This window comes from Zonotrichia leucophrys, chromosome 5, assembly GCF_028769735.1.
Source record: "Zonotrichia leucophrys gambelii isolate GWCS_2022_RI chromosome 5, RI_Zleu_2.0, whole genome shotgun sequence".
NCBI classification, from domain to species: domain Eukaryota; kingdom Metazoa; phylum Chordata; class Aves; order Passeriformes; family Passerellidae; genus Zonotrichia; species Zonotrichia leucophrys.
In genome coordinates, this window is record NC_088175.1 from 20,635,082 (window position 1) to 20,704,974 (window position 69,893).

The 69,893-nt window shown below is 42.8% G+C and overlaps 1 protein-coding gene across 1 annotated transcript; it reads left to right on the top strand.

The window, feature by feature from the left end:
- The first annotated feature begins 19,351 nt into the window (after window positions 1–19,351).
- On the top strand, window positions 19,352–47,358 carry EGLN3 (egl-9 family hypoxia inducible factor 3). The gene is made up of 5 exons (XM_064714849.1): window positions 19,352–20,028; window positions 39,807–39,926; window positions 41,784–41,920; window positions 42,610–42,683; window positions 43,783–47,358. Exons 1-5 carry the CDS (start codon window positions 19,672–19,674, stop codon window positions 43,818–43,820), a joined length of 726 nt encoding a protein of 241 aa, XP_064570919.1. The 5' UTR covers window positions 19,352–19,671; the 3' UTR covers window positions 43,821–47,358.
- Window positions 47,359–69,893: the final 22,535 nt, after the last annotated feature.

The window sequence follows — 69,893 nt, forward strand, 5'->3', positions numbered from 1 at the left end:
TGCAAATGAAAGAAAGCAGGAAACTGAGTCTCAGTCATTTTGCTTACCTGTTGCATCATTTTCAGTTTTGCCCTTTTTTCCTTCATTTTCTGCTGGGCAGTTGGTTTCTTGGGAAATGTTGAGGCTTTTAAAAGACACGATATCATGTCTTGCTATTTATAACTGCTCAGGCTTGTGTAAGCAAGGATTTATGTGAGGACATGGAGAGTGATGAAACTATTTGTAGATGATGGGTGGTTATAGGGACAGTGGAAATGCCCTTCTTTCCACTGCAATGCGTGGATTTCCAGACCTGCAGAGGACACAGAGCACTGTGAAAGGAGACTGCAGGAGCATGGAATGAAGAGAGATGTATATGCAATGCACAGTGTGGATCACATCATCTATTCAGGTTAAAGCAGCTACAAACAGATCCGGTCCTGAAGCTGAGGTACACAGCCACCAGCAGCTATTGAGTGGACATGGGGCAGACAGTAACAGCTAGGGAGAGCTCAGATCTCTTTAGCTGAGGTTTAGCTCTTTGGCTCTGCCCTGCAGCAGGGAGAGGCAGTGGGTGACCTCCTGAGGTCCTTCCCTGCCCTTATTTCTGTGATTCCAAAGGTTATGTGTAAATAGTTCATGCTGAACTCAAAAAGCCAACAGGAGAAAGATAATGCCTATGACAAGACCATTCATAGCTCATATACTTGTTTTTGTTATCATAATTGCAGCAAAGATAAAATAGAGTCAATGATGCAGAGCTTTGTTTGAAAGAAAGTTTCACAATTATTTCCTGTGTTAGTGAGGTGATGGAATAAACACAGAAATGGATGCACTTACATGAAAGAGATGAAATAGAAAGATACTCAAGTGAAAAACTGCCCTCTTGTTAGTTTAGCTACTTTCCATACTGATATCAAAATGACCTGTAAAAGCAGCACTACTAATCCCTTCCCTGCTTGGGCTCTGAAGTTCCACAGAGGAAGCTTGTCATGAGGCAGTTATTGCCTTTTTTATTGCATCATTGTGGAAAACAGCCCTCACACTGGACTAAAATGTGAGCAGAAGTGCTGCTTGCTGTAATGCCCATTCAAGTAATGGTGTGTGACAGAACAAGCAATTCTTGTCATTTGCTGACCTTTATGAGTCACTTAATAAATGTAAAGATAACTGGCACCCAGTGCTATGCCCCATAGCATATCTTACCAAAAGTGGACAACACAGAACATATATCTGCAGAATAAGGTGTCTTATATGAATATAAGGCACACCTCTAATGCTGAACTGGGCTTGACTGGACTGGTATCTGCATGGAAAATCCACTAAAACCTCAGTATATAGGAATATTTGTCTGCTATGAACAAAACTCCAAAGTGTAGTGGTTGCACAGTATTTATTCTACTGCATGGATACTCTTTACTCAAAACGAAAGCAAGTTGATGATACAATTTCTTCTCTCAGTGCCAGATTCGAGCAGGGATTTAGAGGTGGCCTGAATTATCCCAAGGTCTGTGTCCAAAGTGTAAGGAGCATTACTTGCTAGGCAGAGACATCTTTCATCTCACATGTAGGACCAAAAAGGTTTGGACTCCTTGTAATCTTAGCCTTTTGTTTTACAAGTAGCTGCCCCGGCTATATTCCAATTAGCAGTAAAGGTGGACTTAACGGAGAGGGAAAGGGGATTTGGAAGACGTGAAGGATACCCTGTTGTGAAGATTGTAGATGTCTTGAATTTAATTGTCAGCTTAGCATAGCTGCCCTTTGTCACCTTGGCATGCCAGAGTTTCTGTTTTTTTTCCCTGGATTTTAAAGAAAAGAGAGGGATTGGTGACTGTGGGTGAGGAATAAGTTTACTTTTCAGAGAGCATCTTCAAGATTGCCAGGTTTTCAGAGGGTCTGCTGTGTGAAAGATGCTGGTGCAGAGATGATAGTGGAAGTGGAAAGAAAACAAATGATTAATGACTAACAAATGCCTTGTCTAGCCACAGTGTGGTTAGACAAGTATATGGACTGTACTAAGGACAGAGAGAAAAAGTCTGCAGGACAGAGACTATAGAAGTTGACAGGTGACTGCTTGAGGTCCTAAATGATAGTCGAGTTCATATCATAGAGTTCAGGGAGCATGCTGAATCTGTCTCTTCCTCTGCCTTTCACAGCTCTGGAACTAATTTTACATATTAAATGAAGTACTTTGTCGACCCAGTGTATCTGGCACTGAATTTGTAAATCCATGCTTTCCATTTCAGTCAGGCGTTACTGGGTGAACAACCTCTATAACTAAAAGAAATGACATGAATAATTCTTCCTTGAAATAAGGTCAATGTTATCCTCATGTGACTTGAGCTGCATGGAAGGAACAAAGACCTACATCAACCGGGTGCTATTAGCAGCTCTGGGTGCAGATGTATTTTGTCATAAGTCCCAGCTAATAATTAAAGAGTCATTATGATTATCTCATTTTTTTCAAGAAAACAATATTTTTCATAGAAATGTCTTTCAGCATCAATTTCACCTTGGGGTGAGAGAAATTTTGTCATTACAAAGCAACTTTCATGTTATGCCCTAGTGCACATTCACTAAAAAGTTGCTAGTATTCATATTCTGCTTGGTCTTTGTCATCATAAGCCTAATCTTTTATTGTCATATTAAAATGCAGTTTATGGTATTTTTTTGTTGGTTTCTGTTTCTCTCTGTAATCCTGACTTACCATTTCAGTATATAACACAACTGATTTACTACTGTCAGCTACCTTTCCTATACATACAATATTTTCAATGTAAAAAAAAAGTGGTAATAGGGGATGCAGCCTGCTGCTGTTTTCAGATAGCATCAGAAGGGAATGTTTAGGGTTTTTTAAATATACAATCTCAATCTAGTCAATTTATGAGGAAAGCTTATCTTGTCCTCACCACAAAAACAAATGAACAATTCTGTAGATGATTTTTTCTACAGAACGATGGAATAGCACCAGTGGCCATAAAATAGCAAAATGCAGTAAATCTTGCTAGTAGAAAATTACAGTATCTTTAACAAAATGAACTTGTATAGATCTTTCTTTGATTGTTGAAAGTATCCTGCCTTAAACAGTAGGCAATCTCTTTGGAAATGCTTCAGTTTCCAGTTTCACTGCCATTTTATACTTCTGCTTACTGACAATAGGAGTTCACAGTCTGCACTGTCTGCCTAAATCTGCTTAGAGAAAGGAATGGTAAGTCAGGTGTGTGACATTGGAAAACCTACATTATTTTCTTCTGCTTTTCCTTACTTAACTCTAAATATTCTCAGTACAAATTAAATAGCATAGATAGGAAAACTTGTCTTTCTCATATACACTAATTTATCAGTTCTATGTATAATAAATCCATGCTACACAATCTTATAAACATGCCACCAGCTTCATAAGCACAGGGCTTTGAAATTTGCTTGTGGAAAACTTAGGATCTACTACTGAATCATATTCAAAGGTTATTATAGGTAAATAAGGCATCATGAGGTCTTGCATGAAAAATCAGAAAAGAGTACTCTATACTATAGGTTTGTGAACCTTCTCAGGTTACCCAAGAGAAGCCATCTAAAACACTAGCTGGTCTGGAAAAGGTGTGGAGTAACTGGTACTCCTGTGCTATGGGAACCACTTTCTATAAGTCCCAGATCATCTTCACATCATCATATTTGAGATTACAGAGGTTGGGTAAAAGAAAGCAGATGGAGATGTGGGTTTATATCTTTTGCTCATGTCACAATGTTTGTTGTTAAACTGTTCTCATTATTGGAATCTGGCACAGGTCATAGAATAATGTATTTGAGTAATCTTTTTAAAATTTATTATTGATTTACCTGTCTTTTGCCCTGGTTATGTAATTAAAGCTAAAATCAATTATTTTTAAATTCTGTTTCCCAGTGGTGGGCTGCTATTTCTAGTGACAGTAATAAATTTATTTTTATTTTAAGTCTAGCAGATTGCACAACTCTGGTTTTACTTCACAGTCTTTATAGGTATAGCTACAACAATTAACAGCAGATTTCTGCCCTTGTATTCTAAAGGCACAGATTCCTGGCCAAACTCAACTGTCATAGAACCAAAGAATCATACAATTAGTTTGGTTAGAAGAGACCTTTAGGATCACTTCAGTAGTGTTAGAATATGACTAAAAGTCAATTCCCTATCCTTTGAAAATAGGTCAGGAGATAAAAAGGGTTGAACAAGCGAGACATTAACACAGGTTGAAAAGAAAATTCTAGATATAAAAATTTATAAAATTGAAGTGGGATACATTTGATTTTCAGGAACTACAGTGAACCAGATCCTTTGAACATTTTAATTTATATAAGACAGTTTGTATAAGCTGACTCCTTTGAAGATGTTGGAATTCAATTCACGTATCAGCTCTAATTTTCTGAAGAATTCAGTCAATGTATTTTCTTTAAAGCCAGTGATCTTTCTTAACCCTTCTCATTCTGGTGACAGAAAATATTTTAATGATTGGAGAATTAGAAATAAAAAACTGTCTTTTTCTCTCCTAACCAAACTTCTGCTCTCCTAAATAAACTGTTCTGCATTTTCCAGGGTCCTCCCTCCACAGTCCAATGCCAGGCAGTAAAAATGGAACTTGCATACCCTGACTCTATTTAGACTGGTTTTCCAGAAAAGGAACTTAGTCTGATCTCTCAATTTAACCTCACATCTAAACAATGCAGCATACTGAAACTATTGGCTCTTTAGCCCTAAACTTAGAGATCAGAAATTCCCTAGATTGCTTTTGCATTCCAGGACTTCTACCACACAGGATTCATGGGGACATGAGGAAGATTCAAGATGCTAAAAAAAACTTATATATATATATATATATATATATATATATGTAGGTAAAAATTATATTATTCCTCAAACTATCTGGTGAGCTAGCATTTTCTTCTAACATCACTTATTAGGTCTTGAAAAAATTCTGTGGTGTCACAGATGTTATTGCAGAGGAAACCACGCTGGCAAGCAAGAAGGAAATAATAACAGTGCATTTTTTAATTTAACAGAATAGAAGGCTTAACCCTTTTAGTGTTAGAACAGGGGCAGGATAAAGTGGTTTATATTAAATATTTTCATTCATTTGAAGATGTTAGTGCTTTTACCCTGGAAAGAATTTTGGTATAGACTAACTGGACAATTCACATAGGCTTCCTTTGATTATGTTCCCAGGTATAAATGGCACTGTATAAAAAAGATGAATTTTTGATTAGCAGGAGGACAACATATCAGAGGTTTGTTGGACTAATCTGGCTTCAGTCTCTACTGATAAAACTCAGAGGAAAGTCTAGCTCCACAGACCACAGAAAAAACCCACCTATGATACAAGTGAAAACTGGTAATAGAATGTCATTTTCAAACATACATAAAAGCAATTCTGGTGGCTGCCCAGTCAGCCTTGCCTGGGCTCCCCACCTGCAGCCACAAAGGGACCCTGCACCCTGCAGCCTGTCTGGGAGCAGGGATGGGCTGGAGCCCTGTCAGTGCACCAGCTCTCCTCAGAACAGTGGGAGATGAGGTTCCAACACTGACTGCTGCTTTGTTTAACCTCTTAATTTATGTGACTGTCTCATTCCTGAGCGCATCATCACCTGCGTGCATGAGGACTGAATAGTTAAGTACTTTCCTATTGTTAGGTCAGCATAAATGCTGCTGTGGTAGGAAGGACTCCAGGAGTGTTTATGCCCAAGGGTGGAGAAAATGAGAGCCTGAGAGGAATAAAGCATAGCTGCTTGTGAGTGCTGTGTTTTCAAGGCAGATGAACAGTTTGGTGAATCTGGTTATTATATTGGCCAGCAATGAAACAAAAACCCAGGGTGCATCATGTCCTTTGAGCTGAGGATTTTCAGCAAGAAAATGTACAGGGAGACTAGAGTTCCCACAAACTTAGAATTAAGTTCCTAGTTGGTTGTGGGTGCTATTTTCAGACATCCTCACCCACCTGCCAGGGAGATAACCAGGAGCTAGTTACCCCCATGTTAGCAGGTTACTGGGAGTGCTTCAGTACCATCAGCCTGGGGTGGAAAAGAGCATTAGGCAATTCAGGAAGCATTTGGAAAAGCTATTAGTAAGGACTTCTCCCTCCCTAATCACCTAGTTGATATTTATGATACTAATCAAGATAATAGCTGTCCCTGCTTGTCTCTCTTTTCCAGTCTGATGAAATGCTCTGCTCTCTTCCTGCTGAGGAAGACAAGTGGCAGGTGATCACAGAGGGTGTGGAGCTGTTCTGCAAGAAGTCAACAGGCAAGTGGATATGGCTTAAGTTCAACAAGGAAAATACACGAGACTCCCCTGATGAGTTTTTGGTACATAAAATTTGCGAAGTTCACCTTTGGCATGTGGGTGGACTGCCATTTTGGGTGGTGATGGGGAATGTAGCACTAATTTGAGAGTAGGTGATCATGATATAAAAGTGATTGTAAGGCTGCACCCTGGTGCTTATCTCTACTCTCTCTATTGTTCATTTCCTATCTATTGTTATGGTTATCACTTACAATAAAAGGGCATTGATTTACAAAACACTTGAACTTTATTAACAAGGCATTGTTGTAAGATGATGAAGTCAATTGAGAGGTCCACAGCAGAAGGAGGAGGTGGCTTGATGGAGTGTGATGTCTCTGTTTGATGGTTGCAATGATTTGCAAGTCTGGCTCTTAAAAGTCTGGGCTTAAATTTCCTGCCATTGCCAGCATATTCCTTATTGTAGTTTGCAGTAGTTCTGTCTTGTGTTTCCTTGTCCAGATTGCATCCAGCTGCATGTCTTTTGGCATTTTTTTGCCATTCCAGATGGATGGCCTTACTAGATTGGAGAAGAAATCCAGTTACATATGACTCCTTGTGCAGCTCTAGATAGCATAGGATTTACAATTTCTGTTGGTGTTTTGTTGGCCTCTGGACATAAGATTACAAAATATATGCTCACCACTCTTTTTTCCCCCCCCTCTCTTATGGTTCCAACCCTGACCAGAAATTTTTCAGAGCGATAATAAGAGATTGCAGAAATTTGCTTCTTGAGGTCATGGGTTAACAGGAAAAACAAAGAACAGACAATAGTTCCTGGTCGTTTTATTTCCCCACTTAAAACCATATATTTAAACCTTTATTAGAGCCTTGAAGCAAATACTCCATTTAAGGCCTTGGGTTTGAGGTTTTTTCCTTTACTGTGCAAGATCAGCATATTCCCAGTAAAACTCCTGGGAATACAGATCTGAAGGGACAGGGAAGGGTAAGCAGAAGAAGTATTTAGTGACGGATATTAAACTACTCCAGACAGAATCCTAGAGGGAATATCTATCAAGAGAAATCCCTAAGTGGCAAGACACAAGCTGGGAAAATATTACACCAATATATTTTACAGCCTTCTGAAGAGCTGTTGGAATAATACGAGGAATGTTTTCCTTTCTTGCCACATTCAGTTTCCTCCTGTGTGCTGGCAAAACATTAAGCATCTTGTGAAATACTGCCTTTAAATACATGAGTGCTAACAGGTTTCCACAGTTATAAACTACAGGAGTGAGTGTGGCACCTCCAGTGAGCTGTTACAGGCTTCTGTAGCTCCCCTTTTCCCCTCTCCCTCTCCAGTGGTGGTCCATCACCCTGCATCTGCCTGGGGGATCAGAGCAGACCCCAGTGGCCAAGAAGCCCCTTAGAGCACTGTGACATTATCCTGTGGATGACGCCACTACTTCCCATGCCCTGAACAAACACTGCCTTTGCAGTACTTCTATCTATCATGTGTTAAGACAGAGCATGGCCTGAAACATGCATGGTACAATCCACTACTCAAGTTTGTGAACAAAAAAGGGAGTAGGTGATGCACACACAAGACAAGATTACTTACCTGTGACTGAGTTTGTAGCAAAAAAAAAAAAAATCTTGTTCTACTTAAAAACCATGTATGTTATCTTGGAAATAATGTAATTGAATTTCTGTAGGCAATCTTAGATGACTTATCCCTTATTTGCTTATATGTGTCCATCACATTTTACACCACATGTAACATAATCAATAAGTGTGGTTTGCATGCATCTATCATAAAATTTATTCCTCTAATTTTCTATATGATGGCATTACAGAAAATTAGTTTTGTCATAAAAATACTATATAATACACTTCATAGGATTTAAATATTTTTCATTAATGGATTGAATCACATGCTTTAAAAAGATCAACAAATTACTGTTTGCTATACCACTGAGGTGAAAATACTGCCTCCCCAAGCACTGCCTTTTGCATACAGCTTTTGGCAAAAATTAGCTGCCTTTGGGTATTATGTGAGGTAGAGGAGACCACTCATTGGAAATTACTGAACTGTTATAAATGAGGATTTTAGTGAATTTAAGGAAACTTATGATCTATTTTTGGGAAAATCTTTGGGGTTTTGGAGGTTTTGTTTGTTTGTTTGTTTTGGATAGTGGAGAATCAGAAAAAAAAATCTTGCCAGAGAGGAAATGGAAGATAATTTGAAAGCATGTGAATGAGCTGGAAGAAATATAGGATTCCCACATTTTCACTCATACATGTTTTCATCAGCTGGGAAGGTAGGATCAGAGAGGCTTACTCAAAATTTTGTGTGCATTAAATATTACTTTGAATTCAAGGTTATTTGTCAGGAATTGGACAGAGAGCATGAGTACCAAATATTTAGCTGAGTTTTTTTCTTGTGGAGTAATAAAAGTTCAAGCATCAGAGTGAGATTCTGGGCTCTGTCTCTGTGTTAGGGTTGGACATGGACCAATGCTGGGCTTTCAATTTATTGTACTTTGCCTTTCTGTCCAAGACAATCCATGACTTCCTCTCTGCACCTTGTGACCATGTAGTTCATGTTCATTGATAGGGAATAGAAGCGGAAATGTAGCATCCTATAATAGAAAAAATCTTTTAATATCACTTTGTCTTTGAATTATGGGTATCAGCACTGAGAACATTTACCAGACACTTGAATGTGGGATGTGACCTGCCCCAAGATGACTTTATCAGTGTAAGTCACCCCTTCCACTGCTCTGATGTGACCCACTGGGAGGGGTTTGCACTACTAGAAAAGAGGATGCCAAAGTGTCAGTGCCAGATGGATATGGGTGGGATGCACATACATTTCTGCAACAAAGTAAATTCTCATGGCATAATCTCCATGCTCAGATGAACAATTCTGTCGTGATTGCATTACTTTCTCAGCCATGACCCTGCAAAGCAAACAATTTTCCCTGACCTTTAAGGCCTTTTGAAAATCACTGTGGTGCCCAGAGCATAAAATAGTATACAGTTTAGCTATTATACATCTAAATATACATGCATACTGAGACCCAGATCTTATCTATGTTCTTTGCTTCTTAGTTCATTTGCACTAAAATGTGTTGCTGATACTAGACAGATTAACAGGATGATCTAATTTTCTCTATAAAATCAGCCTATCCTTATCATTGATGCTGTATCTACTCCTGGTCACACATTTAATAATACACATACACTCAGAGAGCTTGTTGATGAAACAGCAGCTTACTTTAAAGGCTATCTTTAAAATGTTGATTTATCTTTTCTGTATTTCATGGGAAAGACAGAAGTTTATAACAAAAATGTCAAGAAAAGAGATGAACATGAATCAATCTACTCTAGAATCAATACACTACAGCCTATTGATCTTGCCTCTATAAAAGCAATAAATCTGCTACAAGAAATCTCTTTTTTCCCCCAAGACTTGACTGAGGTCACATGCAAGATTTTATGGACTTTTCATCAGGCAGTTTTCTCTTACTTATAAATGCAGAGTAGCTTCTGGGATATAACATGACCTTAAGAATCCTCTCCTGGGACTGCAGGATAGATTCATGCCTCAATCAAGCCTAAGCAAAGAGTGTAATCAACCTCTAAAATTACAACAGTGTGGCAAAGATCTCTTCAGGTGACTCCTCACCCGCAAGCCAGAGGGCATCATCAGAAATTCCTAGTTAAGTAAGGGTGCAGTCATTTGCCAAAACCCTTTCTTTTCAAAACATAAACATCTCTTTCTTCCTTAGGGAATGGAGAAAAAAAATGGGATTTTTTTTTTTGGATCACACTATCTGATCATTCAGAGCACAGCAGTGCAAAGAGCCCAGATGAAGTTTCCATTCACAACCACACAATGAGAAGACAAGTTTAGTCATGGGTAGTCTCTATTTATATTTCTCCCCCACATCCAGAAAGAAATGGATATTTTTCTCAGAAAATTGCAGAAGAATGAATTAGGTAGAGGCTCATTTAGCACAGACATAAAGCTTTGAAGATGTGCTTGGCTGCTGCAGTCTCTGGATAAGGCAGCTACCTGTATCTGCTCAAATTATCTTAATGTAAATCTCCAGTGAAGATACTAGCTGCTCCTCTCTGGTTTGTGCACCCACATTCCCAAAGGTGGTGTTGCTCTGATGTCCAGGCTTGATGTCCTTGAGGCTGCTTTTGAGCCCCCAGCAGATTCTTGGCAGTAAATAGCTACTTACCCTCTGACTTGGAAATCCCCAGAAAGGCAATGAAGGAACTGCAAACTGAGATTGAGCTGCTTATTAAGTAAGAATGACATTTTGTACTGAGTCTAATTACTGCAGTGTCTGTTCAGAAAAGGCAGCTCAAAAGATCCCTCATGAAAAAAAATGTTAGTGACAAAAATGTTCCTCTTCAAAAGAGAGATTATGGTTGCAATATCCAAGGGTTCTATTTGAACATAGTAGCATCCTGACATGCTAACATTTCAGTCAGACAGTGAAAAAAATATTAACATCAACTTCTTCTCTGTGGAAGAATGATGAGAAATGTGAATTCAGGTCAGTCAATCCATTCTGGCATTAAAATAGGAGTAACTGGATCCTTGCTTTGAGTGGTAGGAACATTGTCTTGTCCACAAAATCAATGCTTTAAATATATATGAATTAAATAATTGATCAACTCTTTTGGTTATGGTATTTTTCACTCCTTTTGCTTTAAATAGGCAAGAAAGTCATTGCACAAGACCTTTCTCCATTAAACCCCCTGATCTCCATCTTGTGCCTGTAACACAAATTCTATTTAAGTTTTCCCATAGGACACAAAATTAATTTCAACACTTATGAAAGGAGATATGGACAGTATTTTTCCACAATACTTGTAATTTCTTTAAGAGTCTTCTTTTTTTAATGCACTACATGAAGGCCTAAATTTTCTTTTCTGCATTGCCTTTAGAAAGTTTTGCTGGGCAAAGACATTACTAGCTAGTTGGAAACAGCAAAGTATATTTGAAAAGGCAGGTTTTAATTACAAGTGTTGTTCTTTTTTGCTAAGTTGCAAGTAATTTGTGAAAAGTGATGTTATTTGGCCAGCAAAGAGACCTTGTGTCAGAGATGGAACAGCCTTGTGCACACTGTTCTAAGCACCAGGACAAGGACTTGCAGGTGTAAGAGGACTTGCACAGCATTTGGCCATCGATAACTACTGGGACTTCTACCTTTAGCTCTTGATTTATGAAAATCGCCCAATAGGATTGATTTCTGTTGCTGTTATGTGGCTGGGTAGCTTGCTATCAGTGCTTGCTATCAGAAAGAAATTGCAATAAGAAAAAAAATTGCTTATCAGAAAACCAAATGTGTGAACAAGCAGTAGCCAGCCACATGATCCTCAGAAATGCATGACTGTCCAGATTTTGATTAAATTTTATTTACAAAAAAAGAAAGAAATATTTTAAATAGATCAAACCCTATGCCCTGCCATGAGGGTGTTTAGAACTGTGTACAGGACAAACTAAATGCACTTTTGTTATAAGGCTGGCACTACAACTATTTATATGCATAAATTATCAATTTTAAAACTTTACGTGGACATGTATTTTACATTTTATGCAGCCAGAGTAAAACTTAGGCGCTACTGTTCAGAATAACATCTGGCAAATGTCCTACAAAGTAGATGAGTTTTATTAGAAAAATTAATTTAAGAGAGGAAAACAAATCTTTTGTGTAAGTTTTATTAGCAAGCTATTCAGAAGAGAATTTAGGGAACAGTATTTTCATGGTTCTGCATTAGGAGGAAAAATTGCTTTAATTAGGTATGGTAAGTGATCAATTTTGCAAGCTATGAATAGGAGGACAGTTCTAGTAATTACATATAGGGTAAGATGTCCAAGTGGTTAAACATCTGTTCCTAATTATCAAACTTACAATATAGACAAAACTTATATCTGTATTAATTTTGTATAACAGAAACACAAACCAAGATCATTTTATTGTGATCTTTTTGTAAAAATGCAAATTCTATTTTTAACAAAATGATTATGCCTGGTATTTTATGGGATTTCTTATCTTCCTGATGCAAAAAAATCTATATTTTAGTGTAAAGGCCCTATACTTGTAGGATAGGAATAAAAGGCAGAAACACACCACTTTAATTATCTTAAGTAGTCTAGAAACATTTTAACTTTTCACTCAGGAACTTTGAAAAAAAAAAAACTTGGTTTCTTTTTATTTGTTTAATTTGTATAATATCTTAATCTAAAGCCAAAATGGAGGACCATAATTCTTGACAGCTAAGGCAAGAGATTTAAAATGTATGCTCACTAAGTTGCTTAAAAATTTTCTACTCACAGGTAAGAGGAAAATAAATAAAAAGGCAAGGAGATGAAATAAGATAAAGCAAAATCACACTCCCCTATGTTGAAGACTATTTTTGTATTCATATTGATCTGAAACGGGTAAGACAAACCAGAATTCTGATTTTATTCCCTTTGTAAGGATTTTTGTTGTCTCTGATTCAGCAACTTAAAAAAAATAAAATAAAAACCCAAACCACACACACACATGCACACAAAACACATCCAAAGAGAAAAGTCAACAACAACCCAACCCAGACAGCTCTACTATCTCACTGGCATTTCAGTAACTGCTGTAAGTCAACTGTAAATTTTCTTGCCATCTAGAGATTTCTCAGAAATTAAATTTGCCTGTACTACAATTGCACAGCAGCGACTTTAATTATAAAACCCAGGTAATAAATGACTGCTTATTCATTAACTAATAGAACAGGAAAAGTGGCAAGTCTGATCCCTAAAACTGTCTATCTTCAAATATACTCTTGTTCTGATTTTTGTTTACATCACATACTTATTCCTTGTTTTCCTTGGAAGCTATGGGAAAACTAGAAATGTGAAAACTCATCAACTGCAAACCAGCAGGGAAGATACTTTAAACATTTAATTTCTGGCATCCTTCTTCATCTGTATTAATAATCAGTTAATGTCTTTGAGAAAGAAAAGGCATAGAAAAGATTTTGAGATCTGGTTTTATCAGTAGAAGTCTCTTTAATATTGAGAACTTTGATTTCTTGTCTGTCAAAATTTATGTTTCTGGCTGTTATAGTTCTCTGGCTTGAAATTCCTGGCAATGCAGTTAACATGTCTGTGGCTCCAGTCTTCTGATCAAAGGATTGTGGATTACTGTTTCCTGGACATATCCTCTATTTTATTACAATGCACTATTTGGGGCAGACTTATTTCTCAGTCATCAGGATTTACTGTTTAATTCCAGAAACACTGAGATACACTTGGGAGAACACTTGGGAGAAAGGGATGTGGTTTATGGGGAGGAATATCTACTTAAAAAGAAAGTAGCTTTTAAATTAATTATAATGCTATCTATGGTAATTTTCTATTTAAATTCAAACCTAAATACTTGCATTGGATACAGTTCTTAACTGATCAATCCAAATCAAAATGGGAAAACAAACCTCTCTAAAACATGGAAATATACATATGGATATCTGCACATTCTGATTCCTACAAAAATGTTAGCAATTTCAAATTCATTGAAATGTTGTTTTACAAAAATATTATACTCTCAAAACTTACTGTTTTCCCTTCTTTGTGCTATTTCTTAATCATATTGAACTTCTGTTTACATAAATGAAAATCTCAATAGTTGCCTCTTTTACCCTCATAGCCATACTTCATTCCAAGTTCTTGATGGTATGATACTTGATAGCCATAAAAGTAACTGCCCAGTGCAATATTGTCAGACTGTGCATGAAGTGCATTTACCAAACAGCTTTGCTCTCCTTGCACTCTGCTCACTTGCTAACTCCCTGCGGGACAGTTTGGAACAACGTGCCACAAACATCCATTGCTCTACCAGAGATGCACCACAGGCCAGTAAAAGCTGCAAGTTTAAGGTCTGGCATTCCTCAGGGGCTGCTGGAACAAGATAGGAGCAGTTAATCTTATCAGGAAGCTGGAAATCTCACTTCCCAAAGAGCCATTTTTACATCCAAACTGTTTCAGGAAAACCTTGATAAAACACCTGTGGCTGACAGGTAGCTGAGCTCCCTTAGCCATAACAACACTTACAGTGTTGTTTTTTCCCAAGACAAGGATTTGGAAGATACTGGTGCATCAGATACTGAGCCCACTTCAAACAAGGCAATCTTTAGCAGATGTTTAGACTAGTCAGAGCCTACCTGGAAGTTTATCACGCATTAACTAACTCAAACCTGGTTCAGGCTGGATGGCTGGAAAGGAAGGGAAGATACCAGTGACAGCTGAGCTCTCGTAGAATGCCATAGGTTGGAAGAAACCTTAAATATCATCTAGTTCCAAACACCTTGTCCTGGGCAGGGACGTCACCCACTGGAGCAGATTGCTCAGAGCCCCGTCCAACCTGGCCTTGAACACTTCCAGGGATGGGACATCCACAGCTTCTCTGAGCAACCTGTTCCAGAGCCTCAGCAATGTCACAGTAAAGAATTTGCTCCTTACATCCAGTCTAAATCTCTTCTCTTTTAGTTTAAGTCATTTACCCTTGTTCTAGGACTATCTGCCCATACAAAAAGTTCCTTTCCCTCTCTTTTAGAAACCCTTGTAAGTACTGGAAAGTCACAATGAGGTCGCCCTGGAGCCTTCTCTTCTCCCAGCTCTCTCAGCCTGTCTTCACAAGAGGTGCTCCAGCCCCCGATTATCTTCGTGCCCCTCCTCTGGGCCTGCTCTAAGAGCTCCCTGTACCTCTGGTGCTGAAGACCCCAGATCTGGACCCAGCACTCCTTGTGGGGTCTCACAAGGGCAGAGCTGAGGGGCAGAGTCACCACCTCAGCCAGACAGCTGGTGTTCCTTCTTGGTTATCAAACTGTTCACTCCTGCCCAAAGGGGTCAGGCCCAATGGTTCCCATCCTTCCAGGGCATCTCACTGGACCTAAGACAACTCCCCAAATGACTCTTTATTTTTTTGCTCAGAATTGCTTTTCTGCCATCTTAGCAAAGGAGATCAGCTATCAGGGAGTCCAAAGTGTGCCAAAGCAAGTGCAAAGAGAGGTGTGTGTGGGGGGGGAAAGGTGCTGAATGAGTTGTTAGGTCAGCTCAAGCCATGACAGGTACCTTTCAGTGTGACCTAATATTAAGGGTGCTGACAAAGGAGCTCTGTCAGGTCTTGTGGCTGCAGTTGGAGGACACATCACACCAAAACACGGCTGCTCTGCCATGGTACCTGCACAGCAGGCAAAGGAAAGGTACAGCTGCTGGTGCCTCAGCTATTGCTGTGTCAAACTAAGCCCCCAGTGAAGGTGCATGTAAGGCTCTGGACTTTGCACTTTTGAAGAGGCTGAGGCAGAAATACATTCTCTTCTGCCAGCACTGCAGAGGAGAGGTTGAAAGCTGCAGCAGAGGGATGGGAAGGGCAGGAGGGGTTAGTGACCTCTCAGGAAGCCATGGCAAGGTGTGCTAGCACTGGTGTGTCATCCCTGCACAAACACTACCTGCCCCTTGGCCAGAGGGGTTGTATAACCATACCAGCATTGTCAGAAAAGTACCTTCTGTAGGCAGAACTTCAGTTATTTTCTCTCTAGATCATGAGACATCAGCTCTACAAATCATGCTATGAGGTACAAAGAGTGCTGTTTTACAGTTTCTTACTGATATAAAGAATACTCTTCCCTTCTTCCCTTTCTTTTGCTGGGCCCTTGCAGTTCAGCCCTTAGCATTGAAGAAGTCTGGCTTTCCAGCAGGAAAAATCTGAAAACAAGACTCAAAATGCTTAAAACTCCCTGCTCCAAAAAAGTGTGAAGCAGTTCATCTGTAAATTCTCTTGTCAGAAAAATAGCATTAGTGTATAACTAATATCCAGGCTTGACTGACACCAATTATTCTAATCCTCTAAAACAAATCTCCTTAAAATCATTCTGCCAGCTTGCTAATGTCCTTTTTTAGTCTACTGAGCTCTAATGTGTGCCATACTGGCAGTGAAAGCAACAGATATGCAGGATTCAGAAGTTTTCAGAATTAGATGAAATGGAAAATAAGAAGGCACAGAATTAATTTTAGAAGCGAAAAAAAATTTTCTCTATTGTAAGGATAAACAGAGCTTTACATGGCAGAGGGATTGCTCATCTATAATTGAATGGTGTAGGGTTTTTAATTAAATTGTGGTGACACCTTTCATGCCTGAGATGCACAGCACTGTAAACAAACCTTATGCATGTCCAGAAGTGCAGGTGACGTGAATTGCCTGATTTCACACCCTCACGCCTTTGTTTGCGCCCTGTGCAACACTGACATTGTACATGTACATTTGTTTGGAGAGCATTGGAGTGGTCACAAGAAGGGCTATGGAAGGTTCAATGCCTGGTCCTGTTCCAGCTCTTGTTCTTCTGGGTGGTTCTCATCCACTGCAGTACACACTGAGGACTGCTTTGCCTTTCTATTGGCAAGTTCATGGCTTAGCCTGGGAATTACTGCAATTGCAGCCCAGCATCTCTCAACTCAGCTTTGGTACCCCTAAGGGGAATGAGAGAGCTCTTGAAGAGTGTCTGTGGGCTAGGCAGGAATTTGTCCTTTCTTGGTGATGAAAAAGATGATGTGTGATAGAGGCTGTGATTGCTCAGGTCACAAACTATAATGGTGGAATGAAAACTGTTTTTGGGTGCAGTCTAACCTAAGCAATCACAACCTCTGTCACACACCTTCATTATTATCATCATCAAGGGACAAAGAAATGAAGTAAAATGGCACCACTAAATAAAACTAAATAGAATCACTACTCTTTGTTCCTCCTGATGTTTTATCCTCACATGGAACAGCAATGCATCTGACTGCTATTGCAAATGCAAGTATGAAAAGCACATCATGCTTCAAGGGCCAAAACACTTTGTCCACCAGAAAACCTGATTTGCCAACAAAGGGCAGCACATTCCCTCCTGAGGAAGACATGACATCAATGCTGGAGGAATAAAAGTATTTCCAGCTCTGAACACCACTCTGCAACTGGGGCTGTGGACTCAGTTTTCTAAGACAAATTTCTAACTCTCTAAGGTGACTTTTTCTGATGAAGACCTGTAATCTAACTAACTCATAATTTCAAACTTTCAAAAGGAGAGAAATAAAGCTGTAAAGACCACCTTCAGCTACTGCCAGAAGGCATTCCTCTTAGCCCTTGACTTGTCAAAATGGTGTCATTACACTTGATAGAAAGGCTGGAAGTTCAGTGTTTACAAATAACTGATTCTGGTACAGGACTGTATATCTGCATGTGTGTGTGAACAAGAAAAGGGGAAAAAATCAAAGGGTTTTGGCACATAATGGCTTTTATATAATAAAAATGTGTACAATAATATGCATCAACAATATTTCCTAATGTATGCAAATTTCATAATGTTGAGATTTTGCAGCTGAACTAATCTTGCATCAGTTGCTGATTATGACAACTGCTCTTACCCTATCATACATTATCTGATTTCTCAGATAAGCATTAAGGGATTAATAAGATTCAGAAATGTATCTTATTAATTATAAATCATATAATCATTTTAATGTGAATGTAATGTGTACCTAAATCAAATAAGGTCCTTTGACAGTCCATATCTCACCACATTCGAATTTATCTGATGTAATGTTGCTCGGCTCTCGACAGAGCTGTCAGGGACTAACTTTAGAGGATTAGACCTGTGCTTAGTGCTATGCACTGAGGGTAGACACCACTGGATTCAAGGACAACAAACGTGGAATACGTGACCCGCTCCTGCATCTGCCGGGGCCTGGAGTTTGCAGCTCGAGCAGCACCAGCAGCACGGACTGCTTGTAATCCCGTCAGGATTCACGACCTGAAGGGGAAAAACACAACCAGCACAAATTTTGCCTTTTTTGGGGGTGAAATGTGCCGGGTTCCAGCCGGAGCCGTCAGTCCCGCGCTGTGCCGTGCCGGGTGCTGAGCGGGCTCGGGGGGCACATCCCGCAGGGGCAGGCGCACACACGGACCGCGTCCTGCGGGCTCGGGGTCTCGGCCCGCGCTGCCCCCGTGGGGTGCGGAGGGGTGCAGTTGTGTCACTGTGTGTTACAGGTTAGCCCATTACAGTGTGTCTGCTTGTGCTGACTCTGGGGCAGCGCAGGTGGCCGCCGAGCAGGGGATGGCTCGGCACACGGACAGCGCTGCGGGGCTCGGTGGCATCGGTAACTTCACAGACACCGACTCCGGCACGGCCGCCCGGTCCCGCCCGGCTTGCCCGCGGGCAGCGCCTCTCCGCAACGTGACTTTGCTTCGGTTTTGGTTTCTGCGGAGGCTTCTCTTGTTTGTTTAGCAAATTCCGGGCGTGCTGCGTGTGTGAGCGGCTGCCTGCTGCTCGCTTCTCAGGAGGCATGAAAGCATGCTGCTCGGTCGGAACAGACCCAACAGCGACCGCGGGACCGTAGTTCGTGGCCGGCCGGTGCAGAGACAGTGTTACCGGCAAGGGGCACGCGGGGGAACGGCGAGTTTTGGTTTGGCACGAATTTTGTCACGGTTTGATCGCAGCTGTCTCGTGGTGGCACGAAGCCGCCGACGGTCCAGGAGGTGTTTCCTGCTACCAGAGCCAAGAAACCTGGAGGACCCTTTGGGATAGATAATTCAGGGAAGTGCTGTTTTGCTATGTAAACCTTTTGTAAAAGGTGCATTTCTCGCTCAGAAGAACTGCATCTGCCGCTTAATGCAACAGTTCCGTCTGGTGCTGAAAGTGCCGCTGCGGTAGGCGGAGGTAAGAGGCGGCCGGACAGCCCCGGCGGGGCATTGGCAAACTTCACTGGGGCTGTTCCAAGAGCTGCGGAGCGGCGGAGCAGGACGGAGCAGGGCGAGGCGAGGCGCGGGGGTCGCAGCCGACATGCCGGGGGAGAATTCCTCAATGGCGCTGCCCACGCCCACTCCGGGGGCGCGCGGGACCGCGGGCCACGCCCCCCGCGCACGTGTGGGAGCCCTCGCCGCGCGTTCCCCGCGGGCCGGCCCCGCCCCGCCCCGCGCGATTGGCTGTCCGGGCCCCGCGGGCGGGGCGATCGCGCCGCGGCGGGCGGCCCCTCCCACGTGCGGCGGCGCGAGCACACATCCCGCACGTAGCCGGCGCGTTAATCAGCGCGGGGCCATCTGCCGCCCTCCGGCCGGGGCGGGGGCTGCCCGTGCCCTTCCCGCCCGCCCCGGGCCGCTCCCGCACACTGCCGGGGTGCCGGCGGCGGCAGCAGCAGCAGCGCGGGGCTTCGGCAGCACCGCCGCTCCCGCAGCGCCGGGCCGCGGTGCGTAGCCGAGCCCGCAGCGGCGAAAGTTTTGCCTCGCCTCGCCTGGCGTCGCGCCGCGGCGGAGCCCCTGCCCGGCTCGGCCTGGAGCGGACGGCGGCCCCGCGGGCATCGCTTCCCAGCGCGGGCGCCGGCGGAGCAGCGGCGCGCCCGTCCCCACCGCGCCATGCCGCTGGGGCACATCATGAGGCTGGACCTGGAGAGAATCGCCCTGGAGTACGTCGTGCCCTGCTTGCACGACATCGGCTTCTGCTACCTGGACAACTTCTTGGGGGAGGTGGTGGGGGACTGCGTGCTGGAGCGGGTGAAGCGGATGCACCGCGACGGGGAGCTGGCCGACGGGCAGCTGGCCGGCCCCAGCCGCGGCGTCGCCAAGCGGCACCTCCGCGGCGACCAGATCAAGTGGATCGGAGGCACGGAGGAGGGCTGCGAGGCCATCAACTTTCTCCTCACGCTGATAGACCGGCTGGTGATGTACTGCGGGAGCCGGCTCGGCAAGTACTACGTGAAAGAGCGATCCAAGGTAAGGGTCCGCGGGGCCCCGACCTGCTGTCCGCCCGCGGCACCGGCTCCCAGCCGGCCCGACCCGCTTCGCAGCTGCCGCCGGGACCTGCCCGAAACTTTCCGCGGGCGCCGGCCCGTGCGCGTCCGCGCTGCCGGGGGTGCCGGCGGGGGCCCGTGGCTCGGGCAGTCCCCGGGGCCGTCCCTGGATGGCGGAGGCGCCGTGCCTGCCTGCGGGACTCCCGTGACCGCAGCCGCTCTCCAGCCTTCGCCGCCGGGTGCGGGGTCCCGCTGGAAGCGGGGCCGCCCCCTGCGGGTCCCTCGCCCTCGCCGGTGCCGGCAGCGCTCCGGGCCGGCTCCTCGCCGCTCCCTTGCTGCGTTTTCGCCGGGATTTTCGGCTGTCGGACCCCGTCCGGTCCCTTGCCTTTGCACCTGTGTGACACCGGCCGTCCCTTCTGCAGGCGGCTCCTCGCTCCTGGCCGGGTGCTGGAGCGGCTGCCCCCCCGCTTCTGGCTGTGCTCACCCCGGGTGCGGACAGGGTGGGACAGGCGTGCCCCACCGAACACGTCTGACCGTGACTGCGTTCCGCGGGGGAGCAAGCTCTCCGTTCTCTCCCTGCGAACGAACGGACCCGGCTCTGATCCGATTGTTTGGATGGTTCTCACATGTATTATCCTGAATAGTTTCGCGGTTCCAACTCTTGTCGCCGTTCTACAGCTGAAGAGATTATCGTTACTGAATTGAGTACGCACAGAATACGGGATGTTTAGTGGTTTGAGCATAGCAAACTTTTGTTTTAAAGAGATAAGTTGTTTTTTTCTAGGCTTTCTCAGAAATGGAGGCGACACTTGTATTATTAGTTCCTTTCCCAATGAAGTTTATTTGCACTTGCAATGACATTAGTGTGGGATAACTTGTCTTTTCTTTCCTTACCTGTTTTGCTACGGCTAAATGAGCTAGCTTGGAACTAAGTTTACTTTGTTGTCCTGAATGCTTATTTCTTTATTTCTGACTTGACATAGTACGTTTTCAAAAGGTCCACTGCTTTTAGAGTATGCCAGAAACAAAAACAATGAAACTTTTAAAAATGACAATAGGGAGAAATTAGGCATTTCTCTAGATCCTAACTTGCACTGGACTAAGGGCATGTGTGAGTGGTACTGCGATTCTGCCCTGAAAATGAAGAAAAAAGTACAGTGATGTTCACCAGTGACTTGGGAACACACTGAAACCTGTGCATACACCCCCACACGTTTACACACAGTAGTGGGAACAATAAAGGTTCCTTACTCTTTGCTCCATTGAATTACTGATCATCAGTTCAGTTAAAACTTGGGTAGGTATTTTTTTAAATGTGGGTGGGTTGGATTGTACTTATTCCTGTTGAGACCCTTGTATGAGGAGGCATAAATAACCATCTTGCCTTGGCTCACCTTAAAGGTCATCCCCATCCTTTCTCTGGGTGGTTTCTGTTTACCTGTTTACTGCTGAAAGTGCATTTCTGGTCAAGGGGGTGTGTGTAGGGGTGGATATTGTGTGTGTGTGTGTTTGGGGAGTTGCTTGAAAGTTGGATAGGAGTGAAAAGGAGGCTGTCCAGCCTTTTTACAAGGTATTTGTAAAACAAATCAACTGGATGAATGAAGGATGTTGGTGCTGGCTGGGAAGAAACATATTTTGGGCAGTAACTTTGGGTTGTAGAGATGACTTTAAAACGGAGTTTTGGTGTTTTTGAAGGCATTCTTGTACAAATAGTAATTAAAAAATAGAACAGAACTTGTTTTATAAATAGGCAGCAGGCTATTTACAATGAAGAAAGACTTCTGGCTCTTGTGCTTTAATGTGAAAGTTGTCAGACTCCAAACAGCACATGGAAGTGCTGCACAACAGTCTGGGACTGAAAGGGACTCAATATCTCAATACTGTTTATAAAACCAAATGCAGAGAAATTTTCATCAGATGTTAATGGTAACGAATCCTCTTGTTATAATAAGAAGTACCATGGGTATGTGAGGCCCTGGAACAGCAGCTGCTGTCTGTAACTGAGATGTGGGATGCCTTCAGCAGGAAGATTATTCCTGTGACTAACAACTGATTGCTACAGTGCATGCAGGTTCCCACATCGGTTTAAGACATTTCTCTTCCACCACAAAATCTTCACATTCTACTTTTCATCTGAAGTCTTATGAATGCATACACACAAATCTCAAATTTAAATCCAGTATTTTTATCTGACAGATTATGCATGTAAATGAATGCCCACAAAACTTTCACAGCTTAACATTTGTGGGGATGTGGGATGTTCATGGGCAACTGGACCAGAACATCTCAGTGGGACATGTCCTGTTGTAATTTATTGTTTTGGGATATTACTCAAAATAGATATTACTCAAAACTAAGAGGTAAGAACAATTTGTTTAAAATGTAAGCATTTAGGTACACGTTAACTCAATTTGTCATGGAAATGTGCTTATGTTGTATCAGCTCATCATTATTTAAAGGTTTATTCTTTTAATAAGTAGTATGACTTAAGTCTTCAGCCTAAGTGTTGGAAGAAGGCAAGAGATTTGCCTGGTAAATGAACTTAGTTCAGTGTGAAGTGCTTAATATTTTTGTAGCTACACAAACATAAGTCCTGAACAACTTTTGTCAAATAATTGAAATTTTCCTTTCAGCTAAATGAGAGAAACAAGTCACTTGGGATTGTGCTGTTGCCAAATTAATTTCAAGAGCATTTCAAGAGAGTTAAGATTGCATCAAAGAGAAAGAACAGAAGTAAAATTTTCAAGGGTGCTGGATATTCATAGGAGCTGCTGGCTGACATTTGAGGGCTGATCTTGAAATGTAACCTGCCATCTTTGCAGACCAGTCATACAAATATGTCTTTGGTGTAAGTTGAATTTTAAAATACTGGCTGGTTAAATGGACACAATACACTGCGTGTTGGTTTTTGTATTCTCATCAGCTAGTCTCCATTTTCTAGTAAGATAATAGAATGGTTCCACTTTTCTAGTAGGTAAATGACTAAGGACATCACTGAGGCATAATTGACCCAAGTTCAGTCTTCTCCTCAGAGTGAGAAGATTGATGTCCTTGTGCAGAGGGATGTTCTGGCCTGAGGACAGAAGTCACTCTGTTTTTGAGGACCTGTCACTACCCTGCTGGAGCTTTCCCTGGTGGAGAAGTGGGGGTGGGTGTTTGAGGTGAGCAGCAAAGCTGCAGCTCGCTCTGTGAGGCCAGTCACCCAGAGTGCCCTCTGGATCAGGTGGTGCTCCAGGGACTGCAGGTGGAAGGGTGATGTGCTGCAGCTTCTGGCTCCCCAGATCCCAAAGTTCTGTCTTGGGGTTTACTGGCATTTGCAAGGACTTGAGGGGAGTGCCCTGTAGGAAAACACTGTACTATAAATTTCTCCTTCAAGACTTGGGAAATGTTTTGGTCAATGTTTTGTCTTTGGAGTTTTTTGGGTGTTTTTTTAAGAGACTGCGGGGCCTGGGGGAATTTGGAAGTCCCTGATGTGAGGAGGCAGGGGACAGAGTATGGCAGGAGCCAGGCTGGCTGGCTGGTGGGTGGAAGTGTTAAAGCTGTGTTTGCAGTGGGATGTCTGCATAGTTCCTCTGCTGCTACGAGGCTGATGCCCTTGTCTCATTTTGCCCCTGCTGGAGAGGGGCAGCTGTCCCTGTGGCTGGGCAGGTCCCAGGGCAGTGCCAGCAGTGCCCGCTGCCCTGGGTACCCCAGCTGAGTCAGCTCTTGACGTGCTGCCAGCGCTGCCTGGGTCCTCACGCTGAGGGGTGGAAGGTGGAAGGTACTTTGAACTGGTGTGGCTGCACTCTCAGTGGACTCTGCACCTCCTGCTCTGAGTCACAGATACCCTCTTGGGTACCACCAAGGGCTGAAATCCATGTCAGGGCTGCCTCTGGGGACTTTGAGCCCATCTTGCACCTGCTGGACATCCGTGAGTCCTGCTGGTTTGAAAATAAAGCAAGAATTTGTAATCTTAGTAGTTGCTCTGTGCTGAAGGAAGCCTGTGACTGATGTTTTCAGCTCAGAGCAGAACTGCTCACATTGTGTCAAGTGTATGGCCTAAAGTTAAAAAATAAAAGTGTTTTGAATGTAAGATTAGTTAATTTAGAAGTCCCCATGGGATGTGAACCTTCTCAAAAACTTGCTTCCTCTGCTTGTTGGCATAACACCACCCTGGTGGACCCTCTCTAATGCTCACAGGAGAAGTAGGTCTTTTGGTAGCAGTTCATAGCTAGTGAGTGTTTGCTGGGAACCAGAGTGGGTTCTTGTGCCTATCAAATGATGGGGTGGTCCTAGGTAGGTTTTGAAATATGGTCTGCCTAGCAGGTTGTTACCAAGATTTCTGTTCCTGAAGATTGAAGAAATGGATGAGATGTTACAGCAGTAGTTTTATGAAGTCCCTTATGACTCGGGTAAGGAGGTGAGGTATTTTTGCATTTATATATGAAAAAAGAAAAGTGCTGTTCTATAACATTCAAATTCTGTCCTTTGCAATTAAAACACAGTGAAATGCTGAATTTTCTGACTTGAGGTACTGATTTGAAGAGTGTGATAACAGAAAACTCTAGCTAAAGTAGGCTGAAGAGCAGTACTGCCCCTTGAGATATACTGGTTTATTGTACTTACAAAGTATTTTTGGTACTTGGGTAGCAATGTGCCTTACAGTTAGTTTACAATGGGAGGTCTGATGAGCACTACCATCCAGAAGAAATATGCATAATTTCTTTCTTCTAATCAAATGCACATGTTCTGCCATAATGCATAAGTTCAAATCTGTTCTTCTAGCCAGCTGCCGGCAGAGTCCAGAGCCACTGGAACTGTAAATACAACAGACAAGTCATTTTATGATATGAAACTGAAGAATTCAGCATTGGCACAGATCCTAGTGTGGTTGCTTTGGCTCAGTGTCAAAGCTGATGTTTATATCTCTGTTTGTCAAGCAAGATTAGTTAGCCTGGTTAATTATACACAGGAATGTATAATTTTTACTTGACAATCAGATGAGTATAAACTTGGGCATATTAACACTTGTTTTTGTTCTTCATCAAATTATTCTCAATGACTTTTGAAACTTTCAGAAGAACTACTTCTCCGAAAGAGGCACTTGGAGAATCTTTTCGATAAATTCTTCTTTCAGCAGGGACAGAGGGTGTTGGAGAAATGGATCAATTTTTCACAGACAGTGATGGACATGTCTGCAAGTGGGTTCAGAAGCATGGGAAGCCTCTAGGGAATGGTGTTTGAGTTAATACTCAGGTGTTGAAGTTGCAAGCAGCTTGAATTCACTAGCTGTTTTGTATCCTCACTCTTAAAAACCTGACTGTAGTGTGCTCACAAACGTATTTCATGGTAGGCAGTGGCAAAAACCTGCTGCCTTCAGTGTGTGTTACACCAGGGCCTTTGGCTGCCAAGTGGCTTCTCTTGGTCCTCCTTTCCCCCTCTTGCCAGGGAAGTCTGGATCCCCCCAGTGACTTTTATCACACTGTGCCAGGAGCCTGTCCATGAGCTCTACAGCCATAGTCCCAGAGAAAGGCAGAAGGTGGTTAATCCTATGAATGAAGGGAAGTGTCAGTGCTCTCAGGCAATGTAAAGATATGAATGGTCTGTTTATCCTGAGTTTTGCATGTGTTTGTGGCATCAGGGCAATTTTTTTTGTTGTTGTCTGTAGTTTTACAGTCCAGCAGTTCTTAGTGAGTCTTGATAGACTCTGATAATTAGACAGTGGTGGCAGAGCAGTGAAGTTTTCCACAATCTCTCATACATTGGCCATGCATTTTCTGCAGTAACTTATTCATTGCTGTGCGTGCTCTGGTAGCAGTTCTTGCTGCTATCGTGTCAGCTCTTAGTGCCAGGGACCTGCAGAGGTTGCCTTACTGGTGTGCTGGCCAGAGCTTAATCACTTGCAAGCCCTAAACAGGTATGTGCCACTCAGTTTGCTTTTGTGTGAGGACCCATTGCTCACTGAATGCTGGTGTGACTAATACAGGGCATCAAGGCCTCTGTGTATGGGAGTGTTTGTCCTTTGTACCCACGGGGATGTGTGTGTGGCATCACAAGGTGCAGGATCCTTGGGAAAGCCACTGGGGAAATGACAAGATTCAGAGTTCAGCACCCTGTCCTGCTGAGCTTGCATTTTGGGAGGGAGGAGAGCTGGCCATGGAATCACAGAATCAATTAGTTTGGAAAAGACCTCTGAGATCATTGAGTTCACACTGTGACTGAACACCACTATGTCAACTAGACCATGGCACTCAGTGCTACATCCAGTCACTTCCAGGGACAGTGACTCCACCACATCCCTGGGCAGCCCATTCCAAATCTAATCACCCTTTCTGTAAAGAATTTCTTCCAAATGATCATTGCTATTAATATTTGTGTGCCTTTTCCCAGGGTAATTGTTAATGAATAATTCAGTCCATTTCATACAGTTCATTGCTAATACCAGTATATGTTAAAATGGACATTGATTCTTATAACACTGATGCAGGGCAGGAAGTATGCAGTAAAAGTGACCTATTACTTTGCATTAAAGATTCCAGCTGTGTTAATCCCAATGCCTTTATCTGATTTTACAGTAAACTCTTCTTTCTCTGACTTTCAAATTTATCTGGATGGTGGGTCAATGTAATTCAGACTTTTCTTGCATGTTGGTTCCTGGCAAATTTGCTTGATTTATTACATGGAAGTATTCTTTTCCATATTGCAGAGATATTCTTTTTAATTCTTTTTCCTGAGGTGGTAGTGGAACAGTACTGCAAGTCTTTCCCTTTTGCATGTGGAAAGGATGAGAGAGGGAAGAGAGAACCACAATGATCCAAGTGTGTATGCATTTTTAATTAGATGAATTTTTGATGTTTCCTGAACAAACTCAATACACTTGGAAGAGATCAATACTTTTATCAAATGTTTCAAATGTTTCAAGATGACTCTTACAAAGACAAGGTACTTTCTTTTTTTTTTTTTTTTTTTTTTTTTTTTTGAGGTAGTCACTTTTTTCTGCTCCTCTTGCAATTGGATTGAATTTTCCCATTGTGTAGCAGGCTGGGGGCAAGTGGTCCCTTGGCAGCAGCAGGCCCCATAGCACTCACCCATCTTTCCTTCCTTAGGAAGGAAAGCCTAGGAGGAAGTGTTACCTGTTTTACCTTCATGAAGGAGGATGTGTGCATACCAGCATGAGGGAATTTAAAGCACTGGGTTGGATTTGCCATGACTGTAATCCTTCTGTCACAAAGCTGAAGACCGAAACAACATTGTTAGAAAGCTGCCAACAACACATCTCCCTAAGCTTCTGTGAAAAGGCTTTATTGGTAAGGTTTATTAGTAGAGGAGCTCTTGGGAAGAGGTGTTTTGGAAACTGCTTCTGGTACCTGTGCCTATGGCTGATGGCTGCTGTGGTAGGCTTCAGGGTGAATAACTGATGCAGTGGTGCAGAACTTGGTGGGGCTTGACCGAAGATTTTGACTGATGCATAACACTATGAAACAATTTGGTTTAGACCTGGTATTGCTTTGAAAAGATGTTAGAGTGGGTCAGAAAAGCAAGAAGGTCTCTCAGTTCAGTCAGTGACGTGAAGTAAGATCTTGAAGGAGGTTCATGCCAAGTAAATAATCTATTTCTCACTGTTTAAACTGTTCACAGGCACATCATCCCATCAGCACACCACTTGTGATCATTCCTGTGAAGGATTTGGGGAGAGCTGTAAGCTCTGTTTCCCCTCCATCACTCACACATGTGCATCTAGTATCTGTCAGTGACAGAAAGGAGCTTTTTCCCCTACAGTCATTTTTCTCTTGACATTGTGCTTTGATAAGATTAGTAGGTGAAGAAACTTAGTGCCAACATGCCAAGCACTTAGTAGAAAGCAGTTGATTAAACAACCTACTTGCTGCTCTGATTTTTCACAAATAAAGTAATCAAAGAAATTTTTGCTGACCATAGTGGTTCCATGGAGGCTTACTAAATGTTCATGTTTAGCCACTCAGATAAAAATGAGTAGTCTAAATGGCAGGAGTACAGCATAGCACTCTGTCTGCACTGACTGGAAACAGCATAGTTTGTCCAAAGCTTTGCAGCTGGAAATGGCAGAGTAGCCATATCTTTTGCCAAACATCAGGAAATTGCATCCTGCTTTGTAGCAAAAAAGATACCCATTTTGAGTCTTGTGTCTATCTAGTTCATGTGAATCCTTTGGTCAAAATAGATAGTCTGTTTTCTGTACTTACTTTCTGGACCTGAAAATCCAAACAAGATATATGTCTGCATTTTTCCTGTCTGTAAGCCATAATATAATTAATCATTGCTTATGTTTTCTTGCACTGTAATTTTTTATACAAAGTGATAAGACAAATGTTTTTAAAACTCTGGCTCCAGTTCAGCAATTCACTTAACTACTTTTTCTTAAAGGCAGTTTCAGATCAATGGGACTTCAAGCACATATTCTGGTGCTTGTCTTAGACTATGCTAGAATATGTCTAGAAAACTGTAGGAAAAGTTGTGTATCTTGTGCCATCCCTGGTGTTTGTATAAATATTTTTGTTACATTTGAAATGCGGGTCATCTTTTATGTGCCCTCCTGGGAGGCAGCAAGGAGCCTCACGTGATGATATAGATAGTAATGATTTTTATCTGGCCTTCGCAACTGACTGTCTTATGGCAAACTTGTCCTAATACCATTAACAGTAGCACTCATTCCAGTAATGCATGCGAAGAGATAGGCGGTGTGTGGTGAGGAATGCCATATGGAATGGGAAAAGCCTGAGTGTAAGAACAGAGGGCTTTGTGCTGGTGGAGATTGGCATGGAGCTTCCTGACTGCCTTGGAACTCCAGGGAGTGAAGAGAGCTTCTTGCATAGCCATCCACACTGGCTATGTAAAAGGAAAAGCTTCACCATAAATGCTATAACGTCCTGCTGTTAACACATAAAAGCCATACAAGTAGATGTGCACAAACAGGAGAGAGTCCCCCAGAATGTATTGATAACTCTGTTCTTGACAATATTCACTAATGTTTCCACCTCAGTAAGTTAACTGACCCTCTGTCATCTGCTGTATGGAGCATGTGCATGGTGTCTCTGAAGCAGCCCAACAGGAAGGATCACTGCCTGGTTCACTGTTTTACAGACTTCCTCCTCATGAAGGAGCAGTGAGAGGATTTGTGAACTCTGGTCCTCATTGCCAGATTTGGTGTAATTCAACATTTCATGATGGTCAAACACTGAAGTCTCAAAGTTGTGCATTTTACCAAGGTATTTGATTGCATAACTTGATGTTTAACTGGTGATGTAAAGGCTCAGTGCAGTCTCACATTTGCACTGATTATTTCTTGGCAAGAGTGAAAGTGTAGTTGACATGATTTTTTTGTTTGTTTCTTTACACTTGGATGTAACTGAAACAAATATTTTTTTCTTTGCTGGCACTTGGTTAAAAGCATGTTTCACTATTTACCATCTGTAGAAGCTACTGCTGCTAGTTATAAGCTGTATTAGTACAATGTTTTGGCTGCAGTTAGAAAAGGCTCTAGCTGTGCCAATGCTGACCAGAGCTACAGGCAGACACAGTACCTGCTTGACCCTCACACTGAAAAGGGCATATGTAACCCTAGAGCTCTGCCTTCCCCTCAAGTATCTGTCCTGCCTTCCCCCTCTGTGCTTTCCACCACAGAGATGCATTTGTAGCCCATATCTCTAGCAAAGCCAGTTGCAGGGCCCCCACCAGGTGGTTTCCTACCCCTGCTGTTAGCACAGCCTGTCATGCCTATGCAGCCACAATCTCTCATCTCCATCCCAGGGCAGAGACAGGGATGAGGGCTGCCTCCTCTGGCTGCCCAGGCAGCTCTGCCCTGGGACAGCAGCCTCTGTCCAGCCTCCAGCTTGGCTCAGCCTTGCCTTCCTCTGGGGTGGCTCTGAGTACGTACTGCTCTTGTCACACGGGCTGCCAGAAGAAAGATTATGGAGAGGAAGAGGAAGAAGGAGGGGAGTAAGCCAGAAAGAACGCTCCAAGCTTTCTGCGTCCTCAGGAAACATCCTGAAGTCACACCAGAGAGTCTGCCTCCCTTGCTCAACAGTTGCAGTGCTTCCTGCAGAAACTACCTTAGGTGCCACAGAACATTATTGCTCTGAGACTCAGTCCTGAGCTGGGCCTTGAGAAATCTCCCAAGGGCTGCTGCTTCAGTGAGTTGTGGTGGTGGGAATGACTGGGTAAGGTTCCAGAGGGGGCTGCAGCAAAGCAGAGCAGCAGGTGTGAGCAGGCTGAAACCTGCCAGGCATGGATGTGTCCCTGTGCAGGGCCACTGCCCCAGCAGGAGAGTTGAAGCCTGTGTCAGTGGCCACAACAGAGCTGGCCTTTAGCTTGGTCTCTTCTGTCAGGTGGTGGCAGCATAAATCCACAGGAGACACTTGACCAGTGGACAGAGGGAAGTGGGAATTCAGCAGTCCGTGTTCAAATCCAAAATCTAATGTTGTCCATGTTGCTAAGGAGCAGACTTCCTTGTTCAGGAGATGAGAGCTTATGTGGATATCTCTGAGACATGCAGATGTAAGGCTGGCAGTCAGTTTGTGGTGTGTGCATGTCTGTCTGTGTGTGCTTGCTTTGCTCAGAGTTGCTGAGTGTCTGTCCACTCATACCTTAGTGGTGTAAGTACCAGCTGTGTACGTGGTGGAGAGGAAAGGCACTAAAACACTTAAGATTTATTTGGTTTTTTTACCAATAGGTTTTATTGCCTAACTTTAGAACAGGTGCACAGTTTGATTATTACAAATTTCCCTTGAATCTGAATATCTTGTTACCCTTCCTGCATGGAAGGATGGTGTGCCACTGAATACACATCTGTCCACTTTAACTGAGAGATTACACTGCTGTAAAGTGCACCTGTAGACAGAGCAGTACAACTTTATGTGCAGGCAAAGCCTTAGAGGTAACGAACTACACATTATTGAATCGTAGTAGAAATTATTTCTGATGGTAATTTGTTTTAGATAATTTTAATGGGTTTTACACTTAATTATTCATTCAAAATCTTATGCAGGATACTGTTATCTAGGCAAGTCCTCTGTAAAGGTATGGGTGAGCAAAAGATGTGTGGGTAGTGTGATGGCTTCCTTCCAAAATTAACATAGGAGATAACTGGTCTCATCAATTAGCATTAATTTGGTTTTACTGCTGTGATAACAAGCACTTAAGAACGTTGATCTCTCTGTTTATGCAGCACAGCGATTCTTAGCAGCCTCAGGAGCCCAGATGGCTCTGACAGGGAGGACCCTTGAGGCCTATTTGGGGTACCTGCCAAGTGTGGTGGTGCTTCTCTGAACCCTGCGTTCCTCTCTGGCAGTGAAGGGTGTTTTTCCCTGAGCCAGAGGGGCAAAGGAAAACATCTCCCCCAGTGTGGTACTGCCTCTGCTTGGTGAGATCATGTGGGGTCACAAGAGGCATCCTGGGTGGTGGCCTCAGGACTGTTGTTGGCAGCTGGGGCCTGCTGTCCCCTTGGCACACCAAGGTGGTGGCTCATCACCTCTGCCTGCCAGCCTGTCCAGGGCTGCCCTGATGAGCTCACGGGAAGGGTTTGAAGTGCTGCATACCGAATGTGAGCTGATAAAAGTCTTGTGGGCTCTGCTGCTCACTTGCCCTGGGCCCACAGGCTAAAAATAAATGGGTAATAAAAAGGATGTTGGCAGCTCAGGCAGCTCCAACAGCAGCAAAACTTTGGCTGTGTTGTGGCTGTCTTTCCTGACCTTTATTAGTACAACCACAAGAGCATCAAAATATGCAGTTATTTAAATGTTGCAAACAACAACAACAAAGTTGTGTAATCCTCTGGGTGACTAGTAGCAGAACTGAAAAGGTCTGGCTTGCTGATGAAGAATGAAAGGCTGGAATATTTCAGGAACTGAGAGATTATCTTTCTACCCCACAGATGAGGAATGTTCCACCCTGGGAGGATGTGTGTGCTGGTTACCAGGCTTTTATTCCCTGCTGAGAAACTGAACATACAGGGACAGTCCTTACAGATTTCCTTAATGAGCTTGCACTTATTTATGAATTTGCCTTTCTGCGGGGGTGGTGCTTGTCACCATGTCCCCCAGGGCTCATTACAGGGGATGCTTTCTCCATCTGCATCAATTGCTTGGGATGCTTTCTCATTAGTGCAGCTTGGCCAGGTTTGGTTCTTTGGGGAGAGGAAAGGACTGAAAGAGTTTTCTGGGTGATGAAAGAGGGCTTCAGCAAAAGGCAAAAATAATCCTAAATGTAATTAGGCAGCATTTTTTTTTGAAGTGTGGGAGATAAGCCTCTGTGCCTGAGTTCGCAGCGCGGAGGGAGGGACAGCCCAGTAAGAACGAGAGGCGAGAAGTGCCTGAGCGCCTGTGTGCCGCTGCCTGTGTGGGTTCCTCGTGTCTGAGGCGCTCTCTGGAGCGGAGTTTGCATTCGCTGTGTGCCGCTGCTTGTGTGGGTTTCCCGTTGTTCCCCCAGCCCGTGTGTGTGTGCCTGTGTGGGTTTCCCGTTGTTCCCCCAGCCCGTGTGTGAGGCGCTCTCGGGAGCGCAGTTTGCCTCGCTGGCCGTGGCCTCACGCTCCGCACGTAGCACTGTCGCTAAGCCATCACCCCGCTGGCCCCCAGCCAGCGCTCCCCGGCGCAGGGCGGGCGGTCTCTCTAAACTCAACAGCCTTTATTGATACATCCACGCACTGCGCATGTTTACAGCTGCTAATTGGAGACTTAATCTGAGTATCCTTGAGTGAACTAATTCACTGGCAATAGCCTTTCAAGTTCGAGGTCCTGCCGTGCTGGTGTGCCCGCTCTGCACAGCGCTGAGCGCCTCTGGAGCGGCGCTGCCGCCGTGTGCGTGCGAGGCACAGCAAGCGGTGACAGCCCCGACCAAAGCGTGGTTTTAGGTCAGAGGAGGATGTAAAATAAGAATCTTGTCTGATTTTGTGTTTGCAGAAGACGAGAGAAGCATTTGAAGTAGTGGAGAAAAGTGTTAATTGACATGCACATAGGCTTATGTAGATTTATTAAGCATACAAGAAAGGAGGCTAATTGTTTTAATTACTACAACAGGCAAAGATGCTCGTTGCAAGGACAGTTGTGCTCCTATGGCAGTTTCAGATTTGTTTCCTTTACTTTTAGTGTTCTGTTTTCTCCTTGCTGTGACCAGAGGCTGAATACAGAGAATTTGGGTGGTGGTCTGAAAGCAGTGTTAGTTTCCTTGGCTTTTTCAAAAATGTGAGCCATGTAGACAGTATACAGTGGTAAATGAATGCCTGGAACTCTCTTGCCCTTGGAAACCTGGAGAACTACTTCCATGGTCAGATCCTTTCAGAGTTTCTGAATTGTCCCTTGACTTTAGGATCCTTTAGGATCCCAGGAGGTATCCAGCAGTGGGATCAGCTCAGCAGAGCTCGCTGCTGCATCCAAAGGCTGGTTCCCAAATGCTCCCTCCTCTCTTGACACTTGCAGGTGGCTGCTGCCCACATGAGGCACAGCTGTTTCCTGCCTTCCCATTTCACAGTGGCACTGCTCTGGCAGCCAGCTTGAACTTGAAGGGCATCCAGATTTATTTCTAAGTGTGTGTTCTGTTAAGGAAAAAAAAAGTAGTCACAGGCTGAACCAGTCCTTCATATTAATAGGGTATGAAAAACTAAATTTTGTTGCCAGTCATAAGGAAAACTTCTTAAGCGCCATCACAGATTCATTTAACAGGGAGCTCATTTTTAAAGCAGCATCAATCTGTGATCTGTTTTCCTTACAGACACCTTCCGTAAGATTTGAGAGCTTATTAGAGGCTCCTTGAGCTACAACTAGATAACATGCCAATCACCAACAGCTGTGTGGCATGGAGCTAATCCATGAACAGAGCTTTCATGGGTAGTTCTTTTTTTCTACCCTTAGTTCTTAAAAGAAATTTAACAAGCGGGGACAGTTTTCCATCATACAGTAATCAGCATATTATCAGGTAATAAAAGACTTCTGGTTGGTCAGCAAAAATAAATCAGTGTCTTAGCATTTTCTTCCTGCAGATGAGAGAATAGTCTTTCCCACAATTCCCATCCTCAGGTTGTTTCTCAAAAAATTCTTTTAAAAAGTCCTTTTATGTACCTGTAAGCAACAAGCAAGCTGTGGTGCATTCAAAAGACTAAAAAAATAAGAAAGGAGAGATGAGGTTTCAGCTGCTGGAAGATCTGAATCTAATGATCAGGCTTGCATGTGAGCAAGAAGCAAGTACCAGACCACCTGGTGAAAGTGCTATCCATGGAAAAAGGATTTTTTTACACAGTTACACGTAATAGTTTGATTAAAGACTGGTCACCAAGTTATGGTGAGGAAATGAGGAACCAGTTTCTCATGCATTATGAGAAAAATGCTACTGAAGCCCATTTCATGTGTTGCTTGATTGAAATTAGCAGACTTTTACTCCCTCTTGGAACTGGTGATTCCCTTTCCAACAGGCACTAAGCTAATGTTTCTGATTTGTTGGTGTTTCAACATAATTTTTCCCCCTCTGTTCCTTCCCATCTCTATAGAGTATTAAGTTAGATCAATGTTCCCAGTTCATGCTTCAGTATAGTAGTTGAATATTTTAACTTTCATAAATTCAAACAAACTAATATTTAATAATGTTCATGAATATTTCATACTTAACCATTATAAGCTATGCAGCACAAAACACTTAGGTGCAATTGGGTGCAATAAGAAATTACTTAATACCCCATAGTGTTTATATGTCAGTCAAGCCTCAACTGAGAATCTCCTGCCTTTGATCATGAAATGTCAGACTACTCATGTTCTTTTAATGTAGAGCATGCTGGGTGCTTTTCCCTTTCTGGATGTAAAGACTGTGCACATCTACGTGCTAGAATCAGGTTGAGCACAATATATATTCAAAACTAAGACAATCAGGTGAATCCTGGTAGTCCTAATACCCTAGAGGACTGATCAAAAGTGATTTTTGTTTGCCCTCAAGTTCAGACCTGAGAACCACATATTGGGCTGAAATTTGGGACTTTCTGACCTGGTGTCTCCACTGCTTCCTATTCAGTACTGTTCATTTCCACCTACAAACATCTTCTATCAGAGATATTTTCTGAAATGTTCTGTTCCACATATCAGGCTGCTCTAGCATTGCTTATTTTGTAAATCATGTCTCACAGCATGATCCTGGCCATCAGCTAAGAGAATTTGTTTTTCTGCTTGCTAGAAGCACTGGGAGGCAGGGAAAAATCCTCTCAATGGAACAGTTGTTTTTTATCTGCCTTCAAACTTTACTAGCATCTTGCAGTTTGACTTGCAGATTTCTCTGCCTGACTTGAGTGTAATACATAGACTGAATGATAGATAACTTATTTTTGCAAGCTTCTGTGCAGTGTGGAATTTACTGACGATTCCTGGGTCCTTCCTAAAGCTGGTAATTGCTGTGTGTTTAACTTGTGGTTGATTTGCACCCTGTTGGGAAAGCTAACATCCCTGAAAATGACAGAGCTGAAGCTTTAGTCTTGATGATTTGCTTTTCATTTTCCAAGTTTTGTAGGTTTAATTTATGACTGTTGACTAGACTACCAGAGCATTGGTCTTCATGTGGTGGTGTGTGTGACTCCAAAGGCATGCATCTGGGTATCAGTTTTTAACTATTCAGCTGTAGTGTAAGACAAACTCTTCTTTTTTAACTTAAAAAAAGGGAGTGTTGCAGAAATTTTCTGAGTGCTTATACTGGGAAGTTAAGCCAACCAGCAGCCATTGTAATAGAATGTATTGGAAAAGCAGAAATATTAGGTAGATTCCTGCTCATCACTGCCTGCTATAGTAAGTTTGATTAGGTTTGAAGATCATCAATGAAGAGAGGACTTGCTTCCAAAAATGGAGTGTGCTCTTCTGGACACAATAGCCAAAAGTGTAGGAAACATTTTTAACTAACATTCCACGTGCACACCTGGTAAATGGTTTGATTATTGTTATCGAGCCTCTGGCTTTTGTAGCTGGACTGTGCACTAATCTGGCAGATACCAGTGTTCACAAATTACCTAAATTAAGTCTGGGTCACGCATCTCATCTCCTGTTTCTTGTTTGCTTTAAATGATTCCAAAAGTACTGCTAACAGCTGGAATCCCTGCTGAGGCCAGCTTGATCTGCTCTGGAGCTGCTCCAGCCATTGCTCTGATAAGGCTTCATATCATTTCAACAGTCTCTAGGAGGACCAGAATGATTTCCCTTCATTGTTTAAGGTTTCATTCAAATATTCACTGTGCCAGGAAAAAGGATATTTCACTTCTGCTTTTCTTCTTTTGCTACTGCTACTAGAAACTTTTTTCTCTTTGCTTTTCTGAAAGTTAAGCTGTAGTGTGGCCCATGCTTTAGGATTCTGTGGGAATTGTTCCACTTAATCTCCAGGGATGGAGTGTTGCAGTTGCAAAAGGTGCACACTGTAAATAAATAAATTATGCATCAATGCTGGAGACAAAGCACATGTTCTAAGGGAGCATATTATGTGGGGGAGGCCAGGGGAAACTCTGGCCTTTTGCCTAGATTTCCATAGTAAATAAAGCACCTAAATCCCTTTCAGGGTCTGCAGTTCCGTAACTTTTTGTTTGTGGTGTTAAAAACAGTAGTAATATTGGATTGATTTTTGGGCAGTTCAGTAATCTTGGAGTAATGTCTACTCTCCAAAGAGAGACTTAAGGCCACCATAATTTTGTGTTGTACATTGACTTCAAATTAGGTACTGTTGGCCAGTGAGGTTCATCCATCCCCTGGTGTGGTGAGCAGGGCTGTGCTGAGCTGGCACTGCAGGTGCCCATTCCCCTGGCAGAGCTGTGCCACATCCAGCTCCAGCACTGCCCTCCTCCCTGCCCCTCTCTTTGGTAGGTTGGGTTTGCAGGGAAAGGTTTTGGTAGCTGAGAACCCATCAGGGTTTTTTTGTGAGAAAGTGCCAGAAGCTTCTCTCATGTCCGACAGAGCCAATGTCAGCTGGCTACAAGATGGACCCACTGCTGGCCTAGTAGAGAACTTGGGAGTGAAGTTGAGCTTGGGAGGAAGGGAGGGGTGGGGGGAAGGTGTCTTAAGGTTTGGTTTTATTTCTCACTATCTTACTCTGATTTGATTGGCAATAAATTAAATTCGTTTCCGCAGCCTGCGACAGGTACTGGTGGGTGATCTCTTCCTATCTATCCTTATGAACCCATGAGCCTTTCATTACACTTTTCCCTGCTCAGTTGAGGAGTGGAGTGATTGAGTGGCTTCAGAGGCACCAGGGTCATGTTTCCCAGCGTGTGAAGATCCTGTTTTACCCAAGGTTGCTATTTTAATTGTTAGACCTGATGCAGCTCACAGCATGTGGGATGGCTGAAGGTGCCCCTGCATGAGGTGCTGTGCTAGTAACTGGGATGGGGAATGCACAAACTGGGTTATCCCCTCCAGTGAGGGCCCGGCTTCCTCAGACCATTATTACATTGCAGATACAGCTGACTTGTGGTTTCCACCAGACTTGTGCCCTTAACATGTTTTGAGCACTGAGCTGTAGACCGGCCCTTACTGCTGTTATCAGGCTGATAGTGAAACGTAGTGCAGCTCTGGAGCCATTTGTTACAGCAGAATGACAACAGAGCAGACAGGATCTACAGCAAGGCATCTACCTGACTGCTAGGCGTATGGAAGAGGGCTTATTGCTTGGAATTAAAAGTATTTGCTTTTGTTTAGCATAATGTCCTGACCCTGCAGGCCACTAGTCTGTCGGCACCTTTGGCCTGAGGTGTGGAGAGCGGGCCCTGGGGCCTTACTGCTGCCTGCAGGTGCTCTTCTGGTGCTTGTTGTGGGGAGGAAAGTTAATTTATATCTGGCTGACTCCTGTGGATAGGTTTTGTTCTTGGTAGCAGAGGGTTTGAGGGATCCACTGTGCTGGCTGGCAGTGGCTTCTGTGCTGGTGTTTGTTGGCACAGTGAAATTTCCTTGTTGATTAAACCAGCATGTGCTGTACTGTACCTGGTCATGTCCCATGAGAACAGCATGCCTTTCACATGTGCTTGCAAGAAGAAAACAGGAATTCTGGGGTTCCTAGATAAAAATTTCTTAGTAAAGCCTATACTGTCAATCTCCAACTATCAATTACATTATAAATGGTGCATATCAGATCATTGGAGCAGGTCATGCAAAAGGTGCAAAATCATATCCTTGTTCTGTGGCACAGGCATGTAAAATACTGGTATATGTGAAGTTAGGGTTTTATTGTCTGAAAGGATGGAAAAGTAGGTGGGTAAAAAACTGATTGGATGGTTGGACTTGGAGGGTCATGGTCCATCAATAGCTGGAGGCTGCTACCAGATGGGGCACCACAGGGATCTGTCATGGAACCTGTTGTGTTAAACACACACCTTTATTTATCTGTAACCTGAAACAGATGGCAGAGTGCGCTCTTCAGCTGTGCAGAACACACCAAACTGAGAGGGACCAGTTGATGCCCTTGGGGGCAAGGCTGCCACTCAAAGGAAACCAGATAGGCTGGGGAGACAGGCCAGCAGGAGCCTTATGAAATTAAACTTGGGCAAATCTGACTCCTGCCCTGGGGAGGAGGAGCCCCTTGGTACAGGCTGGGGGCTGCCAGAAGCTCTGCTCCCCAGAGGAACCTGGGAACCCCCAGCTCATCCTGGTGGACAGTGAGCTGAACTTTAGCCTGTGATGTGCTCCATGCACAAGTTGTTTATGGTAGCACAGCACACAGATTGAGGAGTGATAATTGCAGAACCACATCTGAACACTATCTGCAGTTTTCCAGCTGAACTTAGTCCATCATTTCCCATCACTCTTGCTGCTAATTACTGGCAAGCAATCTGGAGATGTCAGGGAGTAGGAACAAGACCTCTATTGCAACAGCTTTAGGGGTGATCAGCATCACTGCCAAGTAGCCCCAATAATGATGAGTGACTGAGACACTGAGTGAAAGATATAGTACCCTACCAGCAGTCTCACCTGCTCTTGCCTGCATTCTGCTTAGGCTGCTAATTAAGTCAACTAAGTTTAATATGTTTTTACTGTAAAAACCTTTTAAGACCTGTTGATTGCCGTGTGGTTTGGAGTAATTCATGTTAGGCTTATCTTATCATTCAAGACGAAATTTAAACCATGAATTAAGTGATTGTGTCAGCAAGTCTGAAGATGATCAAAGAGAGAAATGCTCTGAATGCTATTTGGTTAGTTCTGTGGCTCAGTCCATGAAAGCAAACATGCACTGCCCTGTGCAAACACAGCACAAAGGAGCTGCAGCTTTTTGCACACTTCGCTCTATGGAGTTTTACCAGCACCTCTTGGGGACCACTCACTTTGAGTTGCACACAGGGGTGTACATGACAATGACTGGAAGATACGAATAGAGGAGGATGGTGGTAGTAAAGCATGACATCCTGGGATGCTTTCTACTTTCATTATGACTGGAAAATCTGTTTTGCAATGACTGCTTATCTGTAGAAACCCAAGCAAATTTCAGCTGAAACTGCCTCAAAGTCACGTAGCTTATAGCAAGCTTGTACCATGCGTACTAGTTCTCTAGTTTCACTTTTTTCCCTTTTATTTTACTGTATATATTGTGAATTATAAGGGTGTTTATTTTCCAGTTTTGAATTTCACACTGGCTGAGCTGTCCTGTGAAAAACACTTGTGCAAAAATACCTTCAGGTGATGTCTGCTCTAGGTTTTGGATTGATAATCTGAAAAGTAGTGAGCCAAACTGGTAGTGGGAGGATGCTTAGCAAATTAAAACTGAAGGTGGATATCTTGTAGGATTAATTATTTTACAATCTGTATGTTTCAGGCTATGGTTGCTTGCTATCCTGGAAATGGAACTGGGTATGTTCGTCATGTGGACAATCCAAATGGTGACGGGCGCTGCATCACCTGTATTTATTACCTGAACAAGAACTGGGACTCCAAGGTGAGTAAGCCATGGGGTTGAGGCACAAAAGGAAGGAAAAACTACTTCAGAAGCAGAGCTCTGGAGCTGTCTGTTGTTTCTGTGAACTCTGATGAACTTCTGAGCTGCTGGTCCATTCTTCATCTCTTCTTTTTTTTTTTTCCTGTCTGTTTTTGGCAATGCTTTGGAAGTAAGAATGTGAACAGTTTCGTTATCGTCCTCTCTCATTCTACACACATACTGTTTTGTTGCTATAGGATAAAGCTATAAGCACTGGCCTGTATGCCTTTAACACTTTGTTTAGAGGAAACAGCAGAAAAAGAAAATCAATTCACTACAGAATAAGTGGATTGTGGGAGCAGAGTAAAATGACAGCCCAAATTTGTGACTTTATCATTCTTGATACTTCAGGCTAACCTGCAGAAGATATTCAGGCAGTTCCCTTTTCTTATTTATGAAGCAGTGGGGCTTAGGAAGAGGAACAAACGTGGTTTGATTCCACCAGTGGGTCTCATGACTGGGTAGAACTCTTGTTCCTGCCTGTATTACTATAAGGCAGTTAAGTCACCCCTGAATGTGCCATACCTTTAAATTAGAAACAAAAGAGGAGTTTGTAAAATTGCAGAATGTCTCTTTTCAAGTCTGTTGTCTGTTGTAATGCACCACAAATGTTCATGAGGGTTATCACTTGAAAATTGTACAATGTTGTTTGCTTCTCTAACCTCTTTTTAAGACAATATGCTCTTTAAGAATAGGTAAATACTATGAACCCTAATAAGCGAGTTCAGATACAGAGACAATGTGATTGAAAAATGCAGTGTTGCAGAAAAGCACATCTTGTTACAGAGAGTATGACAGTGAAACATCTCAATGTAATAAAATGAAGGAGGAGATGTGGGAAGAAATGCAAATATCCAGTTTATTTTGTGCATTACACCCTTATCCAAATAGTGCGGAGGCACCCAAGTGAGCACCAAGAAAAGCTAACTGAAATTCAGGGCACTGATGGACTTTATTATGTAGATGTGATGGTGATTTTATGTAAGTGTATGCTGGAGGACATGCTATATAAGAGTATAATAGTACTGGGCTTTGAAAACAGCCATGTGCTTTAAACCTGGCTTAGCAGTTTCTCACTGAGGTCTGCGTGTGACGTGGAGGTACCACATCAGGTTGGTGCTGCACTGCACTCTGTGATGCAGCATTAAAGTCTCCAAAGAGCACTCTAACAGCAGCAGGGTGAGGCAGGGTTCATCTTCATCTTTTCTTGAAGTTTCTGGAGTGTGTGCAGATCACCAGACCTTTTTCCTGAAAATTGTGGCACGTGGAAAGACAGAAATCGTATGGTAGAAAAATCAGGCTGTGTTATGAGTAGGGAAAACGGTGGCTGGGATCTGTAATGCATTTGAGAAGTTTTACAAATTTAACAATAAAACAGACTTCACTCTTCCTGAGGCGTAGAATTTAACTCCTAAGTGATCAGGCGCATCGTCTGACATACTGTGAGCAGTATCTAACAATTGTTGGGCAGAGAGCTTGATCTCAGACTGGTCAGGTAGAGCAGCTTGTGGTATTCAGTGGTTCTAGAAATGTGACTGGAAGCTCAGAAGTTTCCCAGTGTTTGCTGCAGGGCTGGTGTTAACTTATCTTCGTTCATTTGCTTTAGACAGAAGCTTAAGCTGAAACATTACAGACTGGTAAAACAAAGTGGCCAAGAGACACAGTAAGGTTTTCCAGTGTTGTCACGTAGGTGTCACATTTATCATTAGATGTTTATACCCCATTTGTTAGGTGTGGAGGAGAGAGAAATAAGTTGTTTTTCATGTGAATGTGTGGCTGTTTATATGTGCAAAAAAACAATCTTTCCTTTTCTTTCAGCTGCATGGTGGAATTCTTCGAATATTCCCGGAAGGAAAGTCCTATGTAGCAGATGTTGAGCCGATTTTTGACCGATTACTTTTTTTTTGGTCAGATCGAAGGAACCCACATGAAGTCCAGCCTTCTTATGCAACCAGGTAAGTACCATATTTAATATTGGTTTTTGGCTAGGAAAAACCCCAGAGCATCTCTTCTACCAGTATTTTAATCCAAAATTATGGCCATCGTGTTTAAATACATGTGCATAAAAAATAGACAGATGTTGGGTGAATTTCCTGGTTTTGAGTCATTGGGAATTCTCTCATTAAGTAAGGAGGAGCAAGCTCAAATGATATATTTCCTCATGTGTTGGAAAAAAAGGCCCTTAACCATTAACAGGAGAAATCTTCCAAGCTGGGCATAGCTATTTAGCTGGGAGGTGCTGGGTTATTCTCTTGCCCTTGTAACACTATAGGGATTGTTGGGGCTACCATCTGTCAGCAGCCTGTGAAAAGCTGATGTGACGCAGGGCAGCCCCCAAGCTGCCTACAGGCCTCCCAGAAGAGAAAAACATGCAAAGGTCTGGAAGCTACTTTTGCCCTCTGTTACCAGGGGCCGTGCTCTCTTTTGTGCCTCCAGCAGAAATTCTCACCTATATTTCTATCTGACTTGTTAAAATATGCACTAAAGTGCTGTCTGTGTTTGCCTCTAAAGATGTGTCACTTTCATTCTACTTTTTTAGTCTACTAATCCAGTTTTGATTTTGCTTTCTCCATGAGCATAAAAGTGCAGTGCTGTATTTTAATATCAAAAGTGGAAAGACATGCAAGATTTCTTTATTTTATAGATATGCCATGACCGTGTGGTATTTTGATGCCGAAGAAAGAGCAGAAGCCAAAAAGAAGTTCAGGAACTTAACTGGTATGATTTTTTTATAAATGTTCACTAGAAAGAATTTAATGCATTTTGGTATTTCCAGAGTCAGAGATAGACCAGAAGTGGTTCTGTAGCTACAAGCATATGTAATGCATATTTAGGAAGCTTTTTCTCCTGTTATTGCTAGTCAGTTATTTTTTGCAGGTGGAGAAGTTGTGACAGGAGATCAGGCCTGGCCCTAGAATCCCTGATGAACAAAATGGGGAGAATGGGAGAGACAGTTTCTGATTTGACTCTCAAATGACTGACATTTTTTTCCTACCCTAGGTGGCTACTCCAACCACAGGGAGTCAGCTGTTCTTTTGTTGTTTGGGAGGTGTATTTTGCCTCCTCCAAACCCTGTTTAGTACAGTGTTTGGACTTTCACAGACTGTTTAATAATTGTGTTCTCCAAATGTTCTGAATGAATAGGGTCTCCTGTACTAGTGAAGGGCCGAAGCCCACAAAGGGGTGACCCAGCTTTCTAATGGCAGCCACCCTGCACTGCTGCAGTAATGGCTTATGAGTCACGGACTTGTCCAGGTGTGTTCCAACACCCTACCTCGGACCATGATCTAAGGGTTGCTGTTCAGAGCAGTTTAGGGTCTGGTCTTCAGGGGCTGCCTCCTCAAAAAAACAGTGTTGAGAGAGCACTTGTCTTTTTAAAAATGTGTGCAGCTGGGCAAAGTTGTAATTAGTCAAATGATTTTCAGAACAGACTGTTGTCATCTCTCTAGCTTGTATGCAAAGCAAATACTGCTTTCACCCTTAAAGAGGATCATGAAAAAGGGGCCAAGAGGCAGTGGGGGAAAAGTATCACTGATCTAGGGTCTCAGAGTTTATTGGGTTACTTAAATATTGCATGCATAATCTTCAATTTGAACATGAAAAATGTATAAGATCTTTGTGTGACTGTCCTTGTTAACATGCCGTGGTAACATGTAGCAGTTCAATCCACATAGTGGATTCATGGCATGATTCTGAAATGTAAAGTATTGTCCATTGAAAATAAACCAATTTTTTTCTGTTTCTGAGTTTTCAGATGAATACAGTCAGAACCCCCTGGTTTAACCACTTCTTGGTTTTTTTTTTCTTTTTGATGTAGATGCGAGGAAGAGAGAAGCACCTCTTAATGAAGACTAATCAACTGCTCATGAACTCTTTGTGAGGAAATAAGATCCCAAAGATGACTTCCATTTCCAGCAAATAAGGGCAAAACATTTTTATGCACAAGTATGCACCGGTGGTGTCTAGCACGTGCATCTTATGCTGATGGTACTTAAGGCAGCCTCCTGTCATGCTGCATCTGTTAGAAGAAAGACTTGTTTGCTCTTTGCTGGAAAAAATAACCAGGGTTAAAAAAAAAAAAAAAAAGTATGTGATACCAAGCCTAGTGGTAGTGGCTCAGCCAATTGGCTTTTGATCACTCTTGTAACTAAGATAATGGTCATTGGAACTAGTGAAAAACTGAGTCTTATTTGCACTTTATGGGGAAAAAAGTTCTAGTTAAATGGGAAGAAGCCTTGCTAGTTTAAAATCAGTTGGCAGACTGCTGACAAGCACAGAGAGATATTTGACAGGAGAAATTAAATTGGATGTTTGTAGAGCATTTTACAGTCTATCCCAAATAGACCTGTTGATGTATTGTTCATCATTTTGCTGTGCAGAACATTGGTTCAGCTCTTCAGAAACATGACTTCCCAGATGTTTGTCTACACAGTTGTTGCATTTTCTGGATCTTGTTTGCTCTTCAAGAGGCACACTCTAGCTCTGTAGCTGTACTGCCCTTTCTGTCCCAGGACCAAGGGGAAAGTAGTTATGCATCTGTTCACACTTCATAAAACCATTATTTTTTCTGTTTTGAGCAGGATGGGTTGTATGTGTTCTATCTTCACCGTTTGGTAAAGCAGCTGTTTTCTCCCAAGAATCTGGTAAACTTGAAAGGCTTATGGCACACAATGCATTGGCCCTTAAGGCCAGTGATATGTAGAGAAGTGTTTGCTTTGTGACTTCTCCATCTGCTGTATTCTGTGTGACATAGATATGAATCTGAAAGGGAAAGATATGTCTGGCAGTCTGACAAATATATGATAAATAATGGGTAACTTAGACTTGATTTTTATGCTACATATTCTTAGTGAACACACTTGTTTAATTTTGCATGCATATGTAATTTGAATGAAACTGCAATTCTGTTTCAGTTGGTCTGTGATGGCAGGTAACTACTGCTGCTGTGCCCAGGCTGTGGGATCAGAGTTATCCAATGGCAAAGCACACATTTTTTCCCTCCATTATTTTTTTTAAACTTATTAGACTCAGTAACTGGTCTACTGTCTAAACTTCTACAACCAGCACTTACTATGCAGTTCAGAATAGCTCTTAATGAAGCTGGGATCTGGCAGTGGATGTATTTATCACTCACACTAATTGTTCTCAGCCTAATACACTCACTTGCATTCATTTTTGTCTCGTGCTGTCAGTGTGTCTGTCAGACCCTATTAAATGCTCTAAATAGATGCCCCCTTCAGTGTCCCGTATTTTCCTGTGCCACCTGCCCATGCTGGGGAAGGTGGTGTGTCTGAACCTCTGGCCCCTGCACGGCTTCCCCACGCTCTGCTGCATTGTTGTGCTGTGATAGGCTGCACTTGAACAACTAGGGAATGGAAAAGCTGTGTGCAATGGCAGCTATTAAATGTCAGTGACAGGTAACAGCTGCATAGGACAGAAGAGAAGTAACTTTTATGACTTAAAAAATGATAATAGAAAATGGAGTATTTTTTAAAGTTGTTTTGTGTCTTAAAGAAAAGCTGAGCATCCTTCAGCCTGCCCATGAATGCTGAATGTAAATACAGCAGTGCTAATTCTCTCTGGCTTCTCCCAGAGATCCAGCTAAGGTTGTATAGGCCTGAGCACTGTGCACCCTAAGAGAGGAGTATGAGGGAACATGTGTGACTAACATCTTTACAACTAGAAAAAGACAAAGAACGTGATAAATGTTCTTTAATGTTAAAAAAAAGTTATTCTACTACAGTTGATTCTAAGTAATACCAGAGACTTGAAGGAAACTTAGTGATAACTTGAAATTCTTATTCTAAAATGTTCATGTGGGAGGGGAAAGAGTTTGGGTCTTCCTTGAGAGAGGTTATCCTTTGAAATGTGAGAGGTGTTGGAGAAGACAGCATTACTATTTACAGAAGGTGATGGAATACACCTATTCAAAGTTAATAATGGCACATAAATTTGAAACTCTTACATGATTTTAAAAGGAGGAGAATCAGAGCAGAGGAAATATTGCTTTGCCTCTAGAAACTGTAACCTTAAAAATGAACTAGAAAGCATTGTTAGTACACATCTCACTGGAGCCTGGAACAGTGGGAAAACAATGTGGTGGAAGGGGAAAAGCTTTGTGTAAGGGCTGAGAAGGGAAGGTACTTCAGTTATCAGTGTTGCTACCACCAGGTTTCTGCAGTGGTCAGCAATGTGTGGTGAATGGAGCATGGAGCAGTATGGTTGCATTTATTGTAAATAAATACATATTTTCTTTTTTTGTGAATATCTTCCTCATCTATATTACATACAGAGAAGACAGAGCAAATTATTCTGTGGCAGGGTGTGTTGTCTTTATTAACACTTGTAATCAAGTGCAAAAACAGTTGAGGGCTTGAGAGCTTGAAGCCAATTTCTCAGTCCTCCATTTCAGGTCTCTACTCTGTTTTCAGTGGGATGATCACCTTGAAGAAGCTGTGGTTTAATTGGGGGTGGGGTGTAGGGGGGTGTTGGTCATGTGTGACATACACATGGGGAGGGTATTTCAAAGAGGCCTTTTCCTTGTGTTTTGTCTTCATACAAACTGTTGGAATCAAATGGCTAAACAGCACTTGTCAGCCAGTTGTGAAAAGGAATGCTTTCTCTGAGGTATTTAACTTTGAATCTTCCAAAAATTCTGGTTGTTTTTTTTTTTTATCTTTAGGTAATGTGCCTTCATTGTTCATATCTGTGAAGATGTTTCATGCTGCACAGGCATGTCATGTCATGCAAGTTTTTGATGGCTCTAAAAAACATGGTTGCCTTTTCAATTGCGTGGGAAAAATGTGCAGAGCCACTAAGCTGCAATTTTCAACAGGAGGTTTTTGTTGTGCAGGGAGAAAAAAAGGCCAGGAGACAGTGCTGAAAATCAAGAGACTTTTTATTCTTAAACCTGTGAGCACTGGCCTTTTGAGCAAACTAGCCTCTAATAAATCTTTTTCTCCAGATTACTTCTGGTTCTATGAAGAATGACTTCTACAAAATAGTGTCTAAACAGTTCCACTCTTTTTTCCCCTTCTATTTTTAAACAGTTTTAGTCCTGTGTGTTTTTTAAAATGCTGGAATATATTATTTGTATTTCTTGTTGCAAAATAGCTGGCTCTAACACCACTTGCATCTAGAAGAAAATGTGTCTATTTGCAGGCAAATGACTAGTTCTACTTTGACTGTGATGTACTCCCAGCAGATATCTGAGAGTGAGTTATGACTACATCTTCTCTTGTCAGGTTGTATGCTGGTCAACAATGCTGGCACTTTGCATTGGATTCATGTAGAAACCCCTAGTAGTATTTTACCACACATCACATTTTGTGTTCCTGTTACTATTAAAAAAATGTCGTGGGAGTCAATAAACACTGGGTCATGTTAAACACTGTCCTGTGCAAATCTCTCAGTCTTGTGTCTTGCTGTGGCCAGGGATGCGAGGGGTGGGTGCAGTGCCATGCAGCTGCATGTAAGGTGACACTGAAATCTGTATCCACGACTGTCTTCTGCTGATGGAGAGCCCTTTTGTGTTGCCCTGGGCTTGGCACATTCCCTTGGTGACTTCCTGCTATTTTGAAGTTATTTACCTTGCTAGTGACCCTCTTCTTGAAATGCCCATTTGTTTTCACGCTCCTGTTGAACCAGATAACATTCTCACGATTCAATTGTTGTCTGATAAGTTTTATTTTTAACAGTGTTCACATCCTCCCCCTGCTACTTTTCCAGTCTGAATCCCACAGTTTTCTCCTGTGGCTGTGTGGGAGACTTCTCCTCACTCCCACTAACAGTGCAGTTGAATGAAAGCCAAGGCATTTTCACTCATTTGGTAGAGCTGTGAACTTTCTGATTCCTTTACAATCTTATGAAGAGTGAGAATTTCCCTTTTCCTATTTAAAACATCCTTTCTATCATGGAGGGCTTGGATTTGACTTGTGGTTTTTTTTTTTGTTAGAGAGGGACGAGATGTCTAAATAATTTGCCATTGATTTAAGCATTTCTTTTGGACTGAGGAGTTCTTAGAGCATAGGGAGAAGACCTATGGAAAGCAGAGAGGTTTCTCTTCTGAGCATGCTCCTCAATGAGTAAAGGTTTCTAGGGACAGCTTGAGAAGAAGCTGGCTGTTGGCCATCCAGCTGCCAAGGACTTTGAACTCTGACTAAACTTTCTCTAAGCAAATATGTTTGCAGTAATTGTTATCTTACAGCTATTTAGGGGTTTCTTTCCTCCCCCACCTACCCAAAGGGATATGGCTAAATATATTTGCACTGACAATTCTCATGACTCTTGAGAATGCATCTGATATTGGAGGTTGCACTGAAAATTGCAAAGGAGCATGACAGTGGAAGAGAGGTTAGTAAAACTTGATTCTCCTTTCCCACATAATGTTGTCTCCATGGAGTACTCCTGCTTCAGAGAGTTCATTAAAACTCCCATAATCTTCCACAAGGCATAGATAGAGTTTTTTATCTGTCTTGCAGAAAGCAGGGATAATTTCATCTGCATGTGTGCTTATTTTAAACAAAGCTGGAGATGCTAATAAACCACACCGGGTCAATGGCAGTCACCAGCAGTTCTTCCATGGCAGCAAACAGAGTCAGTGCTGGTGAGAAGCGCGGAAAGAAAGACCCTGTAGTCCAAACTAGTAGAGCTCTGAAAAAAATCACTTGTGGGTACATGTGTTCACAGCTCCCTGGGCAGAGGGAGCAGAGCAGAGCATCCTCTTCAGGATGGGTTATCCTTCCCTGGCAGAGGATGTTGACTTGTTAAAGTGGATGGGAGACAATGGTTACTGTCACTGTGCCCTCTTGCTGAACTAAGGAGTTGATTAGCTTCCTAAAAGGGACTTGGCATTCTTCTGCAGCACCCAGAGGTTGTCTGTCAGGGACACGGTGCTGATCCACCTTGTGCCTGGGAAAGGTCTGGTTAGGATGTAGTCTTGGGGGGTTGATGTGGAATGCAGTGCCAGCAGGTTCCTTTTAATTTTTTAAACACTGTATTTCATGGCAGCTTTGACACCTGTCCCACCATACAGTGATTCAGTGGATGGCCTGTGTTCGTGACTGTGATACATGGTAACACACCACCCCATGATCTGAGCAAGGGAGAAAGTGCCTGCTGTTAAGAGGTACCAGCCACTTCTTTTATAAGAAGAAAAAAAATCAAGGAAGGAAAAAAAAGACATCTGAACAGACATTTAATTGTCAAAGGAAGAGTCTTAGCAGACTTAAGCTCGGCTGTCATCAGAGAGTTTTCAAAACCATACTGCAAACACTTCTGTTTCAAAGCTTATGCTCCTTTATCTTGAGAAGCTAAACACTGGCTAATTCTTTAATTAGTTCCCAACAAAATGTTTTTCTCTGTAGCCAAGACTTGCTACAGGATAATTATGTCTTTAGTTTGAAAACAAGTGTCAATACAGAAAGTTGTTTTGATTTTTCTTTCTTCAGCTGCTTTATTTTGCCTTCTACTTAGTTTCTACTCTTCATTCTCACCTGAAATATCCCACATACCCCCAGTCCCCTTGCCATCGTGGCAGTAGGAAAGGCAGAAAAGGTTTGTATGAGCATTGCTCAGTGATAGCAAAAACATCTCTGTATTATCAACCCAGTATCCAGCACAGATCCAAAACAGCCGCTGTGAAGAGAATTAACTATCCCAGCCAAAGCCAGCACTGAGACAAAAACAGGAGGGAGGGGAATTGCCCTCTCTACCCTTCTCTGATCCTTGTCTGTCAGTGCATGGATGCAGGATGCCAAAGGTCAGACACCAGGCTTACCCACGGACAGTCAGACTGGCTTCATTTATCCCAAAGGAGAAGATCCTCAGGATTAGGCTACACAGTATGTCCACGTGATGAGGGAGGAGTGTGACCTTTCTGTTGAACCCTTTTAGTTGTTACATTTCTGAGGGAATTAATATATTTTCATTGATTCAAGAGGAAATTAGTGTGAACTGGGATATTTTGGCTTCTGTCTTCAAGAAAGATGTGGAAAAAAATGTTCACCTATCAGTCCACTGGAAAAAATAAGTATGATCAGAGACCTACAAACTAAAACCTGTGAGGACAAGCTAAAAGATCTGGTACAAGGGGAGTGGGAAGACAAGTGAAGGAAGAAGTAAAAGCATTATAAGGAAGTAAAAGCATTATAAGTAGTTTGCTCTCTATACTTATGATGCATAGCACCCAAATAATGGGATAAAATTGGAGCAAGGAAGTTACGAGTCATTTGTTGGGAAAAGCTTTCTTATGGCTGGGATGCTGAACCACTGGATTATCTGAAGATGTTGTGGAGTTCTCTTACCAAACATTTGGTTGGAGAAATGTCTGCCAGGAGTGATGTAAGTAGAAGGTGGTTTTTTTGTTGTTTTTGTTTTTTCTCTTGGAGCAATGAGTAAGGCCCAGCCAGGTTAAGTGACGCGTTCCGTGTCACGGCGATGTAAGCGTTATTTTGGAACTTGCGTGGTCAAGGCATCCCAAGAAGGGAAGAGGTAAGAGGTTGTCCAGTACAGTTGTTGTTGTTGTTGTTCCAGTACAGGTTATAAAGACCACTACATGCATTGTTGCAGGACTAGACAAGGGCTGCCCTTCCCCAGGGGTGAGGTTCAGCCCAGCCCTGCCGTGCTCAGTTGTTCTCCCTGCACTTTTGTTTCAGTCACAATGCACTCGCAGTTACCACACGCATGCACTGCACAGCAGGAGGATCCTGCAGCCTGGCACTGCTCTGGGCTGAGCAGCACCTCTCCTCTTCTTGGGCAGCAAAGATCTGAATCCACATTTTCCACAGCAATGAGGCATCGGTATTTCCTTTTGGAGCCGCTTGCTTTAAGACAATTCATGCAGGTTGCACTTATTTGTTGTCCAAACCTAAAGCCGTGCTTTCCTCTCATCCTCATTTTCCTGTCTCAATTCAAGAATTGCAATCCTGAGTGTGCTGCCCCTTTGCATCTACACTCAAGATATAGTAGGGTATAGTGGGAAGCAACTTCCCCTCCTGTCCAGAACAGCCATGAAGCTGGTTGCGCTCTCTGTTTCCTAGGAAATGTGTTATAGGTCATCAATCATTCGTTACTCATGGAAATAATATTGGGGGGAAGAAAAGGGAATGATGAAGAAATATACAGTGGAGTATCAGAAGTTAGCCTTTGGAGCCTATGGTTTTAAAGGCAGGAACCTCCCCTCTGTTCAAAAGTTCATGTTCTGATTAAAGAGAGTGTACGTGTGTCTGAGAGTCAGTGTTTGCTATGTTCATTAAACATTTTCTCCCATGTTGCTTTCCAAGTATATTTTAAGTAATTCTCAGTTGAGTCATTAATTCACACATCTGAAAGGGCTTGAGTTAACTAATGTGATCATAAATTCAACGACTTTGAATATCAGTACTTGAGCATAAATATGTTTATTATTAATATTAAATACCATGAGTAGTTCTTGCAAACTTTTCTTTCACTTTTAAAACTGGCAGTTCATCAAAATTTTATATGAGGTTGGAACCTATACTATTGTTGCTGCTATAAACATGTTAATATCATAAGCTAAACATTTTCCCTTTATTGTTAGTATATTTCCTTTTCTTTGCGACTGTGCCCAGGGAACACATGAAAATTTTTGGAATCTCAGCTTCCTTTCATTCCCCTTGTCAGCAAATCATGCCCATAAGATGTTTTGGAGGACATGGCGGAGTCCCCAGCCTCTGCAGGTGGCATGCCTTCCCCGAGCTGGCTTGGCGTTTTGAAGGGATGGATCCCTCACCGTCCCCACTGGCCAGAGTACCCATGGCAGCAGCACCCTGACCAGCATCACTCTGTGCAGCAGCACAAAGGAGTTTTCTCCCCTGCCATCTTAGGACTCAAAGTCTCAGTTTGCTCCGTCCACTGCTGATTTTGAGGTTTCTGTGCTATTATATTTATGCTCTGTCTCCTGAGAGTTGAGAAAGCACCCCAGCTCTGAAGATCACCTGTTTCATCACACTGACCTGTGCTTCTGCAGCAGCAACCCCATGGTGGGTTTCTGTAAGGGCTCCTGGGGCAGGCTGAGGCTCCTCAGTGCCTTTGGGACCCGGGCAGGGCTGCAGATGTAGGGTCAGCACGTGGCCTCCCATTCTCAGGAAATACAGACTGGAGAGTCCTGCTCAGGCCTGGAAATGCAGCATCTGCCACAGCTTCCTAGGGACTGCACAGCTTGGGCCTTGCTACCTCGGGAGGACACTCATTGCTTTTCCTGGTGGCCCTGAGGTTGGCTCAGTTGGTCAGAGCTTGGTGCAATTAACACCAAGGCTGTGTTGAGGGTTGGTTGTGTTGTCAATCCTTGTATGGGCCATTCACTGAGGAGTTGGACTCAGTAATGTTTGTGGGTCCCTTCCAACTCAGAATCTTCTGTGATCTAAGAAAAGCATATGAGCCATGTGGGATGGGGATGGCTCTACAGGACCCTCAGCAGAGTGTGACACTGGGACTGCAGGTTCTCCTCTGCTCATGTATGCCTTGTTCTTGGTTATTACCCGTGAGTTTGCAATAGAAACTGGCTTCAGGCTTTTCTGCATGCTATCAAAAGTTCTTCAGATGGATTTCTTCCTCCCCAGCTTCTCTCAAGCTGAATCCAAGCCTTACTTCTTGCTCTTTTCTCCTCCCTTGAAGGCATATCTCCAAGCACCACCTCTGCCAGATCCTGGCACCATCTGGAAGCACAGCACCATACTCTCCAGCTCCAGCAGCTGCTGGACACCAAAGGAATGCTTAAAAATTTATCCAAACTTGTACTTCTCATTAAGAGTGCTAAACTATTGGTGCACAGCCCAGAAAGTCTATATGGGTTCAGTAAATAGTGTCCCCATTATTTAATAAATAACTTTACATAGAGCTGAATACAGCTACAGAATGATTAGAGAAACTGGGCAGTAATTAGCAGGCATGAGGTGGAATCCCCTTTCTGCATGGGTCTCCTCAGGAAGAATGACAAAGCAAACCCATGGGCACCATCCTCTTTCCTCCCAGGGCAGAGAGATTTAAATCAATCTCAGTTTAAACAGTGCAGGCACCAAATGGAGAAAGTAATGGGTATGTCTTGGAGACCTTTGGAGCAGTTGAGAAAACAGCCCAGGACTGGGCATCATCCCAAGGGGACTCAAAGTGTTTCCTTACCATTAGGGCCAAATTATCCCAGACTTAATACACAGAAGTCAAGCAAAATATGTTAATTGACATTTCACTTGCTAAACACGCTCCCAGTTTGCAAGTAGTAGCATCCATATGCGCAAAGAGGGTTTTTGGCTCAATCCCTGCCATGTGTGTGATTTTAGTTGTGCTTTATACTGTTGCTCCTTTCCCAATGTGAAATAAGGAAAGTTTTGCAAGCATGTGTTTTTCTTCACCTGTGCCAGGTAGCTCTGGCCCAAGCCAGGATGTTGTGGTAGCAGTGATGGAAATGTTGAAGAGCAGGAAATGTGTAGCTGGTTTCCCTGGGTGTGATAAGGCTGGGGGTCACATCCCAGAGCCATATATATATATATATATATATGTATATATATATATTTCACAGATCCTTATATATATTTTGATGTGGCTCTATCAGGATCACCTCCTCTGTAGACACGTGCATGGCATCCACTGCATGTTTATGTGTGGGAGGTCCCTGGCCACGTGGAGCTGCTCAGGAGTGTCTGGCTGTGAGCCAGGAAGCTGTTTTGCACCACGATGGTGCTGACACAGTTTGGAACCTGTCTGTCCCTCACCATGCTGGCAGGCTCTGCTGGAGAGCTGGCATTGCAGCAGTCTGGTGACACCTTACTGCTTTCAGCAGCTGCTGAAGGCCAGAAGGCAGCTGCCAGCCTCCTCCAGGCAGTGCTTCCGTGCCAGGGGCTGCACTGGTGCCTTGGTGAGTCTCAGCTTGGATTGGGGGAGTCCAGGCTGACAAGGTATTGCTTCCCAGGACCCTGAAATGTTCCTGCACCTGATGCCTTTCCTGCAATGCTCTGCCTGTTTCCTGCCTGCCCAGTTCCCATTGGCTCTACAGGCCTCTGGCTGCACAGACACTCAGATCTGGCTCCTGCAGCATGTTCCTGCTGAGCTCAAGCGTATGCTTACTCAGCTCAAGTTCTCAGCAATATCAATTATTGCCCAGTGTTGATCTAGCACTTGGGTAAATTAGAAAGCTAGGGCACTTGAGAAACCTTCCCTTCACAGTGCCCCTGTCTGCCCTGGACATCAGCAGGTGAGTGTTGGGGCTCGAAGGGTTGGGTCTGTGTGGGTTGTCCTGGTGGCTGTGACTGCAGTGACAGCAACAGCGACCTGCCAGAGCCAGGGTCCCCCTGTGTCTGACTGATCTGGTGCCTGTTCTCTCTTCCTGAGGTGGACCTGGAGCAGGAGCAAGGCTGACAGCACAGCTGCATCAGTACCCCTGGCTCCTTCTACTGAGAGTGCAACCCAAGCTACAGACTCAATGTGGGTGGAAAAACCTCTTAGTTTAAAAACCCTTTTAAAATCCTGTGTCTTGTACGGGGCTTGTAGTTCCAAGTCTCATGGAGGGAAGCTGAAATGCAGCAGAGGACCCAGGGAGGCCAGCAGCAGCTGGGTGCTCTATTCACTTGGCTGCTGCTGCCTGGTTTGGTGATGATTGCAGACATCCAGCATTCCTAAATCCTGGCCAGTCACCTGGTCATTACAGAGCCACGTGCATTGTCCCTGTTCTTGCTGAGGCTGGGCTGGGCTGGTGAGCACTCCTGCAGGCTACTCCAGCTCATGAGCCTCACCTGCAGCTGTCTGAGGACTGCTTTCTACCCAGGATTTGCCCATGACTGTGAACAGAGGCCCAGGAGCATCCCCATCCTCAGCACCAGCCCTGGGCCACTGAGTGACTTTGGCTGCTTTTCCCAAAGCCACCCTGCCTGGCCCTTGACAGCCTTAGAGTGCCTGTTAGCTTAGAGACAGGTGGCACAACAGGACACCCCAAACTGCAGGAATGTGGACCCAATGCCAGTGAGCTTGCGCATCCTTTAATTTAGAAATTATTGACATTAATGATGATTATCAGGTTTAGTGGGGTACCCAGAGTTGAGCAGGTGGGGACACTGAGCATCTTTGCTGGAAGAATGAGTCTTGTAAATCAAACTGCAAGAGTGAGCCATGGCATGGTTGTTGCCTGTGCACCATGCAAGACTACAGATAGAATTCCCTTCATTTGTTCACCTGCAGTCTTAAAACATACTTGCAGTGGAGAAACCTGCACAGTGGTAGCCATCTAACTTGCCTTTCCTGAGCACCTGGTGCTCTGCAAGCAGCTGGTCAACATTTTCTGTCATGGTTGTGGCTGCACACTGAAAAAAAATTATCTTCTGCCAGTATTTAAAATGAAATTGCTGTACAGGGCTTCTCACTGATGCCTGAGGAATGTGAAATTTTCCTATTAGAAGTGTCTCAGGACATAAAACAATGTAATCTTGAAAAGAATTTAGTATGAGTCCTGGACAGAAAGTAGTACCAAAGCCATTCAAACCTTTTATTTTTGTTCTCTGCAATTATAAATTGCACATACAGAGCCTACACTTATCCTTTTCAGTATCAGAAGAAAGAATATGAGAAAAGTTCAATAAATCAAACATGGAAGTGTTGCCACCAAGTGGTGCAAACTGTATTAGGCAATGGCTCATAACTTCTAGATCACAGCAACGTATCTGAGATGCCCTGATGTTTTACAAAAAGATTCCTTTCTCCTTTGTTTACCTATATTTTTTTCTCTGTGTGTGTGATTTATTTTACTTCCCATGATGTTAAATGATGATGCTTGCACCCATCTCCACAGAGACACAGAATGTATGGCTTGCCTTTTTCAGCTTCTTCTGGAGCTGCAGCCAGTGGAGGGGCAAACATGAAGAGCCCCTGGATGGATGGGGCTGTTCTGGCAGTTTTCACTGCAGTCCCCCGTCTGGCTGGGATGTGGCATAGCCCTCCCTCCTCAGCCTCACACGGGAGCAGAGAGAGTGGCCTGCAGCAGAATGTGTCCCCCAGGACTTGGAGACTGGCTGAGGATTTCCCAGCCCTCCCCTGACATTTCTAGTGCAACCCACCCTGAGGAACTTGGGCACTTTTGAAATCATGTGCAGATTTACCTGATTTTTTAATGATGCTATGTGTGTGCTCAGCTGTTTTGTTTTTCAGCTAAAGTATTTAGTATGTTGTACTTCAGCCACATATTTTTCATTACAGTGCAGGAGCTGAATAATGTCCTTTTTCCCCCTGCTGTTTAGAAAGCCTAGATTATTAAAAAAAAAAAAAGAAAGAAACTTTTTCTGGAAACTAGACTGAGGTGCTTCTTTGCTATTTATGTTGTGAGGCTATTGAGAGATGTCTCTCCCATGGGAACAGGGCTCCCCAGAGCCTCTTGGGGCACAAGGCAGCAAAAGAGGGGGTGATGCAAAGACTTGTGCACTTGCACACACAGATCCCCTCTCTGGACAGGCATATTTCAATGCCAGCATTGCCAGGGGTGCAGAGGGTCTCAGACCCTTCTGTTTCCTGTGCTCTGTGGCCTCTGCACCAGCAGACTGACCAGCTGAACGGTCCCTTCTGCTGCTGGGTGGGAAGATGAGGCTGGTGCAGGAGCGTGGAGAGCTGAGAGTTGTGATGGGCCCTCAGATAGAGAGTGGTGATAGTGCAGTGCTGGACTGGCTGCTTGGATTAGTCAAACATCTGGAACAGGTGCCCAACAGAAAAAAAATAGGTTAAAAAGCTGCTTTGTCAAAGCTGACATCTTTTCTCAGCTTTTTTCCTCAACAACCTCTATCTCCCTCTCTGTCAAGTGTTTCTTAGAGTGCAAACCTGAAGTACTCCTCATTTTTTTTAAAACATTGTCAGTGTCGCCACCATTATCTTCTGACGAAGCAAATGATGGCAAAAGGCAGACTCAGTCACCAAGCTCCTTTTATCCCCAGGTGTAGTCTTTGTTAACTACAAATTACAGTAGAGGAGTTAAATTAATGCAGCTGAGCCCCTGAAAGGAACCACTAAGAAGAGAATTGGTAAGTGTGTGTTGTTGAAACTTAAGAGGACAAAAGGTCTCAAAAAAATCTTGCTGCATGATTTCCAAAGCTCTTACACGTGTGAGTACATCTCAATTTTATTTTTTGACATTATAAATTAAATTAAAGAATTAAAATAAATGCAAATGGTGATGTTAACCTTAATAACACCTAGCATTTTTACCCAGAGGGAAAGGATTAAAATTAGGATCCTAGCTATACAAAATATGTCTTAAAGGAGCAGAGGGATTTGTCTAAAATGGCTTCTAGTTTAGTCTGTTATACAGAGTAAGTTTAACATGATTATTTTTGAGTAGCTAATTATTTTCCAATATGTCTCTTCCTTAGACATCACAATTGCATATAGTTATTCCACTTATTTTTACTACTGCTCCTTTAATAAACAATTAATAGATATAAATAAGCAGACAATTTGATATAATAAATTTACTAGCAGATGAAGTAATTATTTTGGAAAATATTACAGCAAAATTAGGTTTTCTTTCTTTTCCTGTGAAGTTTTGCAGATGGAGGAGGCCAAGTCTTAAGACAGAGTTTGTACATGGCTATAGCTGTTATATATCTGTCATACATGTATTTGTAAACAAAATATATACTTTTTTCCCCCCTCTGTGGAATTCTTTCTCTTACTGAAGAGAGAAACTTAAATAGAAGCTATCATAAAACCATGTAAAAATGAAACGCAAAGGAGTCACTGGACAAATATGATTTCATCTATAATTCTGTTCATCAACAAAGAGTAGTTTTAAGCAAGGTGTTTGACAACTAGACAACTATTTAGAACCTTTTAATTAATATTTTACAAAGTCCAGGAAGCTTTCTACTTTTGTAGAAAGTTGTTTCTACTTTTGCTTATGGTGTAGATACAGTGCCTGTGCTGCAGTTGTTAAATCTCTAGTGCATCTCTGTATCTTGTTGAAAAAAATAGAAACAAAACAGAATAAAGGAAAACCAAAAAGCTCAGGTATATTTTTTTTTGAGCAGAGTGCGTATATTTTGGTGATCAAAGCAGTACAGAAGAAACCTGGAGGCAATTTGCCCAAATTAAAATGCTCATGAACAATGCACTGACAGCAAAGACATGTCCTGCCTCTTTTCAAGGCAGTGGTGACATATGTGGCATGCAGCATGCCAAGGGCCAGGATGATCATCTTTGGACCCAGTCCTGCTGCTCCTCTGTGCACTCAATCCTTCAGGGATGAGGGGGTGAATGATTGGGTTCGCCACTACTGACTTGCATGGTGACAGAATTAGGTATGCGGTCTTCCAGACCAACCTATCCAGGTATCTGGAGGTCAAAGAATCAAAAACATTTAAGTTAGAAAAGACCTCTAAGGTCACTGAGTTCAACCAGCGCCACTGTGTTTGCCACTAAACCATGTCTGGGGTTTGCTTGTCTTACTGGACTACAAATGAGGATTAAACCTTGATAATGACCTCTGAAGAGCAGCAAAGAGAAAGAGTTTCTGGCCCTGAATGTTTCCTGTAATTTGTTTGTTTTGCAGCTGTTTTTGAAGGAAGGGGGAAAATTATCATGGGGCATTAAAGCTCAAATACCTAAACTTTCCTTCTTTTTGGTGTGTAAGAAGAGTCTTAAGCATTTATGTAATTGAGCTATATGGCTAATCTTTCAGCACTGAACTTTAAATTAGGTAAAAAATATATGAAAGGATTATAAACTAATTGTCATATTAGAACTCCAGGGCATGAATGTCAACACAGAAGACCTTTCCAGAGACTACTCCTGCACACTCAGTGAGCAGGTACATTGGAGAAGCCTGTTCCCACACCTGAGAATTCTCCATCTGGTCCTGCCACGTCCCCAGGGTAACACACAGAGGAGAGGATGCTGTCACACAGAGCTGCTGCAAGTTTTCAAAGCTATGTCCAGCACTTGTGGTTAGAGGAAGCAACAAAGGTGGTGAAGGGCCTGGGAAGGAAACCATATGAGAGTGGCTGAGGGCACTTGGTCTGTTCAGCCTGGAGGAGGCTGAGGGGACACCTCATTACAGTCTTCAACATCCTCATGAGGGGAAGAGGAGGGGCAGGCACTGAGCTCTGCTCTGTGGTAACAGTGACAGGACACGAGGGAATGGCCTGAATTGTGTCAGGGGAGGGTTAGGTTGGATATTAGGAAAAAGGTTCATCCCCTAGAGGGTGTTTGAGCCCTGGAACAGGCTCCCCAGGGAAGTGGTCACTGTACCTAGCCTAGCAGAGTTTGAGAAGATTTGGACAATTCTCTCAGGCACATGGTGTGACTCCTGGGGATGTTCCTGTGCAGAGCCAGTATTTGGACTTGATGATTCTTGTGAGTCCCTTCCAACTCATCAGATTCTGTAATTCTGTGCTTCTGTGACATCCTTACATTACTGATTTTTTTTTTTCTAATTACCTCATATTAATTTCTTTAGGGAATATCCCATTTTGAAGACCCCTACCCAAAGAAAAAGTTTTCTTTTTCTTACTATCTCTACTATCATCTTTGTGATGATCTAAGAAACATCTTTGGGGTTTGTGAATAATTGTGTTAATGGTGTCACAGGGCTGCTTCTCCAGAAATAGCTACTGGCATGAGCAGAGCCTGTAATTTTCCAGATGCAATGTTTCCTCACTTTGTGTGGAAAAACCCCAGGAAAACAAAACAGCACCTGTGAAGAACAAACGTAATTGCAGTTTTCTGTAGCCTTTCAGTGCAGAGTCATGGAAATGCTCCCAGACCACAGATAAGGCTCTGCTCTAAACAGAGGCCTTTCCACTCAGGTGCCATTGCTGCCACAGGTGTCTTTGTCCCCCGTCTGCTCCCTCCCTGCCAGCCCATGTCCGTGTGGAGCAGGGCTGGGGGGCACCACGAAGGCCGTGGCTCTGCAATGGGGGCACTCATGTTGGTGACATATATGACCCTGTGGTTTTCCTCAGAGTTTTTCCTTTGACATTACCAAGATTATGAATAGAACACGCAGAGCAGAAAAGTACAGGAAGGAAGAGTAAACCTCTAATAAATTATATCTTAAAAGGATCTGAGTAGAGGGAGGAAAAATGTACCTCCAACCACAGGAAGGTTTAAAAGAAGCTTGTATTGAATATTATAAATTCACATGAGATAAAGGTCTTCTCTCAGTGTGGAAAGACACAAAGGTTTCAGTACTTTATGCTCAAGTAGGGAAAAGGTCAAGACTCCTTCTGTCATACTGTGGTTAAAAAGTCATGCCATTAAAATTGTATTAAAAGGGATTCCTGATTTCTCGTAGCCACAGATTTAAGAGCAATTGCTTCACATTTAGCTTGTCCAAAGTTTTTTCCAGCGAGAACCTGGCATTGCACTAAGCAAAAAATATTGTGTAACTTACAACAAAATGCATCGTGTGTAACTTAGAACAAAGTACATCAATCTCATCCCTGTTGCTGCCCTGTTTCTTTGCACGTGATCTGTGAGAGAAAGCTGCTTGTCTGTTGGTTTTGCTGGTGGACTGTGGAGAAAGGGACCTGAATTTGAACGGAAAGTGCTGTAGCAGGAAGGTGCCGTAGCAAAATTGTGTTTTCCAGCCTCCAGCCCAGTGCTGCAAAGCTCTCCTTCCTCACTTTCCAGTAAACATGATGAAAAAAAGACATTGCAATGTAAGTTTGCATGCACACAGAGTGAAGGATCATAAGGTTTTTACAGACAAATTTGAAGATGAATTAGCCTTTGAGATACTGTCTGTTTAAGGATTATATTGTTAATAACCTAAATTTGACACAGATTTTCCCCCCCTTCAGTCACTACCTGCAAAGCCTCTCTGAAAATTATCTCTTATGAAGCGGTGTCATTAATAGCTTTCTGCAAGGTTTCGTTTAGTAGTGGCAGAAAGGTAAATAAAAATGAATTAATACAGCATTTTGAGTTTGTAGGCAAAATATGCAAATATCTTACTGACAAAGCCTTAGTAGCATTAAAGGCTTTCAGATCCTATCCTCAGAGGCTCTTCTTGTGGAATCAGAAGCCTTTAGGCAACCTTTAACTTAGTTTACATGTAATACATTCTCTTTCTCCCTCTCCCATTCTCCCCTAATGTCCTCTTGGGCCAATTCCCTCTGGTGCAGTTTCCAGCTTCACAGTTCATGAATTTTATTTGCAATCAATAAATAAACCCATTATCAAGTTTTGTATTCTCATCATATATTGTCATTCCTCATAAACCATTTCACTGTATGGGTCAGCTTCACTGAGCATGTGCCACTCACCTTTATAGCTCAGCAGAGGGCTGTCAGGTACATGGATGGGATGTGTTTGAAGATCTAATCAGATTTCAGTTGTAATGAACAATTATGAATAACACTGTGCTACCATTCATCATTATTATCATTATTTTTAACACTATGGTACTGTTTTGAGTTAGTGATCAGCACTTAAATACTCTTTGAGCCCTGGTCTGGGACATATTCTCACAGTGTGAAGCACAGGTTCCCAGACCCACCCATATCATCAATGTAAATGTTATTTCTGACGTACAACATCACAACATTTATCAGCTGTTTGAGACAAATAAAGAAAGGCTTCTTTCTTGCTCCTTACAAGGCCGTCAAGTTCCCACTGTGGTAAATTATAAAGTAACTAATTTTGAGAACCAGTGACCCACCATGATGAGCCCCTCCTGATAGCTTATGCAGATTTCTTTGGGCAGCTTTAGTTTGGGCATGGCATGAAAAGGCAAGCCATCCTTGTGGTGATCAGGCCCTTGGACAGTTATTGATTTGTGCCTTGAATTTTATCTGTCAGCCCGGACAGAGTATTAAATGCTGGTGTCACATGCAGTTATCAAATGATAGTATTACAAGGTCAACTGACAAATAATATTCTAACATAAAGACTCCAAATTGCCTACTTTGCTAACCTCTGACAGTGTGGAATCTTGTGCACAAATGAAAAAATGAGTCTATCAGTGACCAAAATGGGTAGAAGCAAGCAGAGAGGGTCAAGGAAGTTGCAAGCAAACATTCCCAGCTAAGTGCACTTTCATGAGCACAGGAAAATCGAGCAAGTACTTTGAACTTATTCTTGTACCACTACCATCACTACTGGGGGATAGCAAAAGTGATACTTTTTCTACAGTACACCACATTACTGATGCGAATTCAACTGCTAACAGTAGCAGCATCGTTACTCAGCAGTGCTACTAAGTGGTATCACAACTCACTTTTAGGGAATTACAAGTACTTGTTTTGTTAGATTCATTTATTTATCGCTCTCTTGATTGTTTTGTCATCCTCTGGACCTGACCAAAATTGATGGGGAGAAGATATTTTGAGCATTCTCAAAGAAGGCACTTTAGATTTCCCACTTTTTAGGGGGATGTGTTGACTACAGGGATATATCTTTCCCTCTGTAGTCTCTGTAAGAAAGGGAGGTTTGTGCTCATGGTCAAAGCAAAGGTCTAGAATATTGCAGTGGTTTAATTCAGTTTCAAAAATCTCTTGTCTGCATTGGAACCTGAATTTAAGTGATGGAAATGAATGCATGACTAGGTGACAAAGTCCTGTGTCTCATTGCGGCATCATGTAGCCAAAGTGGTGCATGTTTGAGGCAATTCACACCTCAGCACCATGCCTTTAAAGTAATGAAAGAGTTTTTGAGCTTTGTATCCTTCTTTCTAAACGGTACTAAGCCAATGTTGAAGTTAATATTTATGAAGTTTGGGAAAATTGTTTTCAGGGTAAGATTTCTGGTAATATGAATCTTCATATTTTAAGCAACTTTATTTTAACTTTAATGGCCCAAAGTGTATTTATAAATTTTGTGCTGTGCTCACAGCCATGCAAGTCAGTGTATCCCTGACAGTGCCAGCCAGGAGTGATGAGTGCAAGGCAGGGCTATGGGGAGCTCCATGTCCTGTGCTGCCCAGCTGTGGCTCGGCCACTCGGTGCTCTGGCTGGTGTGAGTCAAAGCTGCTTATCATGGGGAGCCAGGTCCCTCCTGGTGTATGGGGATGTTTGAGCTGTGGTACAAAGAAGGCAAATGTCCTGCAGATGCTTAATGATGAAATTAAAGGATATCTCCTATCTCAAATGTCAGTTCCACCCCCTCCTCTCATGGATGCTTTCTCTGAAGTGCACTGTGGATTCCTGTAAGTACAACTCAGCTGCTGCAGTCTAACACAGAGAAAACATAATAATGAAAAAGTACTTTTGATCCTTTACAAAACTTCACTATTTGCTCACAAAAGTATGCCAGAAATCATAGGCAGAATCTTACAGTAACGACAAATGATTTTGCTGCTGGTTTTGTTTACATTTTTGGTTCACTTTTTGTTGTTCCTAGTTAGTCTAAGATTTAACTCTACAAATTGTGCATATATAGAGCAGACTTCTCATTAGTTTCAGCAAGATCACTGTTTGAATGGGGTTTTACCATCAGAAGGGAATGTTACCATCATCTGATCTCTCACCCATGACCAGATTTGTTTAGGAAAGCATTGTTATAATTTCTGCTGCAAGTTATATAACTTGCTTGTCTGATATATTTTCTAAGGTCTATACTTATTCAACAGCTGATTCTTTAAAGATATTAGGTAGTTTGGATTGCATATATAAGTTTACATGATGCACTTGCTATATTAAACCATGTTTATTTGATTGTGGGACTTCATGTAGATGTGATGCATCTTATGCCAACGACAAGACTGTTTTACCTGCAGATACCAGATACTGGAACATGAGAACTCTAGAACATGATTTGCTTTTTTTTTTTTTTTTTTTTTTTTTGCATTTCTGCTTTAATATTTACATAAAAAGTACATGGTAGTCTTACTTTCTCTTCAGAACTCTTTCATCATAAAGTGAAAGAGAAATCTTCTCTTCCAAACAGGGAAGACATGCTCCTTTTCTTTATACTCTTATAACCCTTATCTTTAAGTTATGCTTCTCTGTATTGACCTACTGTGTCTGCAAGTTATTTTTCTGAGCATGTCTGTCCTGGCTGTTAGAGTGTCAAGGCCTTGAACACAAGCCAAACTGTTTGGGGGGGCCCTTTCCTCTGTTTCAGTGGATGTTGGCCAGAATATCTAAGTCCTGCAGCAGCACTGACTGTGCTGAACTCTCCCAAAGCGACATCTCTCCCACCATACACAGACTACACATCTGATTTGAAGGGACAAGGGAACCACATGTGTATGTATTGGACATAAGCAATAAGCCTCCACAGGGTGTAGATTAGAAGGCTCAACTTGTGCACTTTGGGTGTCCTGTGAGGCAGAGGACCAAAGGTTAGTTTCCTGAGGGATGTCTTTGACTTCCTCTGGATCTCAGTCTGCTTGATGCATATGTTGTCAAAAAAGCTCAGGACAGACTGTTGGGATGGATTTGCCTTCTCCTCCCAAACTAAAGAGATCACTACTATGCGTACACCATTGGGGGAGGGATTTCCAGTCACTGAGGTGGAAAAGCTGGCAAAACACCTAATCTATACCTAAACTGCTCCCAGGATTCACTGCTGAGAGCCTCTTTCCTCATCCTGCCTGTGTGGGCTGCCAACTTCATACCCCAACAAGCAAGCAAGAGGACATGGTGCAGGTCACACAGCTGCACCTTGTAGTCCCTGACCCCACCTCTTGCTGAGGAAAAGCTTGCTTTTCTGGCATTAGTCAGTAGTGATGTGGATTTAGAGTAGGCACATGTTTCATGGGAAGTAAGACCCTGTGTCTTAATGGGATATCAGGAAAATTGTTGCAGTTGACAGAGCACCTACGCTCTCCAGCCAAGGTGGGAGATTGGCCAAGGTGGGAGATTCTCTTGGCATCCTTTGGCTGCATTTGCACAGAAAGCAACACCCATGCTGCCTTTTGACGTTCATCTTAGGCAATGCAGATACAGCTCTCTCAGAAGCTGAGGGACAACATTCTGTTGAAAATGAGGGTTTTGCAATGCCTTTGTGATTTTGACTTAATCACAGATGAATAAAAGCAGAACCAGTTCTCATCCTTGGTGATCACATTCACTTCTGCAATAGAAACAAGCTAGGCAAATGCAGATAAAAACTTTTCTTCTCTCCAGGGGAGTTTTGGTTGAGACCCTGGGGAGGGATCTGGCCACTAATAAGTTGTTGGCAAACCATCAGACCTGGTGTAGCTAACTTCAGTGCATAAGTGATTCCCATCTCTCATCTCCACATGAAGCAACCTTAGGTTGCATTTATATAACAGGCCCCCTTTCAGTCTGTGTCCTGATTTAATATCAATCTAATATAGATTGGTTAGAGGTAGTCAGCATGGATTTACAAAAAGGAGGTCATGCTTAACAATCTTGATTCATTTCTCTGAGGAAGTGGCAATGAAAGTGGACAGCGATGAAGAAGGAGACATAATTTACTTGGACTTGAAAAGGCTCTTGATACAGTGCCACATAACAGATTAATTTATAAGGTTAGTAAGTATGGGATTGATAGTAAAATCCTCAATTGGATATAAAATTGGCTTGGTAACAAGACCCATGGAATGGCAGTAATGGTTATAGATCATGCTGGGGAAGTGCTATGCACCTGGGGTGTGTGTTTGAAGACATTCTCAAGATAATAAGGATGGGCAAAGCCAAAAACAAAGGTGGTGGAAAAAAGAGGAAACATGCTGCAAAAAAGAACACCTGAAGGCAGGCTTCAATCTCATGAGAAGCAAATGATCATGCCAATGTGCAACCCGAAATTTCAGGTAATATTTAGTGAAGAAAATTTTCTAGAAACTGAAGGAGCCCAAGTCAGACACATAAGCTGCAGGTCTTGTGGCAAGGCAAAAATATACAGAGCAGCAAGGATATTCCCTTTTAAATAGGAGAAAGGGCAAAACTTACAGCTTTTTCAAGATGCCAATGAGCAATAAATAGGAGGCATGTCCTCAGAAACTGATTTTATCCTGAAAATTCAAAGATCTCTTGGGTCTTGCTACAAGGATGAATCATAGCATTTAGGTTGTGTTTACAGCTCAAAAAAAAATCTTTGGAGAATACTGACTCTTTCCATTTTCTATGATCTAAGGAGACTGGATTTCCTGAGATGAAATATTTTTTTGTCACTGCCCTGCAAGATGCTACCTTACATGCTGTAATAAAGCAGACAAGTGGGTAGAAGAAAGAAATGAAGTACAGGAAAGTCAACAGAGGACTCTAAGAGACCTCAGAAATTCCCAGTACTGAAAGAAATTAGGAACTGGTTTCAGTGAATACTCATCTCCTTACAGTGTAACCTTTGCCATCTCTTGGATGGTATTAAAAGAGGGTCTGGGAAAGCTGTACTGGTGACACTGATGTGCCATCACTTAGCACTGCTGTCTGCTCAAGAAAATACAAGTTTTGGTGTCCAGCAGCATTTCCACCATTGCTTTTATATAGAAGACCCAGGCTGCCAGGCTCATTCCCACAGATCATGGGTGAGAAGGCAATCTTTGCAGGCCTTTGCCTCACTCCTCACCTGTTTTAAAGGTAGGAATCTCTGGATGGATCAGACCATGCAGCTTGGGAAAACTGGAAAAGGCTTTTTAATCAAACAAAAAAGAGCCTCTCTCTTCGAGTGTGACTGATGTGGTACAGGATTAGAAAGGAAACTATGCAGGGTAACAATTAGCCTGACTCATTGGCCAGTGGTTCAGGCTATAGGCTGTGCTTTGTTATTTGATTGTGAGTATTGGCTCAAAACTTTGGTCTTGGAGTCATTAAAGTCATTAGTCAAGCTCTCATTGATTTGAGCAAGACCAAGACTTGACCCTTTGTGGCTGTGCAAAGGACAGAGATAAACTTTTAAATCAATCAAGAGCGTAGACTCATTCTGCTGGGGTCATATGGTTAATACATCCTGTTCCTGTCATTTCCGCTATAAATCTGCGAATGCTTTTAAAGCAAGAGGAAAACCTGATTCCTTTCCTTTTGCCAGAAAATATTATGCTCCCTTGTATTACAAACAAGAAAAACAAGGAGTACTTCTGCTCAGGAAAACTTGTAAGGGGAAAGGTAATCTCAATATTTCTATGTCTCTAGAGTCAGTGAGAAGTTGAGACAAAGTACTGGGCAATACAGTCTCCTGTCTGCAAAGCATGCAGGCCTTCTCCCACTGGCATCCCATAAGCTTTTATTGGGTCCTGATGATCTTTTTGCCCAAGCTTTAAGTCAGTACTCATTGTACTGCTGGTGTCTACAAAAAGATCCCTTATTTTCCACATTGCGTCTAGTCTACACAGCTCCCACAAGTTGGGAAAAAACTTATGACTTCCTACAAATGTAATCAACCTCACAGTTATTGACTTTGTCTTCTTGGCTTCAGGCCCAGGTCACTAAGCTTTCTGTATTTACTTCTAGAGTACGATACTTCTGGAAATGTGAAATATATTATATGAAAAAAAGTCTGAACTACTCTGGGTTTTTGTTTTGCTGAAAGACCCACTCTGTGGTGATTCTGGAAATAAAAGCTGTTCTTCCACTCTCTTGCTGACTTTAGGATTCTGAACAAGTCTTCTGAACAACCTGATTCAGGTCAATTAAAAGAAGAAGTCTGAATCCTTGGCTAATCTCCCGTCATTTTGCTTTCAAAAAGATCCTACTTGGTCCTGTTAGGGCCATGAAGATGATCAGAAGTTTGGAGCACCTTTTCTATGAGGACAGGCTGAGAGAGTTAGGGTTGTTCAAGATGGAGAAGAGAAGAGGCTTCAGGGAGACTTCCCAGCAGCCTTCCAGTACCACGAGGGGGTTTATAAAAAAGGAGGAAGAAGGACTTTTTTATACAGGCAAATAGTGACAGGACAAGGGCCAATGGTTTTAAAAAGAAAGCGGGCAGGTTTAGATTAGATGCTAGGAAGAAATCCTTTACTCAGAGAGTGGTGAATCACTGGAACAGGTTGCTCAAAAAGTTGTGGACAAGCCAGGCATCACCATCCCTTGAAGTGTTCAAGGCTAGGTTGGATGGGGCCCTAAGCAGCCTGATCTAGTGGGTGGCATCCCTGCCCATTGGAGGGCAGCTGGAGGGGGTTGGAACTAAATGATCTTTAAGGTTTCTTCCAACCCAAACCACTGTACGATTCTATGATTTGCTGAAAAAATGTGGATGTGATTTGATAGGTTTTATGAAAATAGCTTCCAATTCTCACTTATGAAAAGATGAAAGAATAGGTGAGAGAGGAAGAAAGGACCTTTATTATGCATATATACATAGGTACCACCCTGTGTGCATGCATGTGCATGTTTTATAAAGGGTTTGATCTTACCTGAGCATCTGTGGCTCTGGTGACATCCTATTTGTTAACATTTCTGTAGGCTCTTCAGTAAACTCACTGGATAGATGACAGTTCATTAAATTAGTTGACAATGCATATCCAGTCTTTCCACCCTCCTCCCCCAGCCCTAAAATGAAAAATAAAGAAATTACAATGGTAAGAAGGGAAAATACTATGCAAATAACTCTGAGAGCACTGACACATTTAAACTAATGCATTTCCTAGAATCATAACAATAAATGTGCTGTCAGGGGCATCACAGTTACTCCAGTGACACGACCACTGTGCAAAAGCACCAGTGCAAGCTGTCAGAGCTGATTATTTAAGTACTCCTGAAATATTTTTCTTTTGCTGTAACTTCTCAGAGTCATGAGGCTTGGAAGGAGCCCTTTTCCTCTTGCAACACTTCAGCTAGCTTTTAAATACCTGCATACATCACCTTGCAAAACAAGTGGGTTAGAAACAAATTTTTTAGAGAGGGCAGTTACTGAGATCAGTTGTTTTGGGAAATGTCCTTTGACGAAATGAGTTGAGAAGATTTGCCGAACTTCCTGCATGGCAAAGAGTTTTTCCTCAAACATATTACATACATCGCAGCTAGGCTTAACACTTTCAAGCAGTTTATTTTGTTTATTAAAGTTGCTGCAAATAATGGAGATAGACGAGTGCAACAGCATCACTATGAAAACCCCTCCATGAAATGGCCTTTCCATAATTTTCTTTAATACACAAACTTCCTCATTCAACTGCAAATCTTAGAGCAGTCTATTAAGTTTGACCATCAACTCCATACTCTGATGCATGTGTAGGCAGTATGGTTAAGGTATAAAAACCCCTTATAATTGCTCAGAAATGCCCCTCTCAAGCCCCTTCTTGGAATTAGTGGCTTTAGTAATACTGCTTAACACTTATTTGGAACAGGCATGTTATTCTTCCATTAAGCTTTATTCTGGTCCTTCTTTCAATCTGCATTTAAATTCTGTTTTCCTCTCGGTTGGCACTGGCACCCTTAGCTACCTCATAAACAAGACGCGTTGCCAACTGGAACACGCAAGCAGAGCTGAAAGCAGCACCGCTAACCTCTGCCTCTCTCTACCCCCTGCAACTTGGACTTGTATCAAACTCAGTGCCTGGAGCCTGGGAAGTGGGCATCCTGAACTGCTTGGAAGCTGAAAGAGCCAGACTTCAATCTATTAAGGTGCTGGGCTGGCTCACTGAGCTATAATTGTGCACATTTTTTCTTTTAATCAGCCCAGCAAGCCAGATTCACATGCTCTTACTTCAGCTGGGTGTATCTTTCCCAGTAAGGAGTTGTGCTGGAAGCTGTGAATAGACAGTTTTACTCAGCATGTATAAGGCAAGCAGAATTTGACCCAGAATGACAAGCCCAGCAGCATTAATTTCTAAGCGGACATACAGAAGAGATTAGACACCCAAAGTTGCTTAGAGATTTTGGCTATGGGCAAAATTGCATTCTTAGACAGTGCATACTCAGCATAACAAAATAAAACATGGAGTTTGGAAATATTTGTCACAGGTGGGAGAGGCACCGTAAAGAAAGGCAATGAATGCAGAACTGCAGTGGTTGAGAAGGCTTCCACTCCCTTCCTGTCCCACCCCCTGCACATGCAGCAGCAGGCACAGGGTCAGCACACAGCAGTGGGTACCCGGGG

Excerpts from the sequence above, each read along its gene's own strand:
- EGLN3 (XM_064714849.1), top strand. The coding sequence starts at position 19,672 with ATGCCGCTGGGGCACATCATGAGGCTGGACCTGGAGAGAATCGCCCTG. Across the intron at positions 20,029-39,806 it reads ACGTGAAAGAGCGATCCAAG|GCTATGGTTGCTTGCTATCC; the intron begins GTAAGGGTCCGC and ends TGTATGTTTCAG. Across the intron at positions 42,684-43,782 it reads GAAGTTCAGGAACTTAACTG|ATGCGAGGAAGAGAGAAGCA; the intron begins GTATGATTTTTT and ends TTTTTGATGTAG.